Source organism: Anarhichas minor, unplaced genomic scaffold, assembly GCF_050575085.1.
Source record: "Anarhichas minor isolate MPS153535 unplaced genomic scaffold, ASM5057508v1 ptg000002l, whole genome shotgun sequence".
NCBI lineage: Eukaryota > Metazoa > Chordata > Actinopteri > Perciformes > Anarhichadidae > Anarhichas > Anarhichas minor.
The window spans coordinates 6989983-7062071 of record NW_027466448.1 but is presented as its reverse complement, the minus strand read 5'-3'; the positions used below and the strand labels follow the sequence as shown (position 1 = coordinate 7062071).

The 72089-nt window shown below is 43.0% G+C and overlaps 1 protein-coding gene across 1 annotated transcript; it reads right to left on the bottom strand.

Annotated features, from left to right (window-relative positions):
- Nucleotides 1–24760: 24760 nt before the first annotated feature.
- On the bottom strand, nucleotides 24761–66342 carry ctif (CBP80/20-dependent translation initiation factor). The gene is made up of 15 exons (XM_076087460.1): nucleotides 66162–66342; nucleotides 58249–58479; nucleotides 57860–57931; nucleotides 56645–56767; nucleotides 56087–56160; nucleotides 54694–54798; nucleotides 54479–54557; nucleotides 44389–44465; nucleotides 41141–41221; nucleotides 37554–37576; nucleotides 36922–37484; nucleotides 35642–35941; nucleotides 32784–32939; nucleotides 28425–28478; nucleotides 24761–27744 (listed from the first exon to the last, which is right to left on the bottom strand). The coding sequence occupies exons 2-15, from the start codon at nucleotides 58417–58419 to the stop codon at nucleotides 27523–27525; spliced, it is 2100 nt and encodes a 699-aa protein (XP_075943575.1). The 5' UTR covers nucleotides 58420–58479; nucleotides 66162–66342; the 3' UTR covers nucleotides 24761–27522.
- Nucleotides 66343–72089: the final 5747 nt, after the last annotated feature.

Genomic DNA, 72089 nt, shown 5'->3' with positions numbered 1-72089 from the left:
TTGGCTGTATCAAATCAGAGTCTAAATGATACTTTTGGTTCATTTTTCTATTTAGTCTGGTTCGGTTTCGCAGGGCTCAAATTAAAGCAGACTTTGTGGACTTTATTTAACATATTCTGTATGTTCTCGGCCCACTCATGTAACCCTGTGGCCATCGCAACAAATACTCGTGCAGGCAGCCCGTAATTCCTTGTGGTTTGCTTCACTTCCTATACAATTGGGTCTAATTGGGGTCTTCCACCAATCGAACGGCACGGATTCGCTTGAACACATGGTTGTTTTCGGTCCGAGTATGATTACCGCGTTCACAACCGCTCAAACCAACAACACCAGGGGCTGAGCTGCACCACAGTTTGATTAAAACGGACAAAATGTATGGGGTTTAACTTATTGCTTCTTCCATAGTTAATAGATCAATTATTATTCTTTCGTAGATCAAGTCTTTTGCAAGAAAAAACAAACATTTGTGTTATGATGGCGGAGGACATACACACAGGAACACACACACACACACACACACACATACTGTATGATGCAAAGGAAATGGTTGATCTTTATCATCCTTTCTGGATCAGACCGTGACCCTGCTGTCTTACTCCTCAAAACATCCTGTCTGACCAGAGAGAGAGATACAAACAAGATGGGGCATATGATGTTATTTACGCTGGCGAAGAGAAACACACAATCATCACAGTTAAAAGATGTTCAGATTTTGTCAACGAATAAGTATTAAATAGAAAAAATACAGAATGACCTTTTTTTTACCATTGATACTTTTCTACAGTTAATGTTCGGAAACATTAAGACAAAGTTGTCACCTTCTGCAATGACTATTGAGGAATTCAGCCAAGCAGCATCACTAATAGACTGCGATATCCTCCACTGATAAAAGTGGAGTCAGTGTTCAAGAAAAGAAAAACAACAACCTTGAAGAATTAATCCCAGAGGGAAAATGTGGTGAGTGTCTGACATAAGCAAGACAATATTCAACATATACTTTTAAGTGTGTATACTCATTCACATATGTGCGTTGGTGCGTGCACAGACACACGCACACACACACACACACACACACACTTTAGTTTGGACTTTTTCTACTGTCTTGTACAGAAGACCCTGGGCCTTGTTATGCGAAGAGCAAGATCAGAGCAGAAGAGCTGATCCAGGCAGGAGAGAGAGAGAGAGAGAGAGAGAGAATGAACATCCTGGGATTAATGCAGAGACGGCTATAACTTCTGCTTTTACTCTAATTATCTCCTCGCTCAATGCCAGAAAAACACAAGTACAGAAACTGCTGTCTATTCATCGTTAACACTCGACTGAGAGCTTGCTGAAGATCCAGTTTCACTGACTTCAGTTCTACTGGCTTAGTCATCATTATACCGACAATATACACTCCCCTTTATAGATTCGGGGCATGAAGAAAGTTTTTGTTTTTAAGCTTTATGCCTCCAACTCGATAAAGTATAGAGTTGAATGGATTTTCTTTTGAGACGGTCTCACATTTTTGACACTCAACATTTATAAAATTCAAAAATAACGAATCTTCCGAGAGACTGTGTCCTTGATACTTTAGATCATCATCAGACCTCGCTGTGAACAGTTTTGATTGGAACAAAAAGTTTTTTTAAAGTGGTTGATTTTTTAAAATATTAAATAGAAATGTTTTAATGCTTTGAGCGCCACATTGACCCTCTATTCAGCTCCATCATATGCCGTATTGTCCCAAGATTATATGTTTATCTGTAAATCCCTTTTGAAAAAGTCGGGGTTGCGTTATACTAGTGGACTGGAAATTCATGCATTCACAACAACAGATATTATTTTTGTATAGCTGTAACTCCTGCAAAAAAAGTGTTGCATTATGGGTCGTTTGTGCTTTAATGTTGCTATGCTAGCGAGTTTCTTTGTTTCAGTTTACAGGGTGTCTTTCAGAGTTAGTCAGCATGGAACTAGGCCAATATCATGTTTCATTTTTAAAAGAGAGAAGAGCTCAAGGATGAAGGCTCTCTCCTTGGACTTATAGTATCTCAGCAAAACGATGCCAACAGCACTACTCCTAAAGTGTTTTTTGTTGTTGTGTGTGTGTGTTTGTAAAGGAAGAGTCGGGCCAAAACGGTACGCATTACTGCGATTTGGCGGAACCGACCCTTTAAGGTATTAGTTAGAGAGTTAGAGCAATGGATCTGTTCAAGACGGGCCTAAAGGACCATTCAATAGACCCACAACATCAAACCTTTAAGTTATCAGTGTCCTGTACTGTGCATCACCTCTCCGTCTCTCTCCCTCCTCCTTCACCCTTCACCCTTCTCTCCTTCACCTCCCCTCCTGTCTCCTTTCTCTCTGAGTGGTCTCTTCCTGTTGCCTTTTTTCCAAGCACGGGCCAACAATGCTGACGTACTTCCATGTCGTACTGGGCGAGCTGTACTCTCCAAACAAACACACGGAGGCCGATGGAGACGCACAGGCAGAAAGAAGATCAAGATAGCCAAGGTAAAGAATTACGACCAGGCAGAGACTGTTTGTTAAAATGAGATACCAGAGACGGAAAAAGACAGTTTGATTAGTTGTGCTGTATGATCTGTGCTACACAGACAGCAGATAGACATATTGTGGTGGATATTAAGCTCAGTTATCAGCTGAATAAATAGATAAGTTCACCCAAACGTTTCGCATATTAAACCATTGGAAAATCCCCTGATTTTCATCCCTGAGAATCTGTTTCAACGTTGTGCTTGTTCATAACTCGACAGTAGCAGTAACTTATAAGTCAACCAGTGCTTCTGCTGCAAGGTTTGCATTGATGTATGTAAAAGCATTGTACTTTTTGTGATTATTGTTCAAGATAAGTGCGTCTGAATTAGAATCTGAAGCTGCTTTCATAAAAAAGAGGCCTCACGCTCCTAGCTCCGTCTGCTTTTGAGCAGCATATTGACAAACGCCTCACTTTAGATTGCCTTGGTCACACTTGATGGAGCTAATCATGCGTGAGCAACTGGCTGCTCTTTCATCTTAAACCATTTTCTCTCTCTATTACACATCACTCTTTGGTTTGTGTGGCGATGCCTGATATTGAACGGCACTGAGTGAAACGTTGGAGAGAGACTTCTAGCTGAAGTGAAGCAGACGCTGGCTTTCATCCAGTACCTGCCATCATTCGTGTAGGCAAAGGGGGGGTTATTGAGAACAATCACCGACGGAGAGAGAGAAGTGTGCTGACAAGCTTTATGCGCGTGATGATGTGTAGGTCTCCGTCTGCAAAGAGCCGGAGAAAATGTGTCTTTTTCCGGCTTTCTTACTGCAAGCTCTCCCATTACAGGAAAGTAGACATTTTATTGGAAAGCCAAATAAGATAAATACTCTAAAAAGCAAAAACCTGAACGCAATCAAATAGTATTTTACATCAACTACTGAAGAACTGGAATATATCTAATCCTAGAAGAAAGATGTGTAGTGGGATCAAGACTTGGATTGAATCTTTGAGGATGTTTTAACTTCCTATCCTAAAGCTCCATTTCGGAATATTTTTCACATCATTCCAATAAATAACTCCCTCTAATTGATTTAAATTAATTTAGTTGAGTAGAAAAACCACAGGGATGAAAACTGAGCTTTGGAAAGAACCTTTTGACTGCTTCCACTCTCTGAGCTAAGCTAGGCTAAACATGTCTCTGACCTGTTTCTGAACTCGGTGCACAGATATGAAATTGATATTGATCCTCTGGCTCTGACTCCCAGTTTAGACCGCAAACAAGCAGGGAGCCCTGTCAGGGCTTTCCTTCAAGAAAAGTTGCTTTACTGACATAAATCAATAGCTTAATTACTCACTTGACAAATAGGTGAAAATGATGAGTCCAATTGTACTGTGCTGTTTGTGACGGAGGAACGTAACCTTAACTTCATTGGTAATCTTCGCTCAGAGATTGGGTTCATTTCTGAAAAGGTTGTTTTCTTGTTGACCTGTAAACACTGATGGCAATTCTTATGGAAAATACAGAAGGAGTTGATGAATGACAGAGACGACCATGTAGTACGATAGACTGTGGTTGTATACGTACGACACAATTCCAGCTATCTCCCAACACTTGCTTCTTGTTTGCTAACCTTTAACTAGTTCAATGAAATGTTTCATCCACTGATTAAGCTAAAGATTTATATATTTTTTAAATCCTATAGAAGTTTGCATGTCATAGTTTTCACCTACACACAAAAAAAAAGAAATCTCAACATCTTCCAGATGCATTTAAACAACATTTTGTACAGACATTCACGGTCTCCAGATGATGTATCCTTGTATCACATTACATTACAGTCATTTAGCAGACGCTTTTATCCAAAGCGACTTACAATTCAGAGTCTATCACATTTCTACACCGTAGGCACAGCTACGGGAGCAATTTTTGGGGTTAAGTGTCTTGCTCAAGGACACATCGACATGCGACTAGCAGAGCCGGAGCCGGGGATTGAACTGCTGACCCTCTGATTGAAAGACGGCCCTGCTATCCACTTAGCCACAGTCACCCCAAATCCTGCTTTTGTGTGAAATGTCTCAACAATTATTGTCTGGATTACAATGAAATCTGGTCCAGACGTTCATGTCCCCCTCAGGATGAATTGTGATAACTTTGTTATTCTCTGCTCTGTCTTTTCTAGTGGCAAACATAACATCCTAAATATTATACTTGCTTAGCATCAGCATTGTGAGCATGTTAGCATTGGGATATTTAGCTCAAGGAACCGCTGTCACTATAGCCTCAGACAACGTTTGTTCGCGTGTGAGTCATGGTGGTTCATTAAAGTGATATATATTAGAGAATCAGCACGCCGTTGACTGCGATACCCAGGTTTTCTTCTATTTAGTTTGAGTTACTTCAAAGCCATGCCGCACTAAAGCCTTGGCCGTAGAGATACAAGCCAAACAAGCTTAAGATTAATTAATTACAACAAACGTCTCAAACACAGGAGCATGAAAATTTGAACAGCCGACGCAGACATGGTGAGATTATTGAGCATAACACTGAATTAACTGGACCGCTCTTGGCTTGATTCAGACCCTCACTCTACGTAGCGCACACACACAGCAAATCCTGTTCGTGAAATGAAATCCCCTTTCTTAGCCGAGGAATTTGCCCACAGGTCCAGGGCCTATTGGGCAACGTGAAGCCTTATCAAATATTTAGCAACACACACACACCAAACAGAGCTTCTTTGATTCCTGTTACCATGATGGAGAGATGAAGGAAAGAAAAAAACAGTTGGATGGATATGGGGACGTGCAGGGACCGCCAAGCAAGCAAGTAAATAAAAAGACGTGAGACTCGTAGTCCCGTCGTTCTCAGCCGCCACCTATGTCCACTAATCTCTCATGCACCAAACCAACACACTTGCGTACTGTGATGTTCAGCAGAAGTTATTATAGTGATTAGAGCAGTTGACACAAAAAGCACACACACACACACCCAGAGACACACAGAGTTTCTTTTAAGCTTTACATTCCCATCAGACATGAAATCAAAACACGCAGCGACTTCCATCAGAGCAGAAACACACTTTCATCAGCTGACTGCGCTCTTGTGTGCGGTTATAGAGTATATGGAGGGAAACACATGCTCGGTAAAGCAAAGGACACAGCGCCACAATATTGATTCATATTCAGTCTATACATGTAATGAGACTTCAGTGCTTTAACAAAATAGATTACACTTGACATGCAGATGTTTTGAGTATACATCTTTAAAGCTCAGTATTCTGAGTATGGGATTGTTTATAACCTTCCTTTCCATCTACAAATCCAACTATCTTGTGTAAAATGTTCTCCAAGTGTCGTATAAATAAAAAAACACGACAAATCACAGGAAGCAGGAAATTGTTTAATTTGAAGTTGTTTATTTGCCTGTCTGATGCTACTCGAGTGTATTTACACAAACTAGAATTATTTCAGATCCTTAACTCGGGTCCAAGTCAAAGCTGGAATATGCAGACGGCTCTGCTGTTGCTAAGCAACTGCATGCCTCAAAAGTCCGTGGAGTTTAAACGGTGGAGAGGATCCAATTTTCCTGGGGACTGATTTCAGTGTTGCGCCCATCTCTGAGGTGCCCTGGACGTCAGAGCGGAAGCCCGCCTGAACAGTGATGCGTGTGGTGTCAATGTGTGTGTGTGTGTGTGTGTGTGTGTGTGTGTGTGTGTGTGTGTGTGTGTGTACTACTGTGTGAGACTAGTGGCCTTGATACCACGAGGCTCTCCAGTTGGTGTGGAGTGAATAAAAAACAGAAGACTCGCTGTTAAAACCTACATTGAAGCAAACTCCTCACAGACTTTGAATGACTGGTTTAACTTCTTAACTGCATGCGGATTAATAACGAGCAAAACAGGGCTGGAATTTGCTTTTTGTTCATCTGGGGCTTTTGTTGTCTCTTGTCCTACCAGCTGAGCCACACACACAAATCCTCCGCCATTTACTGTGGCATGCTGAACTCTTACTGAACCAGTGTACTGTTAGCGGAGCTGAAAAGCACATCCAGTTCACAACATTGATTTCACTCACCCAGTCAATTAGCCGGCCAGTCAGTCATCCAGGCCGCCATCCAGTAATCCAGGCGGCTGGTCTGCCTTTTTTGGAACATTTCAGATGGGTGTTTGGGTGTGAGTGAGCATTAAGGGATGAGATTCGAAGAAGATTACCAAAGACCAGAAAGCTGCCTTGGGGCTTCATGTGCTTTTCAACAGAACTGCCGCTGTCCCTGCTGCATTAGTGTTGGAAATATGTGGTGTGTGTCACTCTCTGGCCCTCTTCCTGTCTCTCTCTCAGTCGCTAAGTGGTTCAGACATTGAAAAACATGACTGCGGGGACTTGGAGTGATATCTAGGTCTTCTCTTTGATGACATTTTACCATTTGTGGTTCGTGTGGACTTGACAACATCACATCTGCACCTCTCTTCGCTTTTGCCTTTGACCATCCTGTACTTGCCTCTCTTGAGGACTCCCTCTGTGTGTGTGTGTCTGCATTGAACTGTGGGGAAGTAGCTGGGGATTGCTGGCCCAGAACAGGACATCTGGCCTAATTATTCATGCTGCTAATACCCTCATCTGGCCAGGGAGAGTACAGAAGATTACAGTGGCAAAGCTCTGTGCCTTGGGGAGAGGTTGAGTCTGGGGTGACGAGCGTGCTGCATTTGGAAAGTCTCGGTTTCTCCGGCTAGTTATGCTGTGGTGTGAGTTAATAAAGGCGTGGCATTATGAAGCATGTCATTAGTGGCTCTGTTGTTGTGATCGTTTGCGTATATTGGTGTATGACATGAAAATGGAGCAGCTAGCACAGTCTGCTCTTTTGTTTTTTAGGGTGTTGATGTTAATTTAGGTTTGTTCTTTTTCAGCGTGTGTCTGTTGGACGCACCTCAGGCCAACAGCGTCTGTGAGAGAGAGAATATTTTACTCGCACCAGGTTTCCACAAACTCAACTCAAAACAAATGTTTCTCCGTAACAGCTGGATGTGCAAATGAGCATCTGTTTGCTGACCAGTCCTTAAAAGTCTGTTAATACAGTTGAAGTGCTCAAAATCGCAGGTGACGGTATTGGGACACCCCCATACCCACAATTTGTGTCTTCCCAGAAAATCATATTGTGTGCTCTTGTGCCCCTTCTAATCTCTACACTCAGCAGGCTGTGCAGACCCAAGACAGCCCATTTAGTGCAGATACAATCTGGTTCTGATTATGCAAGATTTAACCAAGACGCCCACACAGGAAGTGGTGTGTATAATTGGGATGGCTCTTTGAAAATGTGCCGCACATCCCTCAAGTAAACGGTTGCCAGTGGAGTGCACTTACCTGTCCTGCTGTCTTCAGATAAGATGACTGTGGGGATTTAATCACCTGCAAGTGATGTGTCTAGCATACAAACAGCTGTGGATGACAGATACTCACTGCCATGGAGCGGAGTCAGCCTCGCTGGCCTTAATCACCCACTGATGTGTGTGTAGTCGTGTCTAGTGGTTGAAGAATTGATAACAAACTGGCAAAGGGAGGCACTGCTGTCATTTTAGAGAGCTGTATGTGGGAGGTACTTTGCTAAGTAAAGCTGTTTTCACAGCTTTGGTTAGCACGTCTTACTGTCTTCGCTGAGACTATCTTTGAATAGCGGGAGAACTACAGACACTGATTGGTACCTTCACTCGTCTCTTGTATCCTCCCTGCTCATTTTGGCACAAGAGATGTCAAGAGGAACCATGAAATTACCAGAGAGGTGCCGATGGGAATTCATTACCCCTTCATCGACGTGAGGTAATTTCACTCTGTTTTTGATGGTGAAAGAGACATGAATTGGCATTTATTGCTGTCTTATCTGTAGATGAAGAGTATTGAAAAAGGAAAACAGTGTTTGCCTCTTACATCGTGTTAAACCCTAACGAAATATGCCAACACTGATGAAAGCAAACGTAGAAATCAGACGAATAGTCAACATGAAACACAATATGTGGCGACTGTGCCAGCCAACCCACAACTGAACCCTGAGTGTGACTGAGAGTGTGAGAGACAAGAGAGGAGGAAGAGGAGGAGGGGGAGGAGGGGGAGGAGGTGTGGGAGCGACAGAAAAAGCCTGGTGAGAAATGAAGTGGTGAGTGTGTGTGTGTGCGGGTGTGTTCATGTCACCTCCTCCTCTCTGCCCCACAACTTGTGAGGGCGACAGCCTGTGAGAGAACAGGAAGCAGAGGAGACTGTGGAGGTGTGTGTGTGTGTGTGTGTGTGTGTGTGTGTGTGTGTGTGTGTGTGTGTGTGTGTGTGTGTGTGTGTGTGTGTGTGTGTGTGTGTGTGTGTGTGTGTGTGTGTGTGTGTGTGTGTGTGTGTGTGTGTGTGTGTGTGTGTGTGTGTGTGTGTGTGTGTGTGGGTGGGTGGGTGGGTGGGTGTGTGTGTGAGAGAAAGGGTAAAATATGAGTTGGCAGGCTAGCAGCTAGCTGAGCAGACTAGCACTCTGTTCTATTAATAGATCAATATTTTGTATCTCCAGAAGTCACCTTTTGTTGAAATAGAAAGCTAAAATAATGCATTTGAATTTAAAAAACACACTAATTATATTGTAAAAGTATCATTTTAAGTGGGATTTTCCATCAAGAGTGTATATTTAACATTAAGAATGCCCTTTTTCTTTTAAGAAAGCCCCTTTTTTTTTTTGAGCGTCTTTCCTTCAAAACATGGCTGACAGATTGATTGGATGACGTACATGCTGTTGAAGCACCTGCTTGATCCGTATGGGACCAAATTGCTTTTCGCTGAGGGGCCAAACTAACCCTCCCAGTTAAATATTAAAACCAAACGCGTGCCTTTGAAGGACGTGAGCCACTGAATCATTGTTGAGTCTCCATACTATTGTTTCTACAGATAAAAAAGAAGAGAAGCTGTATCCTCTCAAATGAAGTCCCGGAGGTAATGAATTTAATTTAGCTTTTGAGGTTGTTTGCACTAACAATGTTCCTGCAAATCACTTTTGTGAGACAAAAAGAAAAACAATAGGGAACTTTCATACAAAAAGCATACATCATCAAAAAGAAATCGTTATCAAAAGGAAACTTCAGTGTTTGATGCCTCTTACCTATAGCATACTCTCACTATACACAGCATATGTGAACACATCACAGAATCAAGGGAATCTTTTACTTTGGATTTATTTATTTATTTTTTTACATAAGGTGGCACGAATGCAGTATTGATGCCGGGGCATTAACTGAAGCTGCAAGGCTTTAACTGGAGTTCCTCTACAGCCAGCTGGTTCCTTGTCTAATAAAGACGAACTGCAGCAATCGGGGCCGAGTTAGCTGAACATTTTAAGCCACAACGAAAACAAGAAATAACACCACAGAAGGTGTCGTGTGTGTCTCTCTGTCCTCCCTTCTCAGCGGAGCCTTTTCACATATAACAATGCCAAGATTATTGACTTTAAGATAATTCTGGTGTCGGGTGCTAAAATGTCAACGCCAGCAGTGACAGGGGACTGAAGGAGCAGCGACCTGCTGGAGGAGAAACGCGGTGCAGCCCGACTCATGTTGGCTCTCGACATAATGTGAGAGCTAAAAAAAATCTGATTTGAACTGGTTGTCTTTAAATGTTTTTCATTTTTTTTTTAAATTTCATTTCTGCACAATAATTTCTTGTAACTTATCCAGTGATTTATACAAATGTACATATACACCTGCATTAAGCTAATATTGGTCAATCTGTCTGGCCAATTTATTAATGTAGCAGCAATGAGCCGCACCAACTTGGCTTGTTTTTGATTTAGAAATAATTTTTTGCTCTGTTTGTACTCTTTTCTTCAGAATGTAGTGGTGGAATATAAGTGGAAGAGAGACTTAAAGGTAGAATCCACCATAAAACAATGTGTCGTGTACGGAGAAGTACGGTTCTATATTCATAACCTGCCCCCCAACCAGCAGACAGGATACCGAGCGCAGCTGGCAGCCTAGTGTTGATGTGTGTGCGTGCGTGTGCGCATGGTGGCTGCATCTAAAGTAGCCCCTGTTGTACACTCATGGCACCATGATTCAATTATATAGAGCCAGTGCTTTGCCTGAATATTAATCTGGGAGCCCAAACTTAATTTGTCTGGCGATGGGGGACACAAGCCCATCTGGCTGTATGGTAAGTGTGACTGTGTGTGTGTGTGTGTGTGTGAGTGTGAGAGAGGGGGTTGTCTGTCTATTGTGAGACACAGAGGGACCTGTCACACTGCTCTGAGGAAGACAGATCAGTTTGTAGGAGGCAGACAATCAATGGACGCACGCACACACTCACACTCACACACACACACCCTCACGCATACACTCGAGAGACAAGAGGAAAGAAAAAAAGACAAAGAGAATTATCCGGAGAATGAAGGATAAGTGAGGATGATTTTTCTGTGCGAAATATAAAAGTCATGACAAGCTGAGTTATAATCTGTAGAAACATCCAATCCCTGTGGGAAGAAAATCATTTTTGTGCTTATATTCACAATAAACTGTCAACAAATCCGCTTTATTTTCTGCCTTGGGTGCCATTCACTCCGTAAACTGAACAAACAAACACATTTCTTTCAAATACATGGAATTATCTTGTGGATCCATATTCAGCACAGTTCCACTGTTAAACTCTTGGAAGCATACAGCTGTACGTTTGTTAGCTGAGCATCCACAACCCCCTGAGGTCAAGTGGGAACCCCCCCCTCCCCTCGTTCTTGTCACATTGCCCTCAGTCCTTTGGGACAGAAGCAGCGCCCCGCGGGCATGAACGCAACCTCTCCTTGACCTCCCTGTGTGCAAGTGACCTCCCTCTGACGTGTACGGTTGGCTTTTATACTGGTGTCGAGGTCACAGGCAGTGACTGAGAGGAAAGAAGCTGAATAGAGGGGGGAGGGAGCCGAGAGAAAGATAGGGGAGAGTGCTGGGACAAAGAGCAGAGTGCAGGAGTGTGGGTGAGACGAATGGGGGTGGGTTGAGGAAGTTAACAGTTCATCCAGCGTGTCTCTCGCATTCTGCTTCACAGTTCTTTTTTTTTGCTTTTCTTGCTTTGCTCGTCAACAGGAAGCCGCAGGGCAGAAGAGGGGTGATAATGCAAGTAGACAGACACCAACACACACACACACACACACACACACACACACACACACACACACAGTATATGCTTGAAAGCTCATATTTCAGAGAAGGCGCCCATGACATGTGTTTTGGTTTTGTCTGTGTGTTTGTGAGGGTGATGGAGAGAGTGTGAAGAAGAGGTGTTTGGGTTGCGTACCAATTTAACTGACTGAGGAGGATATTTCTGGTTGTCTCCTCTTTCTCCATCATGTCTGTCTCCGTCATTAAGGGATAGAAAGTTTTCCCTCATCTCAATCTAACGTTGCACGCTTTACTTCTTAGATTCAATCTTCTCTCCCCTCACCCCACTCCTCCCTCGTCTGTTCTCCTCTTAACCTCATAACTACCTGAAACCTAACCTCCAAACGGCACAATTTCTAAGCTTATCACCAACATAGTAAAAAGATCCCCTCCCATTAGTCTGACTTTCTTTCTCCCAAATTCTCACCTGATGGGTGAGGCTTGGGCTCCAGCTTTGCTCTCTGTGATTACATTTGGGTGTATATTTGATATACAAGCTCCTATACCAGAAGTTTAACACATCTAAAAGGAAAGTTGATGCTCGGCAAAAAACCTAAAAATCTTTGAACACATACATCGTTTTAAGAATTTCATTTGAAGAAACTTTTGTGTCAGATTTAAAAAAAGAAAGAAAAATCAATTTTCTGTTGAAATTCTTATTGATTTCGTTAATGGATCCGACCCATTTATTTTTGCCTGTAAAGAACACATTTCTGCCATCCTTCTTACGAAGCATATTATACGTTTTAAGATTAATTTCCTACTTTCCTGGCAGCCTCTGGTTCCTAATGTGTTCAACACACAATGAAAATCCATCCGTTTATTGGCTAGGTCAGTCATTAAGAGATTATCAGGTCTCAGATGAAAAAACTTGAAAAGTCAAACGATAAGTAAACTTTGATTCTGGATTAGTAAAGCTGCTGTTTAGAACATCCCAAGGTAAAAGGGTCGTTGAAACTAAAGGTTTAGTTTTTCATCTCAAGCAATAAAAAAAGGGATTTTTATTGTTTAAAAATACAAACCAGCGGCTGCCTAAAAGGTAGGAAAGAGAAGAGATACTTTTAGAATATGGCCGGCAGCGATGTAAAGTGAAAAACATGTTCTAGTGAATGGCCTAAAACCACCAGTGTGTATATATAGTCCTATTTACCTAGAATAAATACTGGCACTTGATTTACTTGCCTCTGCATCTGGTGTTCGAGTGCATGTCTTTTGATTTAAGGTCAGCTCCCAGTCAGCTTACTTTAAACACTTTCTAAATCCACATTCAAATACACCTCGGCCTCTGTTAGTTAGCCTGCAGGTTCAGATATGTGTGTTGACGTGGATATATCAGCCGAGCCCGTGGCTCTGAGGGCAGAACAGGTTCTTGCACCTGTATGTTAATACTGACACGTTGGTGTTTCCCTTGGCTCTGAGGCGAGTGTTAAGACAAACTAGAGTTTAATTACTGGCCAGGCAGTCACTCCCCACACACTTTAGACTGCACTGTAAATACACGCAGGAGGAAAAGGTGGATTAAAGTACCACACTGATGAAAGTAAGCAGTCCTAATCTGTCCTTCTCTAACTCGTGGAGATCAGGAGTGAAATCGTTTACGTGTCCGACCCGTCCATGTCTGCTCTTCTTTGTTCTCCATTTATATAGCCTCCACTCTACGCAGCTAGAACAGTGACAGCTGAATACCATTCATCAATATTCCCTCATTCTCCGTCTCCCCCCCCCCCCCATCTGACCACATGCCTAGATCTTGGTGTTATAATGCACATGTGTAAGGTGTGTGTGCTTTATTAATAATTTAAGTCAATGGCATTATATAAGAAGACAAAACGCATGCCGGAGGAGATGTTATTGAACAATGGTTGTGTTCTTATAGAGACCAATCAATAACCTAATCGATCTGTCTGGATCGATAATGGATAATAATGTCTCACCTTAACTAGCGCAGCACGATTAAATACACAAATCAGTTGGAAAAAAATCGATCAAGTCTATCTGATTGTCTAAAGGGTTTGTCAATATATTAGACATATTGAACACTTCTACATGCTCATTTTGTACATTTGTTGTCTTACTTTTGGATGCAAAATACCAAATGTTTGCTGTTTTTGTCCCCTTGTGATCATTTCTCATCAGCGTCCTTTGTAAAAGTCTCACCTTCTTGAACCGCAGCTATTTTAAAATCAGGGCTTCATTTTGTGAATGAAAACTAACGTGAGAGTTTTGAAAGCATGTTGACGACCCAAAAAAAAACACAGCGGCTGTGAATGTCAGGGGAGTCGTGCCATGTGCTCCTCACCGACGCGCCATAAAATAACTGAGTGTTTGTGAGAATGTGCGAAGAGGTGCGAACCGAGCAGATCGCCTTGAGGGAGATGAGAAATATGCCGTTACCAAGACGAAATGCCTCTAAACACCTACTGCTCCTGGGAAGAGAAACGAGCATCGCCATCACGACTCCTGAGCGCTTCCAGGATGGCATCGTCTTACTTTGTTTCAACGAGTTCATACCACGCACACACACGCACACACACACACACGCTGCTCGGTTCACAAACGCGTCCCACACTCGTGCACGTGTCTTTTGTTTGTGTGTTCCCAGCATTTGGAGCCGGAGCCTTGAAATCGTTCTTCTAAGGAGCGTGGCGTATTTGTGCCGACGCCAAATAATGTCGCCATTGTAGCGCCCGGTGCCACCATTCTCGGCGTCAGCCCCAGTGTCTCCAAGAGAGGCCTCGCGATCCGCTGAATGGGTTGATGAATGGTCCTTTGTCTGCATGCCTCGTGTCTGAAGTGCAGCCATAGAGGCTCTGACACACACACACACACACACACACACACACACACACACACACACACTATTGTAACACCCACTCATGTACCGGATACTTTTGGTAGGGTAGAGGCCAGACTGAAATGTTGCGTCTGTGTTTCATACAGATTACATTAAGTGAAGCATTTACCAGCATACCCAGACATCTCCTCACACACATGCAGAGGCGCACAGATAGGAGACCTCGGGCAGATGGATAATGAATAACTTTCAGGAGGTGGGAGATGCTCTGGCCCACACATTGTAATTATCATATATATTGTATTGGCATTTCACTCGTGGCTCAATGTCAAAAAGGTACATATTTAATGAAAAGCGTGGCTCTTGGAAGAGGAGTACCAGCCCATATAGAGAGGGGATCATATGATCTAATTAAGCATGTTATTATTGTCATAAAGGAGCAGTGATATACATTTTTACCTCTCGGACTCATAAAGATGCTGTAATGGAAATTCAACGCTTCCCTACAAATCACATTTTTTGCATGGGTTTAGTGGAGGGCTTTCAGTAGCTTGATAATACAATAAGATTCTTGTAGGTGAAAGTGTAACTGCTATTTCCTTCAGCCCTTGTGCTGAAAACGCTGCGATGAAGAGAGAGAGACGCATTATGATGAACTTTCTGCTCCACTTTTGTATCGGAAGAGACAGAGAAAAAGCTACATTTTATCGGAGTATAAGGAAGGAATTCGTAAACGCCGATACAGAGAAAGAGAAGAAGTGTCTGTTTGTGTTGTGGGTATCTCGGCTCTGTAGGCACAAATTGTTTTTTTTCTCTCGACACAATGGAGCATTCACCGCCAGGAAGCAACATAGCCAGATAGCTGTCGCCAAGCCTGCTACCCCTTCTGGACTGGTTACAGTTTGGGCACCACATGACTAACGGGGTGACCCACTGACCACCAACTGACATCAGTCAAAGCCAGTCGAGGCGTGTGTGTCTGCTGCGACCCTTCGCTGTGGAGACTGTGTGTGTGTGTGACAGGTGAACTTCGGCCCGCTGGGCCTCGGGGACGGTGTGTAGCGTTTGTGTGAGGGGGATGTGAGACAGAGTCAGTCAGGTGGAGTCAGATTTTGGACAGCAAGTGTTGTCTGGGTTTCCCAAAAGACACCGGGGCTGTTTTTGTCATGTGAGCTCAGAGTGAAAGGATCAGCATGTCGGCAGGAAGCCTTCTGGGAAACACAGGCGTTTGGTATGGTGGTGTGGTTCTATGTTCATATCGATAGATCTTTTATAGTTTTCTGTCCACACTGAATGTCAAAACAATTATGTATCACAGTTCACATTAACATGCCGCTCGTTTCCTGTTGTCAAACAATCTGTATGAGAGTAAAAAAATACGTGATTTGATCAGCGCTTTGTTCACGAAACGGACAAATAAGTCATCACAAAACCTTTTGTTGTTCAGCTGCTCTAAAATGCAACATAAGTTCATAAGCATGACTAACAGAATAGCCTCAATGCTTGTTGTTATATATTCCTTAAATCTCTGAACATCTGTTGGAGGTATGAAACACAAATGGAGAACGTTTTGACGCCACTTCCTGTTTAGCTGCGTTTCCACTGTGCTCCTCTCTCCCATTGAACATTTATTTCACCCGTCTTTCTGAAAATTGTGGATGTGTTACTGAAGAGAGGATAAATGAGCATCTACGACAGCACTTGCTCGAAAAAGTTGAAAGCTTTTGTGAGGTTAAGAAAGATTTCTTTTCAGGATACGACAAAAAAAAAAACCCAGCTCCCATTATAGATATCTGCCTGCAGGCAGTGTACCTTCTTAGGTTATTATATCCATGAAGTCCACCGACACTCTCTTCCCTAGGATCTGCATATCGTACTGATAGCTCCCAGCACATGCAATTTAACAGAGCAACGTTTCAATCCAACGGGGATCTTCATCAGGCATTGTCACATAAACACATTTTATTAATGTATTTGCTTCACAACAAGCCACCCGTGTTTTGTTTCGTTTGCGCTTCCCCAATGGCGGACTCCAGCACTACCAACAAAAACTACTGTATCTCCCGAATGTATAAACGTTGAATTCAATTTAGTGTTTTGATGATTGTGTCTAGCAAGCGGCCCAACATTTCCGATAACTGACGATTCACATCATTTCCATCCTCATCAAAGCATTTTGTTCCCTTCGCGCATTGGAAGCATCTTAATTAATTTGTCAGCAGTCTGTATGGCGGCCATGTTTGTGAAAGGCCTGTTGCATGGCATGTCAGCTTTTGTTGTGAAAGAGATGCATTTCCAAATTCATTCACACTAATGTGGACATGGTAGACAGACGACAGCTAATAAAACAGTAGACAGCTGCTCTACCGCTGCACCAACTCTGGTTACTAGGAGACTAGAAGACTCGGTGTGTAAAGACGCCTACTGTGCCTAACGTCTGTGTGTGCCTTTTGTGTTTGCATGTGTGGTGTGTGCGTGTGTGTGCTTGTAGGTGCCAAGTGGGCACGCCGTTGTTATGTACAAGTAAAAGAGAAACGGGGAAGACAAAGAGGGGGTGGGGACAAGAAGAAAACACGTCTTATTAGTGTTGTCTCTTCTGTAAGATGAAGGTGAAGATAAAGGAGGAAGACAACAAACGGCTCTTTCAGAGTGGGATCCACTGTAAGATAAAAGACTAACATGCTGTAGTGGAAACAGACAAAAATAATGAAGACATTATGAATAATTCACAGCACCGGCCAATTGTTTTGTGTTTATTAATTCACTTTTTTACTGTTCTTGTGTTCGCAAAAACTTCAAAGCTCAGCTCGTACAAATGCACCCAACATGTTCTGATGAGCTTATACGCTTGCAACAATACTCTTTAATTAGATGAATTAACCGCGCTCTGAGCTCAGTGTAATTATACTATTCTCTTTTCTGTTGGCGTTGAGCCACAGCTCATTCATTAACAGTCTCTGTGTTGCTATTACGATCATGTTTTACCGAGTCTTAGGATGGCGGTATATATCAGTCACATCTTCCTCTTACAGTCTCATCACCCAAATCGAGTGGATTGGGTCCTCTGGATTATTGATAGAGGTGAAAGTGTCAGCAAGCCTCCAGCACCACCTATTATGTGAGGATGTGTGGATGAAGCTTGCTGTGCTACTTTCTGGTGTTACCAAGCTTTTAGACAAATAATATAGGCAAAACAAACATCCATAGGTTCGATACACGTAGGGGATTCTGCTGCTAAAGCTGTAGATATTGCTGTGTAAGTGAGATGCATTTGCTTCGCTGCTTTTCAGCATGCCACCAATAAATATGTCAAAGATATGGTAACACGGGTAAAATAATAAATAGTACATCTAAGTAGAGGTTGTTTCCTGTGTTTGGTCCAAGCGAACGTTGAACAGACTTACTGCAATCTCTTTTTAGAATTGATCGTACAATATTGACAGATTAACATATATAGGATGACGAATACATATATATATGTATATATATATCCTTATTTTTGGTGGATTGTGTAGTACCCTACCCTGTAACGAAGCATCATTTAAAGAAGAGAGACTACAGCGATGCCCGGATCTCGTGGGCGTATGACACTCACCCGTCAAAATCACTCTGACTCACGCATCACAAGTATTCACACAATGCCAATTTTAATAGAGTTTGGACACTATATTTAGTGTTGCAGCACTGCCACTGCCTACCCTTCTGAATCATCCTCGGCCATTATTAGGAATGTCGGGTTATACCGACTTTTTCTGTTAACAACTTGTTTTACCTCCTGAAACGTCCGTGACATTGCTCACACTTACTACTGTACACACAGGGCTCTGGATTGGTCAATGTCTAAGACCTACAGCACATTCAAATATACGGTGTAGGAATTGACATACATGTCTTTTCTGTTCAAGCCATTATTTAATTTGTGGGTATAAAAACATGCATCTGTGGTCCAAACATTATTTTTTTTTAAAAGACTGAATAGATTAATTGGTGGGTAAACTAAGTCATAACTTGCAGCTTAGAAATACAGATTGATATTCAGACTTTTTATATCCAGTATTTGTGGACATACAGTTGCTGTGCATGAAAATAAATGCAGTGCGAGTTGTACTGCAGCTAATTATGTTGCTATAAAAAGATATTAGCTGGGGTAACAGGGAGGCACACAACATGTACAGGGTTTTGCATGGAGGGGTTTGAAGAAGCAGGTTGTGTAGATGAGGTGTATTCACTTGATGTGTTTGTGTATGGAGAGAGAGAGAGAGAGAGAGAGAGAGTCTGCATGGACACAGACAAAGCACTACCTTGTACAGTCCATGTGATCCACTGGCTGTGCGCTGAACTCTTTTATGTGTGTTTACACACAGTATATACTGGGAACACGCCTCGCACAGCATGCACACCTCACAAATCAAAGCTGGCGCGCAGGGCAGTGGGTCTGTAAAAGCAGGAGACGGCAGACAGATGCAGCTGTTTTTGGTGAAGACCGACTCTTTAGTTCTCGCTGTTTTCGTGCTTCGCTGCTTTCAGGCTGTCCACAGACCTTCATGTATCTTGGTGATTTTTAATTCCTTCTCTACTTTATTTCTTGTCCTTTTCAGTTTCGCTCTCGCCACAGAACTTTCACAACTATCTGTCACAGAAGTTCAGGTTGCCTAGCAACAGGGTCGTGCTTGCCGCAGCGGGTTGCCACAATGACAGTCGCGAGGCGGGAGCCTCCCGACAAAGACATCAGGTGTTACTTCCCACTGCTCGTCTGCGGACACTTCCATCGACCTCCAACGGCTGCAGCAGTGTGTGTGCGTGTGTGTGTGTGTGCGTGTGTGTGTTCACCTCTGCTCCAGTTACCAGCAGAGGCTCTGCTGATGCTACTCATGTCCCTTTTGCGTCTCTAATTATGATGTGTGTGTGTGTGTGTGTGTGTGTGTGTGTGTTTGTTGATTTCCGCTTGAGTGATCAGCCACTGAGTGCAGCTCACAGCAGAAGCTTTGCTCACGCCGGCTTGTCAGCCACAAAGGAAGGCACACTTCTGGGTGGCTGGTCTGGTCCGGCCAGGCTTGAAAATGACACACGACCCCCCCCCCCCCCCCCACACACACACACACATTCCTCATAAATTACAGCATTTAGCTGAGATGAACCTTGAAAGAGAGATAAAGGCAGAGAGAGAGTGATCTAATGGTTACCCTGCGTTTGTTTTCCCCTGTAAATAAACGGCCGATTCCTCTCTGTTATCCTGTTCTCTGAAGTTTATTCATTTTCTCTATTTTCCCCTCACCCTCACCTTTGTTCTCCTCTCCCTGTGTGAAGATCCGTCTGTTGACGTTGGCAGCGTGTGCGTGTTGCTGCTGGCAGCAACAAAGTGAGAAAAGCCCACTGCAGCACACTCCTCAGCCAGGCCACCGCGAGGGCACTCATGCTCACTTAACAACAAAAGACGTCATGTTTCCTCACCTAAAGGCTGTTTTAGGACCTGTCACTGGCATTCATGAAAGTGTGTTATTCACATGTCTGCAGAAAAAAAACAATATTATGTCTTGTGCATTCATTGGGCTTGAATGGCTGGTGCTTTAATCGCTTGAGTTAATGTAGGTTTCAAGAACACATCCTTGAGTCACTTGGTCCCCGTTTGTGTTATAGTACACTGATGAATGGCCATTTTTCTCTCATTCCCTACGGTATTAATTAGATTTCGGAGTGATTGTGATGGCACGACATATCTGCCACACTGAGCTGTACGGTGTTAACAAACTTGCATCTTATCAAGTTTGTGTATTATTGTTTTCTAAGAGGCTATGTTGGTCTTTTATATCCACCACTTTGTTCCAAACTAATGTATCTGAACTGAATTGGATGGATCACAAAGACATGTTGTACAGTCATTATTGTTCCCCAGAGGATGAAGCCCACTGACTTTGGTAAACATTTTGTCTGTTGTATTTTGGTTTATGACCAAATTCCTGTAAAACCAATGACAATCCCATCAGTTTTTACTTTGTGTCTAGTGCTAAATAGCACATGTTAGCATCTTAACATGCTAAACCAAGACAGTGAACATACTAAACATTATATATGCGAAACATCAGCATGTAAGCATTATCACTGTGCGCATGTTATCGTGTATACGTTAGCATTTAGCTCTTCACTGGCATGACTGTAGACTCTTTCTCGTATTAGAACAAAGCAAAATGCCAAAGCAGAAGCATGAGTTCAACCTGTTTCAGACACATTTCAGCTTCTTTCAAGAATTTTCCAGAATTGATTGCCATTGTTTTTTTTAAATGTGGTTGAATAATAAATAAAAAATAATGTATAAATGATTCTAGAAACATTCTGATATTAAGTTGATTCGTACAGAAAGAGGTTATCTGATGTTGCGAGTGAATGAGGTTGTGATCCACTCGCAGCCCAAGAAGCAATTATTTGGTTGATTTACTGACTGAGTAGGTGATTCACCAAAAGAGGAAATGAGGAGGTCATGACATAATTTCCTACACTGCCAGTCCAGGAAGCAGGAATACAGCTTTCCAGTTTCCGCTCTTGTTGAGATCACGTTCTTGCTTTTCCTCGAAAAACTCCATTTGGACATAAAGTGTGTGTGTGTGTGTGTGTGTGTGTCTATTCGTTTTTAGGTTTTTGCTAGTCATTAAGCATGTGCTATTTCTTAATATTCTGGTGGTTTATTGAGCAGCAGCTGACTGTTGCTTCCTGTCGGTCTTTTAATTTGGAAAAAAGTCGTTTTTTAACTTTATTATTCAAGGGTGTAAGTTCACTACAGCAACAACAGTAATACATACAATTAGTAATATTCCACACAGAGCCCATGTAAAGATATATAGGTGGATATGACACCCTGAGTTCATTTGGAAGTAGACGCGAAGAAATAGCGGTACTAAAAAGTACTATTAATAAATAAATGTAGTCCAGAGATCCACGATAGTCTCCAGAATCCGTACACGATAAACTCAAATGTCTGATTCCAATTATAGTGGAGATAGAATGCTGTTTTTTTTGGGCAGTAGAATAAACTTCAGCGCAGTAGCTGCTGCTGAGATGGAAAGGTCAAGAGAGCGAGCTAAAACCACTTCGTAGCCCACAGTTATTGATTTCTCCCACAGCAAACGCACTGTAGGAAAACATCTGGGGATGCTTGTGTGTGTTTTAACTTCACTTTGTTTTACACAACATACGGCCTCTGTACCCCTCGGACCAAATGGAACAGATTCTGCAGTACTCTCCTCTAGTTTGTTTGTGTGCTGATCAAACATAGAAATACGAACACTGTGCAGACGAAAAACAAATAAAATAAAGGTCGTAAAAGGTCTAAAAAACACAATGTGTGAGCCATCAGACAACTGAAGATACAAGACACATCCGCAAGGAGATACTTGAACACAGGATCTGCTGGCGCTTGTGTTGTCTAAATTCGTGGGAGTGTGTGTGTGGTTAGTGTGTAAGCAGTTATCTTAATAATTCAAGTGTCCTCTCTCCATGTTTTTGTCATCAAGGCCAGCTGAGATGCAGCCTGATTTTGTCTGCCTCGAAAAAAATGGACGGCACTGCTGTGTGAGTCACCCTTCCACACTCGCATCCATTCATCCGTCGATGGCAGCAGAGAAAGTAGGCAAAGCTCCGGTCATGATACGGCGCCATGATGCACACATGAGCAAATTATTTTCAGTTACTCTGCCTATACTTTTCTCGATGAAGCGATTGTCTAGTAGTCTATGAAATGTCAAAAATAATGTGAAAATGTTAATCAAAATATACAACTGTGTTAGAAAATAAGTAATTCTTTGATTTAAAAAGATGAAGGCTGCAGTCAGAAGATAGATGATAACATTTGCAGCTTCATTTTTGTATTCTGGCAAATATGGCACCACGTCTTATTATATACAAGTTCAAGGATGAAATGTTTTTAATTCACTTCTGCTACGATTGGCTTCGTCTCCATTGTGATGGCAGCGAGACTCATGGGCATTGTAGTATTTTGACTCATACTTAGACCCGTTAACAGTCACAAATTCTGACATTTGAGAGACTGAAACCAGTAATTTGGCATTTTTGCTTGATGAATAATTGTCAAAATAGTTGTTGCTACATTTTGTTTTGATGATCGCAGCATTTCAGCTGTAGTCCATCTTTAATCTTTGCAAACATATTAATTTGAAACTTAATGAAAATAGCCGACGTCAATCCATATAGCCTGCAGTCCTTTTGTTCACTCAGAAGTCTCTTCTCCCAGGATCTTACATTTTTCCTAATTGTGTCACTTGGCTTGCAGACAAATAACACCATCTTGTCGTAATGTGATTTTATTCTAAATTGGAGACACAGCTACTGTGTCTTACCAGTTTAGGCTCCAGCGCCATAGCAAGCCAGGCAGCAAGACATTATCCCGGAGGGCCAACATGTCTGTTCAACTGTCTGTTTTCAATGCACAGAGACAAATTAACTATGATGCTAATGGTCGGCCAGGGCCGGCTCTGGTTTTCTTCCACAGTTTGCATTTATTCCTCAATATACTATGACTTTTTTGCATGACATACTTTACTATTACTTAGTCTTCTTTATGCTGTACTATGACTTTTTATAAGACACTATTATATATACAGTATATATTTTTTAATAACATGCTTTACTGACATTTTCATGACATATATTACATTTTATATTTAGGGACATGCTATAGTATGATTTTTTTCAGACATACCATACTGAATTTTTTTATGACATGCTAGTCTTGGCTTTTTATGACGACACTATGACTTTTCGTGTCTGCTGGGGCAAGCACTCAGCCTTGGTACATGGGACACCCACTCTGCCATGTGAGTTATCTTGGTACTCCAAGATCTTTTTTTCAACACTTTTCTAACATACTCTACTATGACCTTTCTTGACATTTTTGAACATACATAAAAAAAAAAAAGTCATAGTATAGTACGTCGAAAAAAGTCATACTAATGTATGTTGAAAAAAGTCTTTGTAAAGTCCAAAAAATATGTCCCATATGGTCTAGCGGTAAGGATTCCTAGTTTTCACCTAGGCGGCCTGGGTTCGACTCCCGGTATGGGGACGGGATTTTAAGAAAATAATATAATATAGTATAGCGTGTTGAAAAAAGTCATAGTATACCGTGTCATAAAACATCATTGTGTAGCATGTTGTAAAAAGTTATAGTATAGCATGTGAAAAAAAGGAATAAAAAAAGTCATAGTATTGTATGTCGAAAAAAGTCTTCTTTAAATATGTCCCATAAGGTCTAGCGGTAAGGATTCCTGGTTTTCACCTAGGCGGCATGGATTCGACTCCCAGTATGGATTTTAAGAATTTAATATAGAAAACAAATCAAAACGTTATAGCACTTCGACATACTATACTTTCACTTTTTTTTATTGTTTTTTGGACGTACTATATTATGACTTTTTTCGACATAATATACTATGAGTTTATGATGTTCTATGACTGAAATCATTGTTTCCTGTATTCATGCCTTTTCCAAAGTCAGCTTTCCTCGCTAGATCACAAGGTTTATAGCTCAATACTGCTTCATTGCTTTTCACAGCATAAACAAAGTCGATACAGAGGCCTATCGTGGAACATGTTATTCAACATACTATACCATGAATTATTAATGCATTTTTTCCACTTATCTATATTCTTCCTCTACAGCAGCTTACTTTCTTTACGCTCCTTTTGCAAGATTGGTTTGTCTATTACTCTATACTATCTTGCCTATTGTCCCTGATTGTATTGTGTTAAAAACACGCGTACACTCAGTTTTGGTTGTAGAGGAAACAAAACCATCATCATGAATCCATCACTGGCACATTGTAAGGGTATATCACACTGTCCAAATGGATTTAAATACGTTGTTGTAGGGCTTTATGCTGAGCGATGTGGACGAGTGCTGAAGAAAGTCCCGTAGGTTCTAAGGATGGGGGTCCTCAGTGGGGAGGCAACCCCGGCCCTGAGCTCTCCCGTTGGGACGCCCACAGACTGGGAGCCCCAGGCATGCGTCAGGGCCAACCAAAGGCAAATCACTGGCCAAGGACTTACTGCAACATTCGCTTTAAAAATTCTCAAGTGTGGTCAGTTTAATGTGTGACCATGTAGAGGCGAAGACGTGTTAATGAGGAGTTTCAGTGTGCACATGTATGAATTGTTTGTATAATGACCTACTGTGGTGCCAGGATTAGTTACGCAGTCTAGCTGGTAATGGCAGAGGAAGCGGTGTGTGTGCACTATTGTTCCCTTTGTGATGTCTGAATATCTTCCTGATACTTGCACCGACTTCCATGTGATTGTGTTGGCGAGTAAGCAGACAGAAAAACACACCGGTTTGTTTCGTCACATCATTTTTTTCCCCCCGTTAGTTTATTTTTCAGTTGCTTAGAAAAACAAAACAAAAAACAAGAGCTTACAAGATGACCCACTATTGCCAATCTACAGCCGGTCTGTGTGCTAACCAGAACCTCGGTTTCTTTTTTCAATATTCATGCGAATATGCAAATGAAGGGGTGTCTCATTCAATTGTCGAGTGAGTCATTGGACCCCGAGCAGAAGGGTCTAAGGGCACACAGGGTGGGGGAGGCTCCAGTACCACAGACAAGGGGGCTGGGAAACCCCACCTGCTGTGAGAGCAAGTTGCTCTTTGCATAATGGGAACTCGCCGATAGGTATTTTCTGTTCATAAACTAAAACACTGTAATACCACACTTACACAGCAAGCTAGGTATCACAACTGTTTTTCGGATGTCTTGAAAACCCGCCAGATAGATATATATATATATATATATATATATATATGAGCTAAATATAATTTAAATAGAAACCTAGAAACAAAATAGAACACAACAACAAAAAACAAATTACTTCATAAGTAGACACACAGTTACAGACGATTAGGCTGCACCCCCAAAAACATATATGTGAGCTTTAAATCACCCTTCTCATCTAACAGATTTCTGGGTGGTGTTTCTACCACACAGGATTCTTAATTCTTGATGCAAGACAGAGAAAATAATATAAAAACACTTAAAACTGCCCGCAGAGATTCAGTGGGTCACTAAGTATGTACATACATGTGCATGAGTATATGCGCATGTATGTGTGTGTGTGACTACTCCCAAACAAAGAACTAGTTCCTCATCGGAAGGCTAAACTCGAGCCACACAACCACAGCCGTCCTGTGTGTAACATCTCTGTCGCACTATCCACCTCTATTCCAATGTTTTTAAATACTTGTAAATATACTGTATGCAGACTATCTATATATATATATAGAGCCCATTTACAAATGGTACATGATTGGCTTGGTACGTCAATATCATAGTACACACATTAGCTGGAATAAGGGTCACATATGATTAGCTAATGAGGTCATACAATAAGAATTCTTTTTTTCGTCATTGTCTTCTTCAAATACACAGGTTAATAGTTTCCTCAAACACAAAGCAAATACAGTCAATATTAAACACTTGCAAAATGTCCACCGCAAAGAATGGCTCGAGTATGAGAACACGTTAAAGAAGCATTTCACTCCTTTCTCTGTGTGCCATGCTCTTTTTCTTTTTTTTTGTCATCACGTCACTTTCTGTCCTTTTTTTCCTTCAGCAACAGAATGATGTGAATGAGACCAACTGTCACGTCCTCAGCATGCCCTCTGCTGCTGCTGCAGGCCCCGCAGCCAGAGAGCTCCTATAAAGATGGATAAATTATAAGGCCACTAGTCCATTAAAACATCCTAAAATCCCTCACTATGCTTCACCCATGTGTCTCACTACTGAGATGTTTCCTATTGATCCACAAGCACTGATTCAAATTCAACTTTAAAGCAGAACAGTGCAAAACAAATCAAACCTGTGCAATAAGGCCTACCACTAAAACCTCATACATACACTTCATAAAAACAAGACTTCAAAATGAACCAACAATAAAAACACTAAATTATTTAAAAAAATAAAATAATGATAATATCAAAGATGTGGTTAACAAAGCATGTACATGCACGACTTAACCTAGGAGAAGAGACCTTCCCCTCTAGGACCAAAAACAAAAGAATTATCATACAGCAGTGTTTGTTTTAATGCTTTTCTAATGCTGCCCCCCCCCCCCCCCCCCACCCCCGCACCCCCAACTGCAATATTTTTTACTGCTCGGGGAGCAGGGAGCCGGGGTGCCAGAGGGGTGTGTGTCGTCTCACATGGGCTCAAGCAGCCATCTGCCACCCTACTCTAGCCAGCCTGATCCTTATCCTCCACCCAGCCATCAGGCCCAGCAGGCCCGCTGTCTCATCTCCACAAAAAGGCTTCCTGCAGTGGGGTGTGGAGTTTCGGGGGGGGGGGGGGGGAGAGAGAGACAAAGGCGGGGAGGCGCTGTGGGAGCTCCACAGCGAGGCCCTTTGACCCGGTCCCTGGCCCCGGCGGGGCAGACGGCCCAGACAGACAGCACCGTGTTCGCTCCCTGCCTCCTCCTCCTCCTCCATCTCCTCTCTCTTTTATCAGCCACACAGACCCCAGGGGCTGACGGAGAGACAGAGGAGGGGGGGAGGAGGGCGGTGGGCAAATGAACACAATGAAGAGACTGACACGGACTACCCTGACCTCCCACCCTAAGCCCCTCCATTCATCTTTGGGTACGGATCGCTCTATTCCCTACGGGCAGGCTGCTGCCCTCTCCTCCTCCTCTCCCCCACACTCCCCTCTTGTCTGTTCCCTCCTTTATCCCTCAGCAGCCTGTGCAAGGCGAGCTCCCTCTGTGTGGCCAAGCATGCCCCTACTGGCCATAAATACGTTGCTGTTTTCTTAAATGTGTGTCAAATAAGCTTGCAGTGTTGCCTCGATGGCTTGCTTGATAGCTAACTGTTTGGTGGATAGTGTACGGTTATCTGTGGCAGTGCTCGCCTATCTTGGAGGAATTAGCAAACTATACAACTAGGTTCAAAACCCACGTAAAGCACGGATTCACTTCGGTCGGAGAGTGACTTTATTAAATTCCTGTGTTTTGGTCAAACTAAAAGAGCCGATTGACGCTCAACTGAAAAATGTCTCCAAGGGGCTTTCAGGAGGGCTCGTCTCCTCTTCTCCTGTGGGAGCTGGCACCTAGGCAGTGGTGGTGAGCTTCTGGATGGTACGGTTGTAGTATTGGGTGGTGAGAGCCTCCAGGGGGCTCCAGTGATGTGCGTGCAGCTCGATGACCTCCATCAGGAGAGAGCGAGTCAGCTGTGATTCGGCCGGACTGAGCATCTTGTCCCTGACGGCTGCGAGAAGCTCGGTCATCATCTCCGGGAGCTGCTCCTCCAGGAGGCGCCCCATGCTCTGCAACTGGTGTAGAGGAGAAGGGACGGAGGGGGGAGGGGGGGGGGAGGCAGGAGGTTAGAGAGAGTGTGCTTGTCCCTTACAGTGAGCCAAACACAACGCCTGGCACCTTGTTACTCTGGATTCACTTAGACAGCAGTGGTTCACACACTGCCATAAGGCTCTGTGTGTGTGTGTGTGTGTGTGTGTGTGTGTGTAGCCTGCTGGTAAGTAATCAAGACTGCAAAAAGGATGTGGTTGTGTTTGTGAGCATCTGGCAACTGTTTAGATAGTACACAAAAATATGAATATGTATATTAACGCAACATTACAATTGTTAGATAATAATGATACATTTTTACCTCTGTCTTATTTTCATCTCATTGCTGGTGAGAGCTTACTGCTCCTCTTTATGGACCTAAATATACCTACGATTAAATCCATAGCTGTACTTAAATTCACCGGCACTGCTTTATTATTCATAACCCCCAGGAGACCGCCATCGAATATCAAAGAGATGCGTTTGAGATTGAACATACGAGCGACTTCTCCAGCATGTACTGTGCACTATAATAAAACATGGTTGGTTCCAATGCGCAGAATTTGTTTCTTACATACATTTGTTCAGATGTTTTACTGCATTTAATTTTTAAAAACGTGTGTGCATGCACATGACGGGGGGGGGGGGGGGGGGGGGGGGACCATACCTCCATTGAACAGCACAGGACTGCATCTTCCTTAACATCTGTGGACTCCAACAGCTGAAAGTGACAATAACAGACTATGTGAATATACAGGGAACCTGCAAAGAGCTGCATAACAGAGTGAGCGAGCACACCCAAGGGCTGTATATAAATAAATAAAGATATACAAATGTATATTTGGATGTAGGCCACATGGGGAGATTAAGCAAACGCAAGTGTTTGTGTGTGTTAATCAGTTCACATGGAGGAAAAAAAAGAGAAAGACCTAATCCCAATTGTAAATATTTTCTATATTAACATTTTAAATCTTGGAAGACAACACACCAGGCTTTTCATCCTGGCAAGCCAGCTCACCATCAGACATCAAGGCTGGCTTTACGTACACTGTATGTCTGCTCACACCAGTACGGTGTGTGTGTGTGTGTGTGTGTGTGTACACACACCGTAGCCAAAAACAAACAGCGGAGCTGGTAAACACGCTTGCTGGCTTTCCAGCCCCAGCACTGGCCCCCATGCACAGACGGGCATACAACTGGCACTTTCAAACAATGCGGGGAGCGACGGCAACAAAGGGAGGTAGAACCACAGTGAGCCTGTAAACATCTAGTGTCAGATTACAGCAGAAAGACATTTGGTTAAATACTTTTACTCCTCACATGTCTGTTTCCAAAGTGCTACTTTGATTAACATGAGGGAGGAAAAGGAAGTAACAGAGGAATGAAGCGTAATCAAACCGTAGAAGCATAGACCGGCTGCACAACGGGCAAAATAAAGCCCCTTTCAGACATGCACTGCAACCCTAAACTGATCTAGACCCAGAGGAGCTGTATGCGAGAACGCAAACGTCCGAATCAGTCGGACCGGACATTAAACAGACGTTACCCCGCCAGGTCCCTAGTACATCGTCAGTGCAATGTCTGATTGAGCCCATATGCGGATAAAACGGGGAATCTTCTTCTTTTGACATATACTATGACGTTTTAGGACTGATGTTTTCATCATTTTTATGGAATGGTATACTTTGTTTTCATGTACTTTACATTACACATGACTCTTTTATCACATTTGAACAGCATACTATACTATGACATATACTAGGATATGTTTATGATCTTTTGTGACAAAGAATTCATTCAAACTCATATTTTTACAGGATATTAAACTAACTATTTAATGACATACTATAACTTTTATGTGTTGAAAATGACATTGCATATACTATGACATGTGTGCCAACTCATAATGTAATAAAATACATAATAATTGAATAATTTAAATGCAATAAAACCTCATGATGTAATAATAGGCACATAAAGAACATGAATTATGAACTAAGCAAAAAATATTAAATAATGCAAAACTAAATTCACGGCATAGTGCAATCATAAAAAAAACAAAGAGTACTCCTTAAAGAACCCTTCTAGTTCCACATCACATCTCATATCGAGGTGCCCCGGCCAGCTGATGGAGCCCACACGCAGCATGTAAACAAGCCACACAACTCAACCAATCACTTTAATTCAAAACTACACAACGCTTGAGCACTTTCTTTACGAAAGAGCTCAAAGAAAAAAAACAGTTATGTAAATGATCCTTCATAACTGAATAATAAAAGGTTCTCCCCCATCTGACGCTATGATCCACACTCAACACGAGCTGTTATTTCTAAGCCGTGAGCTTCATGGTATTCCACGTGTCATTCAGTCGTGCCGACGTCAGCTCCGCAGCATGCTTAGATGGGTGTGGTGACAGCGTGGCCGTTTGATGTGGGAACTAAAGTCTCGTCGTTCCCAGAGAAGGAGAGCTGTGTGACAAGCAGGATTAGCTCATAATGAGTTCTCTGGGGAGCCCAGGAGGAAGCTATTGCTCAATACCTTTTAAAATGGTCTAATCTATACTCATTTAATCAGTGCCCCTATCCACTGCAGTAGCCTTTTATGTTCTCCAATGCGCTGCTACACAACAACATACATGAATCACTCCGTAATACCTGCAAGAGGAAAGGAAACACCGTTTCTGTGAGACAACTTAACACACAAAAGTCTCTCAGCTCAGTTACATAATCAAGAGAGGAAATCTCTCAGCAGAGGGTAACATTGGGATTCTGTGTGATTCCCATCAAGTATTTTTACTCAAAAGACATTTTATCTGGAACATAAAAAGCGAGATAAACTAGGCCAGCTGTAATCGTCTTGTAGCACTAAATAGAAGAAATGCATCCAACGTGAAAACACCTTGAATTACTCAGTCAACTAGAAAAACATCCATTTATTTATTTATTTAAACATTCAGGTTGTTCAGTTTGACCTAATTACTCAAACTCGTTTTGTGTATTGTATGCCATCACACTGCTGGACCGGAGAGAAAAACATGTTTGATCAGAGTTCTAATGACACGAACGCTCAAAGTTAAAATTACGACTGCTTCAACTTTGGTTTCCAATAGTTGCATAGCAACAGCAGGTCTAGCATCAGCACCAGAACTTACAAATCGACGCCGCTAAAAATATATATTATTTTTTTAAATATACATAATCATTGTCCGACTATACTTAATATTCTGAGTTGATTGTCTGACGCGATGAGGGCCCACGCTCTCTCAATATCAACAGCCCCTGAGGTCACCACGAGACTGTGAATGTGCATGATTTCTGTAAACCAACAGATGAACCCCGACGAAGGCGTCTGTGGACAACACGCAGGTCTTTCTCTTCACCACAAAGTCACCACAAAGTTTCTTAACAAACAATACAACTACAGCAACGTGCTGAAAGTGTAGCAAGCAAAAGAGAGGAAAACTTTTGCTTCACAAATATAGTGAGCCTAAAACATTCAATAAAGACGTCTCTTTGTTTTAATTTTCTTCTTACATGTTCACCGTGAGATCTTAAAGGTTGATAATATGTCAGTTTACAGCTTGTGCTGATCCTAAGTTGCCCAAAAGCGTGCTTCAATGCACACTTAGTCGAAGATGATCTAATTTAGCGCATCTATGAGAGTTTCTGTATTTATTTATTTTGATGTAAAAATCCACACAGACACACACACACATCTGTTTGGCTTGTAAGTCATGAATGGATAAGATCACCTCGCACTGACTTGCTTTGTTTATATGTACAGCTGTCATGTATTCTCAAAAACACATCTTAGCACACCTCAGTTGTTACATAATCCTGTTGTGCCGGTTACAGCTACAGCCGCGGCAAAACGCACTGCCACACACACACACACACACACACACACACACACACACACACACACGCACGGGCACACATACTGTTTTATGCAAATATACACACACGGGCGAGTGCACATTATGGCAGATAGATTATAGCTGGAATCCAACATGTTACGACAGGATGGACAAAACAGCAAATGGATAAAAAAAAGATAATCTGGAAACACTGGCTCTGGGAAACGGAGGTGGTCTAACAAGCACATGACTCGCAACCACAAACGCACTAAATCACAGATTACTATACAAATATTTTGACATTTGTTTAACAGTGTGTTCTGACCTCCAGCACCATCAGGCTAAATGTGACAGTGCTGATGCTGGAATATGGGGGTGTGCTACACTGCAGGTCCACGCCCTCGGCCGTGTCGCGGAGCCCTCTTAACAAGCTGAGATAATGCCCTGGGCATACGCTCAGACAGGGCGGGGATGGCATTAGTTGTGTGTTGATTGTTGTGGGGGGTGTGTGTCGAGTGCCAGACCGGCAGAGGTGTGGACGTGGGTGGTGAAACTACCTGGCACGTGCCTCGAACCTGCCATTGCTTTTTCTCAACCTCTCAAACTTACACAATGAAATGGTTTTCATTCCCAGATTCTGTCATCTCTTCTCTCCATTCTTTTCTACACGTCATGCCATCAGTAAACGTCTTCTGCAGCAAACTGTCAACCTGACCGCAGACTCCTTCGCTTCCTCTCACCTCTTCTCTTTCTCCCTCCCCCCCTCGCTCGCTTCCCCTTTCAATATTCCATCTGGCGTTAACCACTTCTGTATCGTGACGCGTCTGCTGTGGCTACCCTAGCTGGTTTACCATGGAGACCAAGGGAGTGTTTGTGCAAGACAGCGTGACCAGCTGATGAGAACTGAACCTGGGGTCATGCATTTTCCTGGAACTGATGGTGTCCTGACTGTTTACACCACTAATCAAACCCTGTTGTGGTGTGTCTCAAGTCTAGACAACGTCTGGCCAAAAACAGGAAACTAGGTGCACTAATCGGTCTGAACAGACAAGATGTACAGTCACAGCTGGACGCTTTCCCGTTTTACTGGAACAAGTAGACAGGGTTGATCAATCGGTAATTGGCATACTTATTGATAAAAAACGGGTGTGTGTGTGTCTGGATACAGACCTCTCGTAGGCAGGTGTAGATGGGACACACCAGCACCCTGAAGGGCTCCGCTGAGCTGCTCCTCATGGTACCAAACACCTCACACAAGAAGGTGATGAAACCGAGCCACCTCTCCACATCCGACTGCTGGAGCTCCTCTCGACAGGCAAAGTCCATCTGTGTGGAGGTGGAGGGAAGGGAGAAAGAACAATTCAGATACATATTTGGTCTGGAAAGTACAATGGAAAACAACAGTCTATCCAGCTTTTGTAAAAGCGTGATACAAGTTCTAAGTAGGCGGTAGGTAGGTGGATATACAAGTGTTTCATGAATTCATCAGCAGTGGTGGTAATCACCATTAAGATCTCTGCTATCTCCCTGATGGGAGTTTCTGTAGGTGGCACGCGTATTAACCTCGCAGCTTAAAGCACTTAAAGCCAAAAAAGCAGTTGAAAAGCACATAAACCAAATTCATGAATTTGGTTTATCTGCCAGCAGCAGAGGAGAATATGTTAATTTGGTTTGAAAGTGAAGGGTAGTGAACTGTGTCAATGCTGTGAAGGTGTTGGGGTTAATATGGGTTAATGCGTAATGCGCACTTGCAAAGATGTTACACGGCAGGTTAAACTGAAACTTTATTAACAGTCAGAGGAACTCACTCTGCTCATCCAGAATGTACTGGCCGTTACTGAAGTGCACTAGAAACACAAGCGGCTTATATATTCACGGACTCGTACGACTGCACTGAAGGCCTGCTTGTACACAGACATACACAGAATATGCGGACTTGAATGGATCCAACAGTAAAAAAAAACCTCACACTCACACTGTCAAAAACGAACACGCCACCCACTCAAAAACAGCTGCACATGCCTCTCATACACCTCCCAGGACATAGTACTGTTCGCCACAGTACTTGACACTTCCACAACAAACGGTAAGATACACACGTATAGAAAAACAGGACTGAAGCAACAGAAAAGACGAGCTTATTTAAGAAAAGAAGATGACGAGGAAGGAGCCGACGGCAGTAGCAAACAAACAAAGGCCACCGGCTCTTCTCAGCTGGAAGTAAATAGCATCTTCCACAGGTAACAACCTGACCACATTTTAATGACAGCAGCAACAGACTAACTGCCCCCATATTGAGATCTAGGGGTCTGGAAGCAGCATCGTTAATGACGGCCTTCGTGAATCCACTAGTGGCATTTAAAACAAAAGCAAAGAAAAAAAACACAAATGTCAAAGACGAGGAGGGGGTCCATGCTGGCGGGGAAGTGGGAATTAAAGTGAGAAATGAAAGAAGAGGAGGTGACCGCACAGCTGTGAAAAAGAGGGAATAAAGCATAGAAGGGGGTAAAAGGATTAAGGTGGGATTCACTACTGCTGGGTCTGGAATAACAATCTCAACATCGAAAGAAAAAGGTGTTTTAATGGGAAAACAGAAAGTAGGCTCGGGTTGAAATGAGCATCTCCAGGAGACGGAAAAAGGAGTAAGAGTGAAAAGATGGCAGCAGGTGGGTTAACATTTAGACCTCGACTGTCTTCTGAAGACAGCGTGTAAGTCTCGTTTGCCTACTTCTAGACTGTCTGCGGCGAAGGTTTGTCTGAATATCAAAATTGAGGAAAGGGTGAAAGGGAGAAGCATGGTTAGAGAAAGAGGAAGAGAGGAAGAGAGAAAGAGAGAGAGGAGTTGTGTGCGGGGAGAGGCAGCGAGGCACTGGCCCATGTCGTTCCGGGTGAGAGGAGGCAATAAGACAGGAGAGCGCAGTAATAGAAAGCTCACGAGGGACGAGGAGGGGGAGAGAGGCAGTGGAATATATAACAGCTGAGAGGATGTTGCCTTCATGGGTGCAGTTAAGTGTGTGTGTGTGTGTGTGTGGGGGGGGGGGGGGCTCACTCGATCAGGTCTCTCTCCCCTGGGCGTTTAGATTAGCCACTTTACTTACTGACATTTACAGAATCATACACGCACATTTGGCTTCCACCTGAAAGTGCTTCCTCATAAAACCACTGACATTACAGGGACATTTCTGTTGCAAACATCCAGCGTATAAAATGACTGGTTGGCCAAAAAAAACATCTGCTCATTTATCAAGCACTGGTAGCTCAGAAGGATCTTTGAAAGGGCATTTTGAGATCTTGTTGACAGTAAGGACTGCATTTCTTGGGATATTTGGGTGCAAGCTACACAGGGCTTAGAAATAGTAAAGCAACAGACTTTAGTGAGAGAGTGAAAGGTAGTTTATCCAAAAATCTTCAGGGTCATTAATGCGTAATCTGATGATTAGGTTAATCAATTGACAATTTAGTTTATAAAATGTCATAAAACAGTGGAAAATGCCACATACAATCTCCCAGGGCCACGGCTGAGATCTTTCAAATTGACTGTTTTGTACGACTAACAGCCTAAATTCAAAGATATTGCATTTTCGATTATATAAAAAGAGAGAAGAGCAGCAAATCCGCACAATTAAGATGCTGGAACGAGAGCATGTTCGACATTTTTGCTTGATAAATGACTTTACACAGTTCAATATTAACACTGGATAATTGATAGTTTGTCAAAATAACATGCTGTATTAGACGGCATCGGTTTTTACCGAGGTGTAACTAATAAACTTTGCCTGATATCAGAAATAATAGTCAACTCGTTTCTCTTTAATTTCATCTTCAGCCTGACGTTACCGCCACTCTGTTTGCTCATCTTCATGAGAAGTAACTACGCCAAGTTAAAAATAAGAAAAAACAAGGCGGGTCCATTTAACTAATGAGTTTGTTGTATTGAACTCTGAGTTCTGTCAATAAAGGAGAAAACATCGCAGAGGAAAGCTTGAAGCGGCAACTGCAACCAACAGATGGTCGAGCAGGGCTCTCACCTGCAGCATGTTGAGGAGCAGCGATCTGAACTTGGTCCCCTCCACCATGAACAGTGCCATCTTGTCACAGAGCTTGGCGGCGGTGGCGGCAAAGCTCCGGTCTGACACGGCCTTGCGGTAGATGGTGCCGACCACCTGAGCCAGGGTTTCCTCGGACCGCGCCGAGCACTGCGCCTCCTCCATGAAGGAGGCCAGCTGCTGCTCCACCCCGCTGCTGTTGCTCCTCATGCTGTTGAGAAGGTCCACCAGCCGGTCCATGCTCTGCGATCCGGAGCCCAGCGCCTCCACACGTGCCTCCTCCTGAGTGAGGCGGAAGATGGAAAAAGGATACGAGCGGTAGGTGACAATATTCAAATTGTACTGTCAACGTTTGACAATAATAATGGACATGAACGCAGTAGTTTCATTGGAAAGTTGAGGCGACAGCCCCGTGCAGACGGTAAACTATAACAAAAACAAAACAAAGGCTGCTTAAATAAGTTGCATTCTATTTGCTGGAGTTCTAGACTGTCTGCGCCGAGGTTTGTCTGAATATCAAAATTGAGGAAAGGGTGAAAGGGAGAAGCATGGTTAGAGAAAGAGGAAGAGAGGAAGAGAGAAAGGAGTTGTGTGCGGGGAGAGGCAGCGAGGCACTGGCCCATGTCGTTCCGGGTGAGGGGAGGCAATAAGACAGGAGAGCGCAGTAATAGAAAGCTCACGAGGGACGAGGAGGGGGAGAGAGGCAGTGGAATATATAACAGCTGAGAGGATGTTGCCTTCATGGGTGCAGTTAAGTGTGTGTGTGTGTGGGGCTCACTCGATCAGGTCTCTCTCCCCTGGGCGTTTAGATTAGCCACTTTACTTACTGACATTTACAGACTGGATCCATTGATTCATTGGCGTGGCTGTTCATTAATTCCTGCCTGCTGGGGAGTTCCATGCTGTCAAATTGAAACCACCCCATGGTGGTAACGAGTTAGAGGAGCAAGAGAAGCTGAGAGCAGCAACACAGTTGGCCGACTCGCCGGTTTAGTGCACAAAGTGGAAAAGATCAAAAACAGTTAAGCTAATGCTGCTTTAGTCTCTTCACCTCCTTAGTGAGGACATGTCTGGGTGTGTTGGTCTGAATGCTAAAGAACTAAGGAGAGGAACGGCCCGAAGAAACGCACTTGACAGTGCGTTTGTGTGCGTGAACATAATGAAGGTAATTATAACACTAAATGCTAGCGCGTGTGTACACATACACATTAGTCCTGATTGCCTTGATACTGACTGACGGGCACTAAGCAGCTTTTCGGTACCTTGTCCTTTAGTCTCCTCCTCAGTCTCTCCTTCGACGACTGCAGCAAGCTGATTTTGGGCTGCTCCGACTGGCCCTCGCCTCCCTTTCCACTTCTTGGCGGGTTGGGAGATTCCTTTCTAACTGTCAGATGTGGGAACACATTTGTAGTGGGTGTCGACACTGGTCTGGGTGATTCATTGGGACCCTTACTGCTGTTGTCTTGAGGAGGTCTGATTTGCTCGTCTTCTGGTTTTACATTCTCAGTCTCTCGGTCTTTGGTTGTCCTTGGGGGTGCTCCTTTATCACCTGTAAAGTTCGTCTGTCCATGTCCTGGGCCTTTCGGATTGTGGTGCCAACGCCGGTTCTGGCTATATCCGTGGTGCGGGGGTCCTCCTTGGCGCTGCCCATGTCCTCCCTGATACTGGCGAGGCGGCCGACCAGCACTACTGTTTCTGATATCTCCCAGTTCTGTTAGATTCTGCTCCTGTTGGTTTGGGGATTGATGTTGGGATTGATCTCTCTGGTGCTGTGGTGACTGCTGTTGTATCAGCTGAGGTTGGTTCTTCCCCCCTCCTCCGCCACCTCCGCCGCCTCCTCCTCCTCCTCCTCCTCCTCCGCCGCCTCCTCCTCCTCCTCCTCCTCCTCCTCCGCCTCCCTGAGGCCGCTGTTGTCTCCTGGAAATGAGAGCAGGTTTCAGTTAGCTTCATTGTGATGTAGCAGCAGCTGGCTTGTTTCTATAAACCGCTCTGCTACACTTTAACCGCCCCTCTGTGTCACAATGGCACCATGATGGTCTCCAGCCTCCTCCCAGCCCCCAAAAACTCATCGTTAGTTGAAAAGGATCCATTTTCTGTTTTATCTTCAACTGCGTATCTACTAATAATTCACAACTAGACACTAACAGTAACCCGTCATCTACTGATCCAATCTTTAAGTAACTAAAAAATTCAAAAGCACAATTACTGCTTACATGTGGACGCAGTGTGTCTGTGTTTTCCTCTCCTGCATAGCTCTGTCCTTTGGCTGTACTGACTCTGGGCTTGACAAGCCGCTGACATATGGTCCAGGGGATTAGACACCATGGCACAGAGGAGGCAGCCTATTATCTGCCTCAGTCATGAACTAGCACACCGTTGCTCAGATATAAGAGTGTTTTTTCACTGTGAAATCAAATGAAGGGGGTTTACATCTTTTGTGCATAGGGATGTCTATAACTAATCAGTGACAGATTGCCAATCAAGGATAATTAAATTATCAATTTGACTTGAATAGTAAAAACCTGAAACGATTTGGCCAAACTTGTCTGAATAAGGAGCCCCATGTATCCTCTGTAGTTCACCACAAACGTGACTCACTTTTACTTGCCAGAGACCACAGATGGAAACTAGCTAGTTGCCAAATCGGATGTATTCAATAGTCAAAACCAAAACACACACGAAAAGAAACCGTGCTGAGCTGTAACTAATTGCATAAATGCCGACATGACAGGTTAGGCATGTTGATGGACAGATAACTGGTTAAAACAAATGAGATGAACCCTCAAAATCTGGGTAAAAATCCAGCCTTCTGTTGGAAATCGATAGCCAGCTTCAGTACTTGCTCCGGTATGAAGAAATGATGATACACATACAAATGTTTAATATTGAATCCTATGTGTAACCTTTGTCCGTCCGCCCAAAGAGATTTCAACAATCAGGACTAAACACAAGACGCAAGGTTTCTTTGATATAGAAAAAACAAGATGCACAAAAGCGAAATCTTTTGAGATCAACCGGAGCTGTTTAAGCCTCGAGGACGCTGGATTGACGAGCGAAGAAAGGAAACTTTTCGTAAACGCTGTTCAAGTGTTGTGCAGCGTGGGGTTTTCATCGTTCCTCACAAAAGCCCTTCCTTGCACTTATTAATTCAACCGACTTCCAATAGCTTGATTTTTGGACAAAAAAATTGAATGAAAGGTGAATGAAAAAGGTCAGACATGTTTGAGACTGCGTTACAAAAGCACATAAACTATTAAACTATTCTACCTCGTGAAAGAGAACTGTGTGTCACTATGGCACTCAAAAGTTAAGGGTTGAAAAACATTCCATCCCAAATAAATGAATGTTTGAACAACCTTGGAAATGTTCTCTGGGCTTAAAAGAAGTTTAATATATTCGTATGTGCAGGTCAAACACATCTCAGCAGAAAGACTGCAGCACTGATACACGGCAGAGAGAGATACTGGACTTTATTGTGCGCGCAAAATTCAAATAAACTGACCTTTCCTTTGCAGAAATTATAAAAAAATATATTTAAAAAGATGGAAGAGTTCCCTCTCTGCTCAACAAACATTTCAGCTGTTAAGTTTGAGGCCTGATGAAAAGAACTGCCAGCAACCGATGAATGTGTGCTGTAGACACAACACAACAACATAAACACATTTCCTCTGTGAGTCAAACTGTTTGAGTTATCGAGGCAGCATCTTCCTCCATCGCTAGCTAGCAACACTCATGACGAATACAGAAACAATGTGGATGAAGTCGACGCAGCCGTACAGCAGATTTGTCATCAACAAAATACCAAACATAATGATTCCAGGTTCTCAAATGTGAGAATTTGCTGCTCTTCTGTGTCTTGCATTGCAGTGAATTGAATCTCTTTGGGGTTTGGACGGCTGGTCGGACAAAACAGAATATTTGATGATTAAGTCACCTTGGACTGTTGTAACGGGCAGTTCTACAGCTTTGTGAAAATAGTTGGTGGCTATATCAATAATGAAAATAACTGCAATTCCTACATGTTTCTTTGATATTGTCCAAAATGAATAAGGTTCACTACTCCCAGCAACTGCTACTGCAGCGTCTCTGTAAACCGAAAAGGATGCTGGTGTGACGACCACGACGCTCAAACAAAGTCAGACATTTGGAGACGTCAGATTGGGGCTCTTGAGAAGCTGCGAGGAGCATCGTCTCCCACAATATTTTAGAAATTTGACTAACTACATAATGAATAGATTCACTGAGAAAATAATCAGTGGATACTTTGGTAATGAAAATAGTTGTTAGTTAAAGCCAGAGTTGTTTTCTCTTTAAATTGTCATCGGTCTGTACATATGAATGTGTGCGTCTGTGCGCTGGCAGAAGCACAGAGAACGCGTTGGAGGCTATTTATAGGTTTTGTTTGTGGTTCATTTAGTTTAAGTCGTGTCTGGCCCCTCTTCTCCCCTCTCCTGGGGAGGTTGGCAGACAGTTCATCTTCTGACTCCTCTCCTCTACTCAACAGCCTGCCTTCCACTCTATGCAAATACTCAGAGCCTCTCTCGGTCGTGTGTTCATCAGCCCGACACAAAAACTGAGCTCCTACAAAGCACAAAAGTGTGAGGGGGGGGGGGGGGGGGGGACACCCACTCGTCAGGCACCCCCTGTCAGCATCCTTCAATGTCTGTTTTTCTACAGCAAACTTTTAATTACTAGAAAGCTGCTTATTAAAGTTTTAATTTGTTTAACCAATGTTTTACCTCATCATAAAATAAAGTACAATAGCTTAACATTGACTGACAGAAATTGTGAATTCTCATTTAATGACTGAGAAGTTTAAAAAGAAGATTATAAAATCTCACCCTCTGCAGAGACACTCGAGTCTCTCTCTCTCTAACCCACATTCACTCATCTGACGATCAATTTGATCTTTACACGAGCTGTTAGTTTAGGCTCAGCTCTTATAAGCTCCTCTCCTGATCTTCCGGTGATGCTGGCAGGTGAAAAGCGAGACAGTAATGAAATGTTAATCATATTTAATGACCGAGCTCTGCGGTAGCGCGAGTGTTGATCGGATTGGCTGTCCGGGGAGATCTTTGCATGAAGGATAAATGACGGGGGGGCTACTGATGAAATTTCATCTCACAATTACTCGTTACTTAGTCTGTGACCGCGATCGACCATCTAATCAAATGAGAAACTGAGATTTTTTTTGGGGGGGGTTGAAGTGATGAGTCAAACATTACGGTATTAATCAGATTTAAAGTAGTGTTCGATGTTGCCTGGCTGTGTCCCCTGTTTCGAATCACTCCATTTCCATCCTACCTACTTTGTATTTTTAGCTTTTCAAGTATCTAATGAAAGAAATCGTACACTTTGCCTCAACAATTATCAGCTGACCTTTGAATGCCGAGGCTGTGTCCAGTAGAATAAATCAAATGCCGAAAAAAACATATCCGGGTCCACCTTTGTGCCCGGTATCTGGTTCATGTTGTCACTGACCTGGCTGCGACTTGCCGCTTTCCCCCGGGGCCAGTGGGCAGAAGTATGGTTAACTGGTCTCGGATGAACTGATCAACCGCTCTAAAAGCAGGAGAGGAGGGCGTGCTACAATGCAGACGAGTGGAAGGATGAAGAGTGGCGTAAAGTGGCAGATCAATTTGTGGAAAAGGGAAGGGAATTTTTGGAGACAGCACGAAAGGAGAAGACAGGAGGTCATAAAAGATAGAGGGGGAGGTAAACAAAACAAACAAGCACGGCAGCAAAGAGGGGAAACAAGCAACAAAAAACAACTACAGGTTGATTACTACGTCATTCAAACAACATGCAGAGAACTACAGGAAGTGGTAACTCAAAATGTGAAATGAATTGGCAGTTATGATCATGAGAGGTGGTAGGATACTGATGATTGATCGTGGCTGTTGCTGTGGATGGAGAACTCGTGGATCCATTGGACCACTGGTTGACCCAGACCAGCGAATCGATTGGCCCGGAGGAAGAGCAGCTTGCAGGCCCAGACAGTCAATAACTCGGCATGAGCTCCATGCTGGCCACAACACAGCGGCTTTAATGGACTGTGGGGAGACGGGTCTCAGGCCGCCTGACTGAGCATTACTCTATTTTAAACAAGTTTTAAGATTCTAAATCTCAGGAACTGACTGAATGTGTGTGCATACGCGCATGCATGTATTAAGAGATTGCAGTCAATAACTTTGAATCTCCGTGGCCAGAGGCAGAAAAGACAAGCAGACCTCCCGTGTACTTGTACTTTCACACACACACACAATGCATCATTAAACACATTTTGTGCCACAGACTCTTAAGAATTATCCCTCTCAATTCAACAGCTCACATTTAAGCATTTGTTTACTTATCCCTTAATAACAGCAGTGTGGGAAACTGGATGGCATGTCGTGTTAAATCATCTTTCTTCAATTGTGAGTAAATTGTTCTCGCAAAACGGACAGATTTAAGTCTAGCGCCTGAAAGCGAAGAAGAAGAAGAAGAAGAAGAAGAAGGAGCATATTAGCTTCTTCTTTGCCCCTTTTTCTGTTTTGGAGTAGAGAGCAGTAAGCAGCACATTCCAGTAAATCACAACTAATTTCAGCCCTGCTTGACGTGCATACTAAAGTAGAAACACATGCACTACCTCCCCTTTCTTTCCCTCCCTGCCGCAGCCAGCCTACACTCTTCCTTTACTCAATCTCTCAGTCTCACTCCGTTTCTCTTTCTGGTGCTTTATTCAATACAACCCTCAAGCTTTGTACATGTATTCAAATGATCAATATTCATCTCCATATTTCATCATCACTTCCTTCATACTTTGTCTCTTTTCTTCTCCCAGCTGTGTTGACAGTACACCACGAAATATATATGACTATTTATGAGGTATCTCATTACAATTAATATGCATCGCCACAGGCTATTTGTTCTGTTTGGGAACCTGGAGACAACATAGACATAAGAGGATTAGCTGGTTTGATAGTGAATGTATTTGATGGGCAAACATGCTAAGCTTCATAAAGGAAAATATATGAACGTTTCCACACGCGAATACATTTTATACTCTTCTCTGGATCAGGCGTAGTTGTGATGAACCTTTCTTACATATATTTATGGTTCTTGCTTTCTCCATCTCAGCAGAGCAACATGTAGTACAGCACTCTTTGGTTTAAGGGGGCATGAGGTTAAAAGGCTTTCCCCAGGCTGCATGTTACCCCAAAATATAACCACATCAGAGATGAATACTAATATGAATTGCCAATTTTGGATTCACATCATAGCCTGTTGGGATATTTATATCAAAAGTCACTGCAAAATACATATTCAGTCCAAGTATCCAAGTCTAATTTCATCACTCAAGAGTCATCGAGCGGAAAGCAATACACATTTTTAGTCCAAAGAGATTGAATTTCTCATTTCTTGTGGTTGAAAGGTTCAGATTAACTAAATTATTCAACTTTGTGATAAGAATTGGCTTTATCCAAGTTTAAGAATCCGCCTTCAAGCTCAACATTTCTCCGTATTTGGTCAGCCCTCAATCACAGGTTTAACTCTTTCTGTTCAGTTCGAGCATACTAGGCAGTGTCTTGTTACGTTTTAGTATGTTTCACATTTTTCAATTGTTCCCAATGATAGAACAAGGGTTGGGCTGGGTGTGTGTGTGTGTGTGTGTGTGTGTGTGTGTGTTGGTAAAGTGGTATGCTTTGATGCAAGCTGTAGAACAGAGCGGTCCAAATCTTTGGTCAATGTGCAGCTGATCCGATGCAAGTCACCATCTCTGACACGAGTGAAGTATCCACGTGAATATTTTTTCCACGCGCGCACACACACACGTGTATACAACAGCTACACGCACACACACATGTATGTGAAATCTCCCCTCATATACGAACTGTAACGCACTGACAGAGTCTAATTGGAAGCGTGCAAGAAAACAGGATGGCCTCTGGTTAATTTTCCAGCTCACAAAACAAACAGACTGAAACCAAAGCAAACTGCTTTTGGTCCAAGTTTATATTGTTGTTCCCATCTTTTTGCCAGGCCTGCGCTGCGTCCATCACACATAAACACAATAGTGCATGACAGAACCAATTACTCTCTGCACTTAAAAACAAGGATGAAAGTGCTTTTGTCCATTTGGTGTAGCTAAAATTTCCTCTTTTTTTAAACCACAAATACAACCCAAATATTTTCTCTTTGCTTGTCTCTTAGCAACTGAAGAACGGTTTTCCAGTGACATCAGGGCAGGGAGCGAGAGAACGAGAGAGAGAGAGAGAGAGAGAGAGAGAGAGGGGGGGGGGGGCTGTTTTCTTCTCTTCAGGACGTGGTCTCAATGAAGTCAGACTTGGGTGAAATTAGATTTCAGAGTATGTGCAATTAAAGCAGATGTGCCAGGATAAAGAAATTGAGCGTCCGAGTTAAGAGTTCGGGGGACAGGAGGACGACGTTAACGAGGTTAAATGTCACAAAGCACGACGAGGGAATGCATAGTCAGTCATAAAAAGAAAGAAAGCTCAAGCGTTGAGGGCAAACACGGTTGACTGAATAAAACTTTGAATGCCTCAGTGTTTTTTTAAAATTATTTTTCCTGTCTGCAGTGAAGTGTGGAGCCTGCATTCCTGTCTTGACGTTGCTTTGGCGGGGGAGAGAAGGCTATAAGACTGGCTGTGCACTGACATCAACAGCAAAAACATTCCCTCTTACTGAGGTAGGCATGCGTGTGTGCAAAAGCTTGCATGCATCATTACCGTCGGTCATTTCTCCTCCGTCGGAAGAGCTTTTTGGTGTGTGCGATCTCAGCCTCATTAAGAAGGGGGGGGAAGACCTGTTGGAGACAAATCACAGAGGAGACAGCTGATCACTTTGTGGAAAGTATCGACGGAATTCTGCACCACTGCACATGCAGAAGTTGATAAAGTGCTTGCTTTTAACAAAGAATAGACAAATTATAGCCTTGTTCTTTAATTCTAGACCTCTTTAAAAAACATTTTAATGATTATAAAAAATTGCATCTTATTTACGGCACAGAATGAGATTAAGAGAAGTGGTTTATCAAATTTGAGAGGCTAAGAGAAAGAGTTGGTATTTAGGGTTGCCCCTAATGAATATTCTAATTCGTTTTGATTATTCACTTATAATTTTCAGAAACAAGTAAAACAAAATCCGCATTATAATTTCCCAGAGGTGACATTTTCAAAATCAAAATGAAAGCAGCAAATTCTCACATTTTAGGAGCTGCAACCAGCAAATTATATTTTGGTCCTTCTTGATAAATTTGATTAACTTCAACGATTTAATCAAATATTGATTATTCGTTTCAATTTTCAGCTATAATAGAGAGCTAACGTGTGTGTGTGTGAGACAGAAAGCGGGAGGAAGACAGAGAGGCACCTGTGTGTGAGAGAGAAAGCTGTGTAACGTCATCTCTGCAGGAAAAAACATTTTTAATAATACTGCGTGGCAGGATGCAGCACTGTTCTCTTTTCAAGACTTCAAGGTGTCAGTGGAATTTATTTCTCTCATTTCTCAGAATTTAAAAACTCCTCGGCACAGCCTCGGGCAAAGTACTGCTTCCTGTTTAACTAGATGTTGCCAAGCACAGGTACATAATATTAAAACCTGAAGAGCGAGACCATAATGAGTTATTCAGGTCAATAAACAATATATTTATTTATTTAGTTGATTATATACATTTTGTTGGCATGTGGCCGTGGTATATGATATGATCATGGAATGTATTCTTTACATAAATTCACTTCCTGTGAAAAAGAAATAAAACCATTCATTAAACATCAGCGCTGTCAATGAAACAGCACACCGGCCCTTAGCTCAGCATCACTGTGGCTACAGGACCAGCGCTGTCGTGTCGACAGACAGTGTGCAATGGCAGCTGTTGCATAAATGTGTGTGTGTGTGTGTGTCTAACTGCTGTGCATAGGGAGTACAAAACAACATGTTACAAGCAGATACTGTACACTGTATAAATTGAGTTTGTGTCAGTTAACATCAATGTCAATCAGAGATCAGGGAAGCGTGTGTGTGTGTGCGCGCGTGTGTGTGTGCTGTACAGCAAATTGTTGCAGGCTGATGCAAAGCAAAAAGCCCCAAATTTCCCCAAACTCGCAACCCAATGCAGTGTGCAAGAAGGTGACCAAAGTCTGTAAAGAGGGAGGTGGGGCTCTTGGTACAATCTACTTCTTCCTTTCTAGATAAAAAGTACTGTATACCAAAACAAATAATTATTTGATTGATCATGTTTATGTGTACATATTCACTGTCATTTAGATGCGATACATACACTGTTCTGCAGTACTAATATTTGTGTGTCCATAGATTTCTCTGGTTTTCTCTTTTGTACGTTCAGACTTTCACACTGTAGATATTCTAATGAGGTTGCTTGCTATTTGAAACTGCTGCTCTAACCTACTTCTCTCTTAGAGAGGCTGCTAAGGGATTGTTGGATTCTGATTGAATCCAGATGTGAGAGGCAGAAAGTGTGTGTGTGCGTGTGTGTGTGTGTGAGCGTGCAGGGGGGGGGGGGCACTCTATATACATGTGGCACAGTAATATCCAGAAAAGGGGCAAACAAACTGTCTGCTAGAACAAAGCTTTACTTCGAGCAGAGACTTTACGTTTAAACCCCAAAAAGTATTAATATCTATAAAAATCTGCTTTTTTCCCCCAGACTCAAAGGACCGCCTGACAGGGAGGAAAAGTAGGTGGAGAAAGAAACGGAGGAACTGTTGCATGTTTAGCTACTGTCGTTTTCCTCTAGGATATCATTAGCTGCAATTCTGCCTTCAAATGGTAACCAGATGACAGCGTGCGCGCGCACACGGTGAAATGATGCACACCACACATTTCAACCAAAACCGTTTAAGTTGTCATATTTTTCCGAATACTAAGATATTCTAAATAAGAAAAAAAATAGTGCATTTCATGGACAGCAGCATTGCATTAGAGAGAAGCTTTAGACCCACAGCTGTGTGCACAGTTTGTAACGCATCAGACAGAACCGGAGGAGGAGGAAGCGAGAGATGTAGAGTTGTCTCTGTGGCTGAAAGGGAGAGCGCCGTGTGCGTGTGAATATGCTATCGGCAGGTAGCAGCCAGCGCGGGGTAGATCAAAGGGAGGCGTGGGCCTTCCTGGTCCCCAGCCAGGAGACCCTTCACCTCATGGCAGGCAGCGCGAGCCCTGTGGACGTGACGGGGGGGGGGGGGGGGGGGGGGGGGGGTGTAAATTGTGAAAGAGACTGAGATCAGATAGAAACGGACAGAGAAAGAGATTTTGTCCGTGGTGTTATTTATATTTGGAAGAGTAAAGACTATCAAGATTAAATTAATTGAATAATAAATAAATTATTAAGAGACTGTTAAAAGGTGTATTTCGGTGTATTCAGATGCTAATGTGGATTAAGAGAGTGATCCGGGAAAACACCTCTCCACCCCATCATCTGTCTTTAGTAGTGTTCAGACTGAAAATAGAGCTGCGATCAAAAATCGCAAGGGGCGGTGTGAATATGTTGCTACAGCTACAGAGAATATCAAATATTATCCAGCGGGGTTCAGTTTACGAGTACTAGATCTACGAGCATCCATCACACATGCTTTTATAACGCTAGAAAGTCAATTTATTCTCCATTTCAAAATGCACGAGGGAAACACTGGAATTACCCCATTAGCGCTACAAAGAAATATAGCATCAGTGTGTGTTTGAATGCATTTGATTGGCCGTCGTCGCCGAGCAGGATCCTGGAGGTGTCCGGAAGAAAAGACCATTGAAGAGATTAATGAGTCGATGAAAAGGACGGATGTGGACGTGTTTTGATTGAATAAAAAAAAAAAAGACAGTTTTGACAACGTGATTCATGTAAAGTTTGAAGGAAAGAACAGAACGAAAATGACTGGAGCTGTCAACACGGAGGGAGCATGTGCTAGTTGAGGGATTTAGGACCAATGATGATGACTTCAGATCCATGACAGTTGAATATGTTCAATGTTTTCTTCGAGGTCATTACATCCCTGACTGAGACAGTTAGAGATGACATAGCGAGTGGAGTAAGTTATATGGTTAGTTAGTTAGATTCTTTCTGTCTTGGAGGCAGGGCTGAAAAGTAAAGCATTCGTTCTAACCAAAGGCAATAAACAAGGACACACAAAATATGATAAAACAACTTGTCACCTCGAGCATCTCGACAGAAAAATAACGAGACAAAGTGTACGGCAATAGCCCGTTTGTCTTGACATGTGTTCACGCGTCTATTTTACATTAAGTTACCGTAACGCACGAGCATTAAGAGCAATTCTCAACAGCAAGTCTCGGTTGTCACTCGGAGTGCCAACAGCCAACAGCTCACCCAACAACCAAAAAAAACAAACAAAGTGGTTTGCTGTCAAGTTTAAACTTTACCACCCTGATTGGGGGGGGGGGGGGGGGGGGGGTGTTTCATGTCTGCATTGTGTTATGTGCTTGGGTGTGCACGTCTGCATTGAGAGGAAGTTGACACACCACGTCGCAATCCAGAAAAGAAATCACAGGTCACTGAAGGAGGCGACCGAGGATGCTCAAAGAGAGGATGTGTCCTTTTTACAACCACGTTGCCACGTAGCTCCCAAGCAACAACAGATATCTTCTTTGAAAGTAATGCATGAGTTAGCCATTCAATTTTAGGACTTTCTTTTTTCCCCCGATGGTTTTGCCAGATAGGTCGTTGACCTGGGTCAGACACCATTGTGGATCCATTCATAACAATGACGTCGCTTTAGCGTGAAAGGGGGTATAAGTACCAAGGGAGCAAAGTAAGGAAATGAGAAAAGCCAACGGAGAAGGAAATATGAAGAATAGAAACGGAGAACGATGATTATAGAAGTTTCTCTGCAATAGCATAGAAAGTGAAGTGCACGTCTTCCGGCCCCTTCCAGTGAGCAACAATTCTAGTATGATGTTCATTCAGTCCGTCCATTGTTTCTCTCGGCTTATTTATGTTGCGAGGGCCCTCGGCCAAAAGCAATAAATTTAAAACTGCCCCAGGGGTGGCATTACAGGACAGGTCGTTGAGAGCAGAGGGGGAGAGAGAGAGGGGGAGAGAGAGAGCGACTGTAAATACAAGATAGCAAGCATGTAAAATACAGAGAGGGCAGCTGAAATACATAGGCTGAAATCATTTGGACGTTTTGCCGTCTTGCCAAGCCCAAATGAATAACATCCCATTTGTTTTTGTATTGTCCATTAGACACAGCTACTTATAACTATTAACTAGGACTGTTTTTAAAGGTTTTTAACTCCTTACACAGTAGAGATAATCAGTGTGCTACAAAATATTTTTGCTCGAATTTTGAGTGCAGGATTCTTTAGTATCCAGACAATGCAGTGCTTCTATTTCAGTGCACTAAAGTGGCATTTACCTTAAAGTTACGATCTCCGATTTGGGGCCCAGAAACCACTCAAATCTGTGTTCAATTTAGATTAATTAAAAGTGACATTTTAGGATTCATAAGCGCTACGGAGTGACTGAAAAGTGAATTCCTACCATCGGAATCAGGCGATAGGAAGTGCTATACCATACGATATGTGTCTAGCGCTCTTAAGTCATAAATCAAATAAAAATTTCTGTAAAATCCCTGTAGTAAAAGATTTGCTCCGTGTTTCACGATCCCCACTTTAGGCCTTTCATGCAACTTGCTGTGCAGCTGATGCCTGCCAACCAAACGCCGAAAGAAGAGATTTAAAGCCGCCACAGTCAGGTATGGTGGGCGATCGGTGATAAAGAGGAAAAGATGTGAGGTCCTGGCATCCGTGTCTCATTTAATAAGTGATCTGAGGCTGCGGCCACAGCAGAGCAGAGACTGATAGACAGGCAGATCAAAGGACTCGGGAGGGGGGGGGGGGGAGCCATTGTGGGATCAAAGCGTCAGAGAAAGAGAGGAAAATAACCTGTAGTACCCTACAGAAATATAATCATGCGACAACCACTGCTGCAGCAGCAGGTTTCACATGCTTACAGCTGTTATAGCCCTCCCGAAAACACTGACTTCAATCATATGTGCTCTCTGTGTTACATTACATTGACAGCGCCTCATCTTCTCTGCACAACCTGATCCTTTGTGTGCGTACAGGGTTTGATGGACGGACTAATGACCCCTATTCTTGTGAGGACATTTTGGCTGCTCTGTACATTGAAACTCTATATTATCCCCATAAATTGACACTGTGGACAGCACTCAGCCCATCATAAACACATACTAGGGATAGAAAATGAATTTCATTATGGCAGAGGCTGGAGGTTACCTTGTTTCTGGGGATTTAGCGCAGCAGTTATACGCCAAGTATATAAATCAGTTCAGGACGGGGGGGGGGAAGGTGCATGACAGCAATTTATCCTCATTTTCAACCTCGTTATTCCGCATCGTCAACTGTTTTACAATGCATTTCTTTATCATTTTAGAATACATTTGGTTAATCTTGTGTGTGTGTGTGTACATATTTACGGTCTTTCAGATGTGATAAATTCAACAGATCAAGTCACTGTGTGGAGTAAATAACTAATCTTCCAAGGTATCCTGCTTTCATACACGTTCTCAAGGCTCCAGTGATTGAGGCGAGAGCAGAGCGGACTACAGCGGTGATTAAGTTAGTATGTGTGCGGCTAATAGAGTGTAGGAGCCAAGCCAGCAGTAGGACCAGGAACAATAGCAGGAAGAGACCACAGGGAGGGGGCTGCCGGTCACCATGACCCCCTGGATATTGTTCTGCTGCCCACCAACATTTGAAGGATGGAGGGGAGGAGGAGAGGAGTGAAGGACGGCATGAGTGGAGAAGGGAGGGGGGAAGGGGGCGGAGCGTAATGATGGCAGTCAGAAGACAATAGGAAAAAGGAAACAGCAAATAGGAAGAACCAGAGGGAGACGAGGTAAAAGATGATAGAAGAGACCCGCAGCAGTGCGTTTGAGGTGATCAGAAGCATACAGGAACAATAAATGTGTGTGAGTAAAATGCTATGAGTGGAATGCAGGTCTCAGACAAACTGACAGCTGACAGACCGCCCATAAAAGACCACCCCACCCCCAGTGTCCCTTCTCAACTGGAGTCCTGCTCTGCGGCACGTACACTTCCAGACGGAGGGGCCAACCAGTCTGTGATATCTCAGCTCCAGACTGCGGCTTTGTTCCACTGTTGGATGGCTTTGTTCCCGGATCAGAGACCGGATGTCTCCTAAAATGACTGGCCGGTTTCTCCCTCTCTGCTCGGGCGAACCCTAACCTTCTGTTCCTCCTGTGGTGCCCTCCATTCTTACATTTTTTTTAATTTCATCACTGACAAGAGTGGGAGAAAAACCCTTGATGTGAATCACTTTGAAATAAAATTCTGAATGTATAATATATACTTGTATCCTGCTACAAACTGGTTTGCTATGGCCGTGTTTTAAAGGAATAGTTTTGGGAAATATGCTTTCTCGCTTTTGTGGAAAGAAAAGCAAATAAGCATATATCCCAAAATGTTAAACCTCTCCTTTAAACATGCCATATGCTGTTGATAACATTGCTTACAGCCCCATGGATACTGCCTGGACTCTGGTAACACGGAGCCAATAAATCACCTCACGGGAAAGAACATCAGGTCACAACAGTCACACAGAAACAGAAGCACCCACTCTATTTCAGATGAGAAAACTCCCACAGGGAGAGTCTTATGATCAAACGCAACATTTTATCAAAATGGGTCCAGAAAGATGTGTGTGTGCATCACTTTGCTGCTGATGTGTGGATGTACAGACGTTTGCTGATAATATTTCAGGTACGGGAACGGCCAAATATACCAACACAAGCGCTGTGGCTGTCACAACACGGAGGATCATGCTGGCTGACACGATCATGTCGATGACGCCAAACACCGTGTGAGTGAGATCGAGTGTCCACGCTGCCGTACAGTTTGTGTCATGAAGGACGGAAAGGAGAAGGGGATACGACGATCTCCCGTCTCCAGGGGGAAATATCGCTACGCGCCAGTTCTGTACTTTCTGAGAAGGGGGGGGGGATTTATTAAATCTAATTTATGAGTCATTATTTAAGCAAAAACACAAAACATTCTTTGGTTCCAGCTTCTCCAAGCGGAGGATTTTCTGCTTTTGAACCCTTGTTTATATCGTCAAATCAACAGCTTGTAATGTCACCGGGAGTTTCCAGGCCACCTGGAATGGCCAAGCAACACGTTTTAATGACTTGTTTTTTTATTCTTGTTTGTTTTACCGCTATTTCATATTTGATCCTATTACTGTATCTTTGTTGTAACATTGTTTGTGCTGTTATTCAGAATCCATGTGATACCTCACCTACACCTACAGCTACATACTCGATGTCTGACCCCTGAATGCTTCCGTCGTTACAACCTGAGGCTGGATGTGAAGGCAGACTTATTGTATGTGCAGGTTGACATTCCAGAGAGGCCGGTAGAGGTGCAGCACAATATGACGGCAAAAGGAGGAAGGCCTTTCTCATAGAGTCTCTCACACACACACACACACACACACACACACACACACACACAAACAAACAAGATGTTTCCCTGATCCCAGGGCTATTTGTAAGTATATTCCGACTCATGGAAAGGGGAAGTGAATGTTGACAGGAAGTGTCGAATGTAGACGGAGACTTTGGGTGACGTTGTCCTGCCGTACACTAACTGGAGGTGTAACTCCATTACTAAGTATTAACTAAAAGTGCTGAAGTATTGACAGAAAATGTACTGAACATATCACAGTTAAAAGTACTTTTTCTGCAGCAATGAGGTGACAATGTGTTGTATTCTATTATGAGTTTATTATTTGCTTTGTTATGTAAAGTCTTAATCTGTAAAGTAAGTAATGATTTCTATAACTGTCAGATAAATGTAGTGGAGTGAAAAGTACAATATCTCTCTGAAATGTAATGAAAAGTAAATAAAAATGAAGTACAAGTATCTTAAATTCGTACTTAAGTAGAGTACTTGAGTAAAGGTACACAAGCTAAAGAGTGAGACATGACAGCCAGTCATGTGTTGTAATAGCACAAATGGAAATCCCCCGTGTTGGTTACAGTAAGGAGGACGGACGTGTAGCGAAAGTGAAAGTGGCAGCAGGAATCCTCACAGCCAGACTGCACATAGACAGCCAGCACACTCCGCAGTATCATCGTACAAACATTTTACAACACAAAACAAACTCTCTCTCTCTCTCTCACACACACACACAACATAACTTCCATGGCGTGTCCAATATTGGTGTGATTTGTGAGGGATTTCTGCCCTGATCTGAGTCATGCACCATACACCAATCCAATACTTTCCCATAACACTGTGGCACTGCACTGTGCACGTATAATAAAAACGTTTGCTCAATGTCGATATTGATACTGGTAAACAACTTAGACATTTAATAACTCCTCCGTACTCTTGATTGCAAACCACTCCGATGCAGTTCAACGGGAATTTGAATGTGGTTGCAGTTATTTATGTTATAGTGCGGTTTCTACTACTGGCCCTGAACGTGGAAAACACCAACACGAGTGCCCTCACAGTCGTCTTGGGGGCTATCCCAGACCAATAAGGGGATCGTCGGTGGATGGCCTCATTAGAGCGAGAACAAACGGTGGCCTGGCATCACCGCTGCATGACTCCGCCTGGCAGAGGTTTAGGGGAAACTTTAAAGATGCCAGGGCATGACACCCAGCACAGACAGAGACCGTGAGAGGACGGATGAAGTCAGAAACAGCTAAGGAATGTGAGGGAGAGAAAATGTGGCAATCACTCCCCAGCTCAGTGCCCACACATATCCGATCCCAAGCTCGTCGGACGAACGCAGCCGACCCCTCTTTTGGCTGTGACTGAATAAACGGGAAACGGCAATCTTGGCTCGGGAGCCATTCAATGAGGAAGCCATCTTGGTAGCGTAACTAGGCCCGTCTTGGCTGTAAAATAAATAAATATGAGAGGTAGTTTGGCTACAGCAGCCAAGAGGGGAAGGAAAGAGGAAGGCACCGGCTCAAACACTATGGAAGACATTTTGGCTCAGAGAGCAAGGAAGGAAGAGAAGAGGTCGACATCGGCGACCTCGAATGAATTCTGTCACCCGGGCTGAAACACACATCACCTTGAAGTTCAGCAAGGAAACAAACGGGGGGGATTTCTTCTTCTTGTTCAGAGTATATATGAGCAATTAAGTATTGTTTAAGATAGAAACATGCATCTATCCTTTAAATTGAGCTCAAATGCTGTTGAAGAAGTATCAAACGGACAGAGAAAGCCTCAGAAACAAACAGCCTACTTAACTTTTCTGCAGACATTATTGGCTTGAGGTGTAAATGTTGTACATACATTTAACCAACAGGGGTCAGTATAACACCCTGAAGCACTTCGTTAAAGCTCACTTCAGCATCTGACCAGCAGATGTCCCCAAATGTTCATTTATGATCAACCAGTCTCATTCATAACAGAAATAGAAATCTATACAGACTGATTTTACATGAATTGATTGTTATTCAACAGACAAAAACTGACACAAGATGAATTTTCCTCCTTTTTGCCAAAATGTTTCATATTCTGGTAATTTAGGACCTTACTACACCATTGCTCTGGTCAATACACTTATTATTTCTTCCTTCACGCCAACAGGGGTCGCTCTCTACCAGCTAATTGATGGTCAGCTTATTGTCTTGGTGAGAGACGTCTGCTGTTGACTTCATCAGTGCAGAAGAACTGCTTTACAAAACTACACAGGGTTGCTTTTACAAATAACCAGAGTGAGAAAACTATCTAGAGGCATTTTCTTAAAAAAAAAAAAAAAGAGAGAGAAAACCAGTGACTCACAGTATGCAGATGGGGTAGAAACTTCTCTATGTCGTTCATGTCTATACCGTCATCTTCCTCAAACTTGTTTTTGTTCATCCTGAAAGAGAGGAAGTAACCATCAGGGATGACAGGTGGATCCAAACGGGCTTCATTAGAGACAGAAGACAATCCTAACGGCATGACTGAGATAATATGGGATGAGTAGAGCAGCACCAGCAGAACAGAGCGCTTACCCTTCTCTGTCAATGTGTGGCAGGTGCTTTGGTAGTCCTCTCAGGTGTTTTCTGTGGAAATGGCTGAAGTCCAGCTTCTCTGGCTGGATGTCCCAACCAGCACCTCTACGACCAAGAGACAAAGAGATGTAAGGTTAGAAACAGACAGTATCCACGCATACGCTTAAGGAAAGAGTACAAGACATCTTCTACATTTTGAACACAGGAAAGAAAAGAAAATGATTCTTGGTTGTGATCAGATTTGATTGACAGCGGCTCAGCTACATAAGCAAACCGCTCCACAACTGTGGGATCACATTTAGTTTAAAATATTAGTAACTCCTCATCGGTGCGCAGCAGTACGTGACTGGTTAGGATTGTTGTTCGTAAGAGGAGCACTCACAAAAACACAAACAGGAATATTGAATACCCATTAATCAAAACTGTTTTGGCAGAAAGGTCGGTGTTGATGCATGGTAACTCGTACAAACCTCGGTACCAGAGACTGGGAGCTGGTGAGGCAGCTCCACTTAATAAAAGGCTCTGTGAATCACCGACTACGTGGTGCTACAGTAGACTTATGTCACCACTAGGTGAGGCTGGCTGACAAGAGAAGAACATGAAGACAAACAGTGCACAATAGTTTTGACAAAGAGAACTGAAGAAATATGCATCTGTGCTACTGTATATTATGGTATTTTGACAATAGGCAGTGTTATAATATGAATTCGTTGTTGCTAAAAACAATTACATCCACTTTCACTTGCACGGCCGTTGCTTTCACACGGTGAGAACTTTTAACTAGATTTTGGCAGAAATGACTCATAACTAAAGTCATCAATGTCAGTTTTTAATTCAATATTCATACAATGCAACGACCTCATCTCGGCCCTGCGTGGAGGGAGAGAGCTGCTTACATCATCCACTGCCCTCTCGGCACCCGTGTGCTCAGATCTTAGGTAGCTGTTACCATGGCAACCAGTTCTCCCCTCCAGTGAATTTGATTACCGTCTCGTTCGTTTTCTCTTTCTCCTGCAAGTTACAGGTCTGGCTCTTGTTTGACAAATCATTAGAAAAAGCTGAGAAGGATTTTCACACAGACCTCACTTGAATAAGTCAAAAGAAGTAAGAAATAGGATATTGAAATATATATATTATTTTAGTCACACGATTTATCTCAGCAGTGATCTGGGGCCTTGAAGAACAGAAGCTGGGACATACTGTCTTGGGATAACCAGGAGAGAAAACTTCCAAGACCTCAAATGAATAAACAGAGTTGTGGATAAGCCGAGCAAAGTCAGGTTGAGAGAGTCAAAAGAATCCGCGAGAAGACCGTGTGTCTGAATCAGTCATGTGACCCTCAAGAAACTGTGGCTGGAGCCCAGACCCAGTGGGCTGTACAACATACACCTACCCGCGTGAGTCCATTGTGTTGGCAGCCCATATGTCTGTCCCCAGGATGTCCAGGGAGCCGTCTCTGTTCCCGTTCTACAGGACACACAAGGAAAATATGTTCAGTATGACTACTTAACACCTCTTACCAAACTATCACTTACAAATATAAACGGGTGCAATAAAAATAAGTACGAATTAAAGAGGCTCTAAATTCAATGCACATAGTATTTTTTTGTCTTTTAATACTGCTCTTTAAGAGAGTTAGTTTTAGTAGTAGTGTGGGTCATGCTCCAAAAACCGTTGGATCCTACACCCAAATGTGCCTCAATAGCGTTAACCATTAGACCCTCTTTGCCTGGTAAATGCTCTCGTATTACAAAAGCCACACATCCAGTTTGTAACTAAAATTTGAGGTTAAACTGTTTCCACAGGCTTGAGCAGTTCTCCTTGAGACTAGTAAACTGATCTTCATGTGCCCCCTAAACAGTAAAATACGTTGCAGATGTGATTTGTGATCTTTTTAGGGACACTGAGGGAATGTGGTGGCAGTAGAAGACAAACACAGGTGCATCTGTACCATGGCAGGGCCTGTGAACTGGTTGTTTCTGCCTCTGCTGCCGGAGCGTGAGCCGGACCCGGGTCTGGACCCTGAACTGGGCCGGGACCCGGTGCTGCCGTTGCTGCTGTGCTCCCATTCGTCCTGTGGAGTTGAGAGAGGGAATAAAAAGAAAAAGACTGTGTACTCCGTTTCATTCAAAAACCTGTTTTAAATTCTGTCATAGTGCCATTTCTACAGCTTTTAAACTTTTTCTTTAAAAGCACATTAGGAGAGTAACAACAACCTGTGTTGTGTTCTTTTGCACAGAGAATAGTGCAGCACTGTGATTGCTGAGCTGTCGCCACATGTTTGTCTCTGTTTTTTGGCTCACTGCTCTTTGAACCTCTCACCCACACCGCTTCACTTCCTAGTGAATCATACCAATGAATCTCTGGGGAGCAATAATATTCTAAATCACTGTACAGCACACACACACCGGCCGATAATTCATTTAGGGTTATTTCATTACCGGCTCTAGCCTCACACAGCATCCCATGTTAGTCATTAAGAGCATACTTTGTCTTCAGCAACCACAAGCGAGCCGACGAGCGGTGGCGATCGCTTTCGGCTGGTGTTACAGTCTCTTCTAATCACACACTCGAGCAGTTGACAGAGAGGGAAAGGCTACACCGACATACAGAAGTGAGAGAGCAGAGCAAACCTACGCGCTAATCAAAGCGATGCTTCAGCGACCAGAGGGTCTAGATGAGCACAGAAGAGGACAACAACAACAACAACATGGAAGTAGAATCAGGGCTGTAGTGGAAGCTCAACACACGTAAACACCGTTTACTCACCGAAAATACTCTGAAGTAGTGTTTATGAATATTTTGCAGCCGTTTATGGGGTAAAACTAGGACTACTCTCATAGCTTCTTCAGACTAGCAGTGGTGTTAACTCATGTTTAATGTTATATGGTTATAATTTAAAAAAAAGGCAGGACTCGTAGCTAGCAACATCCCTGGACTAGCAACATGGGTTTCTTGTGTAAGAAGAATAAATCTCAGTCTTCAGAAGATGAACAAGACATTTTCTGAAATGTGCTGCATCAAATATTATCTGTCAAACTAATTGAATCCCCAATAGTCACGTTTGTTATTCCTCCGGTATTGTCCAAACACACCGATCTATGATCAAGACCTTATAGACCGTATTTGATTCAAGATTAGTTTTTTGAGGAGGAAACACACTTACTGGCTTGGTTGAGCCTCTCCCCCGTGAAGACGTCCAGCTGCCATCTTTCTTGTTGTTGCAGTCATCTGTCCACTGTTGGGAAGAAATAGGTGGAGAGGGTGCCATCATTTGTGAAAAGGGGGGTTTGTTTACATGTAAACAAACACCATAAACAGTCAGAACTGTTAGTGTCTCTGGTATTTTTCCTCCAGCTGCAGTATTTTGTGGACGTACCTCCACCTTTGTCTATGTTTAAATACACATTACAACGATAGGGCAGCTGTTTTGATGCAGGTTGTACCCCGCCTATCTGTTCTGGAAGATACAAACCACTAAAAAGAATCACTGCTGCCTACAGATACGGGACTTATGGGAGCATATGTCATCCATTAATGTAATAACGCTCTGACCTGCGGCACCTTGCCCCCGTTGTCCAAGTCGCCATCGGCCTTGTCTCCCAGGAGCCCCTGCACCTGGTACTCCAGCACATAGCTGTCAATGAAGCGCTCCAGCTCTTCTATCTCCTGTGAGCGCGTGCTCCCGGCCTCGGACGATGCAGACGCCACCGAAGAGTTCTCCATGACAAACCAGAGCTGAGACAGGTGGGAGGGGAGGAGGGGGGAGGGAAGGAGGAAAGTGACCTGTGAAGGGAGGAAGAGAAGGATACAGGGGGATGTTAGAGCACTCAAGGCTGGCCTGTGTTTACAATAAGACCTCCAACACCAACAGTATCAGTACAGTTGAAACAATTACTAGATTAATCAATTTCTTGATTGAAAACCATTTTGATAATCGATGGTTTTAATCATTTATAGAGCAAAAATACCAAACATTCTCCATTTCCAGCTTCTGAAATGTGATGTTATACTTTCGTTTCTCATATTACAGTAAATTACTATGACAATTTTCTGTCATTGCATAACCAAAATGAGAACAATCGTTAGTTGCAGCTTTAAGTACCAACAATAACAATGCTGCGTTTCTCTCACCTTGGTTCCCCTCAACTTCCCAACACTCAAAGAACAAACATGACCTCACTGCTGACAACAAACATCCATATGCATGCACTGCTAAGAGTGTCCTACAGCAGACTCGGGTTGTGTTTTCACACCACATCCATCTATTGAAAAACCTCAGATTAGTCTCTGCTAATTTCTCTGTCCAAGCTCCCTCTGGTGTCACCATTCACACACCTCCCCATGTCCATTTCACCCTCTTTGTTTTTCCACCTTGTCCCTGCCTGTCTCTCTCTCTCCCGTCTGTGTTTTGTGTGTGATCACCTGATCTGTGGCCAGCAGGGAAGCAGCTTCCTGCCTGGCTGTCTGTTGCTACTAAGCTCCTTTACATCATGGCTTGATCACAGCCATGCAAAGAGGATTTATTGTCCTTGAGCACGCAGAATGGTATCTGCTGAGCCCTGGGGACTCGCTGGGGAGCCCTGTGCAACAAGTCAGCGCCACAAAGTTTAAACTCTTTGCTTTGGTTTGGTGCTACAGGGCTTTCTAATACCAGGGTGGGGAGAAGTGCTATATCCTAAAGACTCCCTTCAGTTTACTCTTCTGCTTCATCACGTCTGATCTCAGCAACTCCTGAACTACGTAGTATCTCATCAACAACACAACAAAGTAAATAGATCACAACAACTATTTCAACAGAACAAAAACACAACTTGATATTGTTTTTTTAGTACCATAAATGCTATGAATCATGTTTACAACTACTAAGTTAGTATTACCAAGAGGAAAAGTGCTCCATTGGAGGATCAGGCCTCAGGGTCAACTAAAGGATAGCACTCCTGTGGAGCAGGAGACCGGAACCTGAACGAGTCTCTGGCTCAAGGACGGCCGGTAAGGGAAGTGCTTTCTTGTACATTTAGGACCATTGCTGTAATCTCTGCATACTATGTACCAGGGTCAACATGTCGTAATCTGATTTACTGTAGCATAATCCATACATGTCAATAGCATAATCCATCCATACATATTGCTAGGGCTTTGATTGGCCTTTGGTTGCGGGCAGCGGGCTACAGAAGCATCGGCGCTCAGATTCGGACCAGCTGCCTTGAAGACAATATTTGTTAAACAACCAGCACATGTGACGTATAAAACCTCACGGGTTACTGTACTGTATATGCACATAGTGTACATGTATGGGCTCACATATACACATGTGTGCACACTTATATGTGCACTAATTTCATCTTCGTGTGAAAGTTTAGTTTCCTTTTTGTTCACTACTTATTCCGAGTATAAACTGCGAGATACACAAATCTAAATTGTGTTTCAATGTTCATGATGATTTGAGAGCATATGAAAACTTCAAATTGAACTACTGGCCCAGTTCTTGTGGCCTCTTCCTGCGAGATCATGTGCCGTCCTAAAAACCAGACCATTTATGTCGCAAAACACCAACATCTGTCCCGGCTCCGCCCAGAAACAGACCGCTCTCACCACATTCTAGTTCGTCGAGCCCGATCATCAGACTGAATTGCCCGTTCATTTGAACGGTACGGTAATATCTGAGGCTGCAGTTAGTGGCTGAGTTATATTGGGTAATTACTACACAGTTTAAATGAATGGAGAAGCATTCAATAATAGCAGACTGGATGTTGCAACGATGGGTTTGATGCATATTGGTGGCGGTTGCAGCTCAGTCAGGTGTCCTGCTCTTGTCCTTGACATGTAGTGTAGAATTACTGCCTGAGGGGAAGCTGCTGCCAACAGCTGTATTGACCCGTCCATTAACGCAACACTCCTCTAGTTCTGTCTTTTTTGTCTGGGCACTTAGGATTTTTTTTTTCATTTTAGCTTCTGTGTGACACTTTTATATTAGTTCATGTGCTTACTGTGCAGGAGCACCAACAAATCACAAGGCCTGTATGCATTATAGTCACCCCGAATAACATCATCATCATCACCACCAATATCCAGAGTAAACACTGGTTCTTTGTCATAGACCTGACTCAAAGTCCTTTCTGTCCTGCTGTGTTTCATAACACACCACTCCAAATCTGCTTTAGGTGGTGGTTACATTTGCTTTACTTTCTTCCACATTAACAACAAAACATCAATGATCTTCAGAAGTTTGCCTTCCTAACTATAATGACATTGTAAAGTAAATATGTTCATGTGAGAGTCCACAACGTGAAACAGCAAACCTCGTCCCTGTAGGGTGCCAGAGAGAGGAGAGGAGTCATTGGGACTAAAGCAAGGAACAGCTAGGGATGAGACGATATAGGAAACATTCACAACAAGTTGATCGCGGTGAATTTCCATTATCCCAATTCCCTGTTTTGCTCAACCATCAGTCAAATAGCCCAAAATATGTTGTGTAATATAATAGAAGACAAGGAACACCATCAAATATTCTCAACTGAGGAGCTGGACTCTATTATCAAATAGTTCCCGGTAGATTTTCCATGGACCGACTATTTATTGAATTGTTGCAGCTCCAGAATGAGGGAGAACTTAAGCCTTAAACCAAAAGTGCAGACCAAGACAGCGAGTCGGTCAGGCAGACGAAGGTTTAGCTGATGAAGCAGTTAGTTGCAGTCGGCGTCACACAGAGAACCCTTTCTCGTGGGTTAACCTGACGGTGGCTTGTAGCATTGGCCTGTCTGTAGCAACATGGGCCATGATGGTGTGAGACCCCGCCTCCTCTCTTTCTATCTTTGCCTGTCTGGCCTACTCTCCTTCCCCTTCGAACTACATCCTTCCCATCCATCCCACAAACCCCGACTCCTCCCCTCTTTCCTGTCTCCACCCTTTCGCTCTCCCTCCCTCAATTCTACCAGCTGTTCCAACAAAACACAGCCTGCCACACTTTTAGCTTCACCATTGTGCTTGTAGCTGAAGAAATGGTGCATCAGCATGCAACACAAGTTTACTTCTACTCTTTCTAAAATATCTAATTTGATCTTCTCCATACTTGGAAATGGAACACAGTATGATTCAACATGACTATACAGAGAAGGTTATCAGCAGAGAAAGATCAAGACTGTAAAATGTGAAGCAGCATGTACGACAGTAAAAGGAAGACTGTGCCTGAAGCCCAGCACCGTCCGGGTTGACACTGAACTGGCCGGACAGACAGCATTACACTGGACAGCACACCGTTTCTTTGTTTGACAGGCGGAGACAAATCCGTACTTCAGGACAGAGAATAGATTGATTACTTGCAAAAAGAAACAACTGTCATCATGACATATCGTGCAAAATCCCTCCCTGCTCAGCTGATCCACACATTTGACACACAGTCCGATGCGTGCACACAAACTGGGGCGACAAAAGCTTTCAAATGATGCAATTATCTTTATCTTTGTTTCAGAGAAACTAGACTCAGTGCGGGACACACGGTAGGTAGTTCAGGTGGTGAGTTCACACATTCCCAGGCCCGCTGAAGGAGGAGTGTTACATTTCATCAACTGTTGGAGCGATGTATAGCAATGTCCAGTGTTTTTTCTTGGACTAACTCATTATTTACTTTTTCGTTTGTGAGGAATAGGCTTCATTCTTTCTCTTTCAGTGTTGCTTCACTGAAACAAGCTCAACTCTAATGGGGACACATAGGGGCTATTTGTCATGAACATTCGTCTGATTGAACTACGACTTTGGAATAATATTCTCAAGTTTCATACTTGTATAAAGAAGTCAGCTCTGCATGAAACTGCAACATAAAGCCAAACAACAACGAGGCGATGTTAAACCATTATGCCCTGGGCTCCAAAAGCACTACAGTAGACTAGACACCCAAGCGCGGCACAGTAAAACAATAAAACATGTACCATAATAAAAGTAAAACAAGCTCTGAGCCACCAGTGATTTGCAGCCTTTGATATGGTTACACAACAAGCAAACGCTAAGAACCATAATCCCCACAACCCAAACAGAGCAGATCATGAGACAAAGTCTCCCCAGTGGGAGTCCAAGTCAACGTTCTCACCACATGCAGCGCGAGAGCTGCTAATTCTCCTGATCTGGTCTACTACCGACTGGCTGGCTTATCAAACTAACACTTGGGTTTAAATATAATTTAGAGTAGTCTATTTAGAGAGGTTAAATGTAATATGAGCTATTTGTATAATGTATACTATGTAGGCATATTGATGCATGAAAGTCAGCTGTGAGAAAAGAAAATGAATCTTTCTAAAGTTGTCTTTAAATGTCCGACTGCAGATGCACAACTTAGCCATTCTTGCACCGCCTTAAGAGTACGCTACCCCGCATTTCACTGGACATATTATATGAGCATCATGTGACAAATAAAACATTTGAATCTTGAATCTTGTTCTGTATGGTGTCCTTTAGTATTTTGTAAACTATCATTGGAGAGAGTAGTGCCGGTATAAGATTTGGGTGGCCTCTCTTCTTCTGGAGAATGAACAAAATATTTGTAATTTTCAGCAAGATGTCCCCATAAGACATGCAGCAACAGGTGCAAGGTTGATCACAACACTACAATTGAAGGAATATGTTTAGAGACAAATTGCAACCCAACTTCAAAAATAGTCTGTAGTAGTTCTGGCCTCCCATTCACTGTAGCAAGCTGCTGTGAGTAAATGTGTTTACTCATACAGTTTGAGCTGAATGACCTGAATCTAGAGGAACAGACCAGAAGGGGGTGGGGGGGGGGGGGGGCAAGTCACTTAAAACAATAGCCCCATTGTCCCCCTTTAGTGACCCAATGGGCATGTGCAGTACTGTGGACACCCAAGTCCAACAATGACTTGAGCCCAACAATGCTATTCTGTCCGGATCCACATACACAACCATGGCAAACAAGTGAGGGTGTGCAATTCAGCTCACGGGCTTCACAACATGTATGTGCAGGTAACAAAAGCACAAAAGAGGGGTAACAAAAGGTTCGTCGTCAACAGAGCTGCAGCAGCCATTATTGGTTGGGGGTTGAACACGTGTGATGATGACAAAACAAGTAACTCCGAGAACAAAAATGTCGGCCATAGAAAGACTGTGACAATAGGTCTGGAGCAATTGCGAGAGAGCGACTCTGCATTCCTGCGCTAAGCTAAAGGCCTTCTGCTATTTCTGTATGTATTCCTCAACCATTACCTGCATGGTGTCGTCCTCCTCCCTGTCTGTTTTCCCCCCACTCACTCATCCATACATTTCAGGCAGCGTAATGAGCAGCAGTTCCCACTGGGGCTAGATTTGTGCTACGCAGGCTGAGTCAGGGTGTTCCAGTTTACTGCAGGCATTCCACACCCTCTCCACAGCACGCAGCTTTGCGCGCTCCTCCTCCACATTCTTCAAAACACTGCACACGCACACACCTGGATGTGAATCACAACACTACCCCCGCGTCTTAGCTGTAGCTTTAACGTTTCCAGACACCGTTCGGCCTCTCCGAGGGCAGAGTTCACCGTCTCAATCACTCACCACGTCAATGCAGCGGTCATATGTGCTGGGACGGCACATCACTGGGGTGATGACACGGCACTGACTCTGCTTAGATGGTCGAAATGAAGCTGTATCTCAGGCCAAGTTTAAACATCAGCAACACTCGTACGTTTCTATTCATCAGAGTCTTATTTCAGAGCCTAAAACCACAGATTAGATCAGATTAATGGGAGAGGAACCTTTGTGAAAATGATACAAGAAAACAACATGATTAAGTCCTATATATTGTGCAGCAGTGAGAGCATACAAGTCATTACAAAGTTACATATTATCTAGGTTTCTAGATCAAGTAGTTGATGGCTATTTAGCGGTGTCACCGGATGTCTACATGTTTAGTGGTTTCTTATATACACTTCTAAGTACATATCCTAAAATGTCCTGCAAGCGTAGGCACACATTCAAGCACTGGCACTTTTTCCCCAAAGATTCTTCATATTGGGGATAACTTCGGCCAAGTAGCTTATGTCTAAGCCGATGATAGGTCGATTACATTCCATCTACCAATATTCAATTCATTAAAAAATATATTTGTAATTATCTACACATGGTTTTCCTGTACAATGTTTACAAAAGTTGACACAAATGACTTGATCAGTCTGGGTAGACTTAATGGCAGACACTAAGCTAAGTTAAACATCTCTTCACAATGAATGCAGACACTGGCAGACCCAGATTTACAAGTAGGCATACTTCATTAGCATATGCCTCTACAGCAGCGGGAATATTGGGTTAATTCACGAAGCCATTCTCCACTGAAAAAGCTGTCTTTTTAAGATAATTCATTCACATTTGGTCTTGTTTGTTTTTTTGCATAAAAATGTGACAGATCTCGTCACTTTCAGCTCAGGAGGGTCTCTGTTGTGTGACTCGTGGTAGCACGCAAACATTCCTTTAAAAAGTCTCTCTGATCCAATCAGCATCTGAACAGCAGGAATCTCCGGAATGTTCTGAGCAAACTGACTGTAATTTTAAAAAAACAGCAGGCGGGACTCCTACAGACAACTCCTATAATGACAAGATGACTCTAGCATTCATTCAAGTTATGCAATTATGCAAAACAAATACAACTGATTGTATTTGCTTCAACTTTCATAAGATACGTCACATCCTACAGTATATATATATATATATATATATATATATATATATATATATATATATGTATAGTCATAGTGTAGCAGTGATTCGGTCTATCCTGCCCAGACTAGCAGCAGCTGTGGTCCTCTCTTTGTTGTTGGACAGGCTGCTGAGCTGCAGCATGCTCAGCAGCTTTCCATGGCAAACTGATATCTATTGAAAGGATCCGGTCATTCCTGTCCTGCACGTATACCGTTACTGAAACCAAACTGATCATACCGAACCCATCATTACCGTAGCTACTGTTTTTATTTGTTTCTTCTATTTTTGCACTCCTAACCACGCCCATGCTGTCTGTGGGATACTAGCACAGTGTGCATCCTTTAGCCTAGTGCTGCATCTTCCACAGGACGTTTTTTTTTTTACAGGCAACGTTATCCAACTCACTGCACCGCATTGTCCCTGTCAGAGTAACACAAAGACACACATCTGGAGGCGCCTCCACACCCTGTGCGCGTGTCTGCCCGCGTACCACCGGCAACAATGGTGACGCAAGCTTTGCGGCTAACCAGCCCCGGGGGCTAACGTTAGCTTAGTTATTAAGTAGCTACAACAGTAAACAACAAGGCCACACGTTGCGATATTTTAACCATCTGTCAACTGTGCTGCATCAACAGGTCTGCCAGCTGAGGCCAGACCATAACCAGGCTGCTCACTCGCAGCAAATCCAGCGCATCTTTTAAAACTGTTTATCTGACCACCACGGTTGTTTGCACTCCAACCCGAAAAAGGCACCTTCAACCCCGGCTTAAAATGAGATAAATCCTCACCTCCGAAGAGAGCTTCTGACTCCTGGCGAACCCGGGATCAGCTCCTGAGATTAAATCCGCCGTGTCATGGGTGTGTTTTCATCAAAAAGAAAAAGTGGGGGAGAGGATTAGCTATCTAGCGGTAGCTATAACTCCAACGTCCTCAGGAAAAAGGGAATGCAGGAATGTGACGTTCGGTCCGGTTCGCTGGCAACTGTGACACGTGCACGCAGGAGCGAGGCATTGTGGGAAAAGGAGTTCAGTTTTAATGCAAGCGTTGCTTGAGAAGATACCGGATTAATAACTGGTTGGACTTGTCACACTACCCCCTCCCTACCTGCTGCAGACTGTGTTAATACAGTTCCAGATGATCAACCAAAATAGAATAAAATGAAATATGAGCGCAGCACACTTTATCCACTTTTTATTTTTTATTTAGAAAAAACTACAAACCTCACATGAATCTTTGTGATCTGAATCCATTATGGTAGTCCCAGTGGTGCAAAGTAACAAAGTACATTTAAATTCTGAGGTACATTACTTTATTTTTCATTTCCTGCTACTTTATACTTTATATTAGATCACAAAAATACATGACCCTCTTTTTCATGTATTTCTATAAATTGTGAGGTTAGCGATTAACTGTATTTGTTAATCGCTGTATTTGTGACTCAAACATTAACTTTAATTAGAAATACATTTCAAGAGTATCCAATAGAATGTAATAGGCTTGAATCCAGTACCGCAATGTGTGTGAAAAGTTTCCTCTCTTCTCACTCTAAAGTGTAGATCCATTTTGTCAGAGGGCTATTTGTTGTTAATAGTTTGTGGAGCAAGCTGGCTAATACAATACAGTATGTAGATGACAGATGTGAGGTGTGAATACAGATTTAATGTAAATGTTTGCGCTTTACACGTGCAGCTGATTTAAATTAAGTCAATGTGAAAATCATTTTAGGATTGCATCATTCACAATTCTAAAATCCTCTCACATAATAGCACATGTTCAAGTCTTATCAAGGACTCTCAACAAATTAAAGAAATTACAAATGACTGCAGATCACAGTTGCTGAAGAATCATTTCAAGGTAATCATGACCCCTTGTGGATGTTGATAGAAGTGCAGTTGGAGGAATAGACTGCTCCACTGTTTTGGTTTCGAGTGTTTGTGTGTGCTTCTCTATATGTGTACATATTGTGCATATATTATAATAACACAGGGATTTATCAGGGTCTTTAGTCAATATGGTAGACAGCTGGAAGACGGAGCTCAGGCAGATTGACTGAAAGATACACCTGCATAGAGACACGACACACATAAAAAGGCACACAATCCAGACAGATGAACTAAAAAGAGGCAGATACGTCTGAAAGTAGAAAGGTAGACAGTTCCCTCCTGCTCCAGATGGCTGCAGAATATGTTCGCCGCCACAGTCAGAGGCTGATTAACTATCATAGCGTGATGGAGACTCCAGCAGGTTGCTACACCCCCCACCCCGTTCTTCTTCTTCTTCTTCTTAGTCTCCCTTTCCTCCTCACTCCCTCGCCCAGTTCTATATCTATCCTTAGTCATCCCATAATTACTTTGTTGTCCTCTCCACATCACCCGCCGCACTGCAAGCCATTCATCCCCCCATTTCCCTCCCATACCGCTGTGTGTTTTTCTCTGTGCAGATGCTCCATTTCTGTCATCTCCTCTGATACAAGCTCACCTATAGCTTTTTTCTTTTTCCTTTTGATGTGCCACCATGAGATCTGCCCTCACTGTTTGTGAGCTGAGCAAAGAACACACCAAAAATAATTCTCCAACTCTGTCTTATGAATCTGATATCTGTTTTAACTTAATGACTCTATTGAACTGCAGATTTGGGACAGGATTCAAATCTTTTCCATGCGTTCGTTTAGAAATGTGTGTGAGCGAGTAAGGTCATACGTATCTTAAAGTATAATGATCTCAGTCAAATATCTTTGTATGCAGTGCCAACAGTTTATGAATATGTAGGACTATACAAATATAAGTCATATTGCCAGTTTTCTTTTTGTTAAAGAGAACTTTTGCTCTTTAAATTCATTTTTAATGTTTGGTTTGACGGCACTACAGTAAAGTATGTGGAGCAAAAGAAAGAGAAAGGGGAAGAGAAGCAAACCCTGAAATTGCTGTTGCTCCTCAGGTCGCCCGGCACAAAGCTGAATCCTCACCAGAGGGATGGTACCAAGGCACAAATTAGCAGTGGAGAGGGCGCATGATGATATTTCCGTGCGCTTGTGGCCAGGGCAGGTCCGTCTGTGTGTGTTATAAAAGGCAAAACCATAAACATGGAATTAGACGGTGCAGGACCCGCAGCTCTTAAGGTCACAGACTCTCCCCTCCTGTGGCTCGTGAGAACAACGGTGTGATACAAACAACACTGGGCATCAAACTGTTATTACTGTACTGTACCAGGGTTTTATAACAGGGCAGCTGATTATTTGTGTCAGTATGTGAAGTTCATTAGGCCGGCGGCCCTGATGCAGCTGTCCCCTGCGGTTCTGCTCTTACAGGTCGAATGGGTGCACGAGATAGGCGTGGGAGAAAGATCTATACGAACTAGCAACTGAACTAGATAGAGAGAAACTAAGTGGGTGGAAGTGACTGAACATCTCTTTGTGTAAAACACATACAGGCACACACACACACACACACACACACACACACACACACACACACACACACACACACACACACATTAACGCTCAGAAAAATAAACACACTGAGATTGGCCAGGGTTCAATGTGTTGAGTAACAAAAACATGATTTCTAACCAGCAGGTGGGGGCAGTAGACAGATCATAGGACTGTTGTACACTGAGCAGTGCCATTATAATGTGCTGTAAGATCTACTGTAACCTACACATACAGGAGGTGGGAAGAAAATCACAAAAACACTTAACTAATGCGATCTACTGCAACACAATATCCCAGTTTATACTGCAAAATAACACATTTTGTTGAGACTGTCAGACACTTATTCAATTCTGCTGTGAAAATAATAAAACATTAACATCAATGTCTATTCATTTTTTTAATCTTTGAATTTAAGGACAGTTACCGTATTTGTAATGAATCCTCACTCAGCCGTTACAAACTATACATCGTCTGAAAGCAAAAAGCCTCACAAGTCTATCTGTGTTTATCACAGAGACAGGTGGCATCAGTAAGTGTCTTGTTTTGTCCGACCAACAGTCAAAAACCCGATGATATACATTTACTGTAAATGTTTATCAAGAAAAGCTCTATATTCTCAAATTTGTGAACCTGCAACCATTGGCATTTGTGCTTAAATAAAGATTAAATGATCAGATTCATTTTCTTTTGATCGACTGATCGAAGAGTCAACTAATTGTTGCAGCTCTATATAAATGTGATGAAAAATATCTGATTGTTTTTGTTATTTTTCTTGGTTTATGCAGAAAAAAGGAGGGTGCATAAAAACAGGGATTATTGAAGCTGTGATATAATTATTTTTTAATAATTAAGAGGAAGAAAAAAAAACCAGATCAAAGTTATTTGTTCTATACTTTGTCCTTCAGCTTCCCTCTCCAGAGGCCAAGGGGCCGCTCTGCTCTCAACCCCCCCCCCCCCTCTGTCCTCCCCTCGGCAGCCTGACACTCCCCCTGCTGTTGAACTGCAGTAGAGCACGGACCGTCTGAGGAGCGCGTTGACAGCTCCGGGCTGTGTTGTGTGCCCGCCTGCCTGTATGCTGAGCACCCGTTGAGTAGGTGGGTCTGCTGGAAAGGAGTGGGAGAGGTGGGAAAAGGGCAGATGGAACACAGAAGGAAGTTCACCAGGAACACATAGAGTGTCAGAGGGAGAGGGATAGAGAGGGAGAGGGACAGAGAGGGAGAGGGACAGAGAGGGAGAGGGACAGAGAGGGAGGGGCTCAGAGAGACGGGACAGAGACGGTGATAGGTATGAGGAGCCTAAACTGAGAGAATGAGGGGGCAGATATGCAGAGAGAAAAGATGGCGGGTGGTAAAAGGATGAGGGAGAGTAAAGGATGGAGAGGTGAGAGATGTGTCAGGTACCAAAGGGAGAGGTGATGAGCAGCAGGGGTAGGAGGGAGGGTGACAGGTATAGGGATGGAGGATGGAGGGTGGAGGAGTTGGAGTTTTACGGGGGGTGATAATGATATCAGGTGCAGGAGGGAGAGACAGTTGTGTGACCTTCAACAATAGTTGGATAGTTGGATGTGAGAAGAAATTGTCTCTCACGGAAAGACCTTGTCTTATGTCAAAATATAATAATTCAGTACAGTATTGTCAAAAAGTTAAAAAAAGAAGTAAAGTTGACTTTGAAGAAGGATCCCCTCCAAACTAGGAATAATTACGTGTGTCTGATCAATTACAATTCTTAAAATCACATCAACTCCTTCTCCATTGAAAAATAAGGAATCTTTAAATATTATTAATATTTTCATTTTCAAAATGTAACTTCTGTGTACAAGATGTCTCCTACTTCCAGAGTGGAGGGAGACACAAAGTCGACCCCGAAAACATTCCAGATCTGTATTCTCATGTAACCACTCTTCAAAAACAGACACAACCCAACACGATGTCATGTGTTTGTTTAAATCTATTATAACTTTTTTGGTCTGAACATTCGTGACAGACGTCGATGACATGTTTCCTGTTCATTTACGTCAGCCTTCAGGGATTTTTCATAATACCATCTCCCCCGTGTCAATGCGCTTTGCAGTATAATCTAGTCTATTCTTTCTCATTTATGAGCTATAGTGGCGTTATTGCCGTCTGGACATGAGTAAGTGCTGGAGTAATTTCACCCATTTGGAGACGAAAGGAAAGTTTAAAAACAATGTGAGGAATTGCATTTACAGCCCTGTGTGACAATACCCCATTTTAAATGCATATTTGACCTCCTTCGGGAAAGCACGCTATAATATTTGTTAATTTTCCTTAAAGCTAAATCTAAACTTAAGTTTAAGTTTGTGCACCTTTCCAATGTCAAGCCGATAGAAACAGCTCTCACACTCTGCGTGCTCTTGTTGTCTGAGTTGTCTGCTCCCTGTTTACTGATATGAAAGAGGTCTGGTATGCTGTCTTCTGTAGTGATACAATGTAGCTTTTAACAACAGCCAGTATAACTTGCTTTCCCATGCATGTTACTTTGTATGATAAGGGTGGATTCACATTCACTCCTTTCCTTGTGTGTGTGTGTGTGTGTGTGTGTGTGTGTGTGTGTGTGTATACATATGTGTGTGTTGAGCAGGAGGACTCCAACTAGGGGTGTTAAAACAGAAATCTCAGCCCACTAACTGACCTTGTCTGAACTGTACAGTGCACAGACTGATAGCATGAGGTGCCTCCAGGTCAGAGTCGGGTGTTAAAGTTATCCAACATAACATCTGTGTGTGTGTGTGTGTGTGTGTGTGTGTGTGTGTGTGTGTGTGTGTGTCTTGTCTGGGAGGGGGGAAATGAAAAGGAGTGTGTCTGGTTATACTGCGTTCATGCCCAGCCAAACTACATCCCACACACGGCTGAGAGACTGTGGGCTCCTCTGGACCTCTTTTTAATTAAAAGCCCTCACTTTCTTCTGTGTGTGTGTGTGTGTGTGTGTGTGTGTGTGTGTGTGTGTGTGTGTGTGTGTGTGTGTGTGTGTGTGTGTGTCATGGCTACAATCACTGTAATGCATTCAGTTCTCTCAGATGCTGAAATATGTATTTTAATTTATTTTCTCTATATAGGCATGTGCTTGTTATTTGTATTGCAGCTATTAATTAAGTCAAATCTTTTCATTTTTAATAAACACATAAATAGATAAAAGGCCGAAAATTATAGTGACGTTGCTGTTATCCTAGAACTAAACACAAAGTTGAAATGAAATATGATTACATTGTATTAAAATTAAATGTGCGATAATAGATATTTATCAACATATGCATTCTTTCTTTTTT

What these genes read in the sequence shown, in the direction of transcription:
- ctif (XM_076087460.1), bottom strand. Translation starts at nt 58,419, where the DNA reads ATGGAGAACTCTTCGGTGGCGTCTGCATCGTCCGAGGCCGGGAGCACG. An exon ending in GGAGAGGCTCAACCAAGCCA is followed by an intron (nt 56,768 to 57,859) that starts GTAAGTGTGTTT and finishes TCAACTCCACAG; the next exon opens with GACGAATGGGAGCACAGCAG. An exon ending in AACACAATGGACTCACGCGG is followed by an intron (nt 54,799 to 56,086) that starts GTAGGTGTATGT and finishes TCTTGGTCGTAG; the next exon opens with AGGTGCTGGTTGGGACATCC.